The 72,089-nt window shown below is 46.7% G+C and overlaps 3 protein-coding genes and 1 long non-coding RNA gene across 4 annotated transcripts in view; 2 read left to right on the top strand and 2 right to left on the bottom strand.

The window, feature by feature from the left end:
* Positions 1-7,320: 7,320 nt before the first annotated feature.
* Positions 7,321-34,943, top strand: LOC307083244 (voltage-gated potassium channel KCNC3-like; the record flags this gene model as incomplete). The annotated part of the gene is given in 7 exon segments (XM_079747077.1): positions 7,321-7,374; positions 7,496-7,498; positions 10,138-10,269; positions 12,107-12,968; positions 15,671-15,813; positions 15,815-15,887; positions 34,786-34,943. Coding segments are annotated over 7 exon segments (1,425 nt in total).
* Positions 34,944-53,274: 18,331 nt separating this feature from the next.
* On the bottom strand, positions 53,275-55,706 carry saxo3 (stabilizer of axonemal microtubules 3; the record flags this gene model as incomplete). Its single annotated transcript, XM_079747078.1, has 3 exons — positions 55,511-55,706; positions 54,366-54,542; positions 53,275-53,400 (listed from the first exon to the last, which is right to left on the bottom strand). Exons 1-3 carry the CDS (start codon positions 55,613-55,615, stop codon positions 53,275-53,277), a joined length of 408 nt encoding a protein of 135 aa, XP_079603204.1. The 5' UTR covers positions 55,616-55,706.
* Positions 55,707-56,157: 451 nt separating this feature from the next.
* Positions 56,158-59,010, bottom strand: prl (prolactin; the record flags this gene model as incomplete). The annotated part of the gene is made up of 5 exons (XM_079746681.1): positions 56,158-56,349; positions 56,961-57,143; positions 58,219-58,326; positions 58,552-58,664; positions 58,968-59,010. The coding sequence occupies 5 exons, from the start codon at positions 59,008-59,010 to the stop codon at positions 56,158-56,160; spliced, it is 639 nt and encodes a 212-aa protein (XP_079602807.1).
* A 4,607-nt stretch (positions 59,011-63,617) lies between these two features.
* LOC307083135 overlaps positions 63,618-72,089 on the top strand; it is a 9,085-nt gene continuing 613 nt past the window's right edge. The window contains exons 1-3 of the long non-coding RNA XR_013812269.1: positions 63,618-63,750; positions 65,370-65,518; positions 71,566-71,676. This is a non-coding gene — a long non-coding RNA (uncharacterized lncRNA). The remainder of the gene's footprint in view (positions 63,751-65,369; positions 65,519-71,565; positions 71,677-72,089) is intronic.

Below are 72,089 nucleotides of genomic sequence, written 5' to 3' on the forward strand. Positions count from 1 at the left end.
GGGGTCTATTTGGCAGAGCGGTGTCCTTCCTACTTAATGTATTAGAGCGCTGAGTGAAGCACTGCAGCAGACCTGTGGTCGGGGCCGCAGAGCGGCGGTGGGAGGGAGGTGGCGCAGGCATCGGTGTTTGTGCGGTGGGAACGTGGATGCGTCGGCTGGGGCTCAGCCTCCGTCCGTCCGTCCGTCCGTCCGTCCGTCCGTCCTGATCCGTGCGTCGTCTGGATGTGTGTTTTTTTTTTGGGGGGGGGGGGGGGCGAAATATGCAACGTGCGATTCTGAATGTGATTCTCCTCGAAAACCATCCCCGACCGGCACACACACACACACACACACACACACACACACACACACACGCACGCACACACACACACACACACACACACACACTGACTCAAAAAGGAACACATTGCAGGCATGACACACAGACACACACACGTACACACACACACACACAGGGTTTGGCGGTGTGACCTGGGGGGCTGTTTAAGTACTGTGTAGCCCGTACATGGATGGATGGCTGTCCCTCGTTCGCATTTCTCGGGGCCCCGTTGCTTTGTGACCGCATTCTCCTCCTTCTCCTCCTCCCCTCCCCTCCTTTGGCTGTCTCTCTCTCTCTCTCTCTCTCTCTCTCTCTCTCCCTCTCTGTCTCTCTCCGTATCTCTCTCTCTCTCTCTCTCTCTCTCTCTCTTACCGTGTTCCACCTTGGGTATCCGCTGGTCCATGTCATTATAGTGCAGTGTTTGGAGAGAGAGAGAGCGAGAGAGAGAGACAGAGAGCGAGAGAGCGATAGAGAGACATTTAGGTAGTAGTTCTTTTTTGTGCTGCTTGCTTACCCCCTCCGTCACATCATTTGCTCCTGTGCCTCGCAGCACCTATCCGTCCTTCTTCCCATCTGTCTCTCTCCTTCCCCCTCTCCCTCCCTCCCCCTCTCGATCACTCTCTTATATGCATTATCCAAACTGTCTTGCTTGGCTGATTGAATTAGCCAGTTAAAAAGACATGACTCTCTTTCTTGAGAAGTCAGCACTGGGACCTATAGCTGCCAAACCCCGCCCCCCCAACTCTTTTTAAGGTGCTTCCGTTTCTGTGTGTGTGTGTGTGTGTGTGTGTGTGTGTGTGTGTGTGTGTGTGTGTGTGTGCGCGTGTGTGTGTGTGTGTGTGTGTGTGTGTGTGTGCGTGCATGCGTGCGTGCGTGCGTGCGTGCGTGCGTGTGTGCGTGCGTGCGTGCGTGTGTGTGTGTGACCGGACGATGTGGTAGCAGACAGCAGACCAGAGTGCTCGTGGCACACTCTCTGTCCGTCCGCGAGTCAGCTTTTATGGCTTTCGGCAGAGGCGGTGGCAGCCAGTCTGGAGGGGCGGTTTAATCAATTGATTAATACTGAAAAAGGCAGAGAGGCAGATTTGTATTTTTCTTTTTCGGCCAAACAATTCCAATCAATGTACCCCCTGCCCCTCCCCTCTTACGACGTTGCCAATCAAGTGCGAGCCAACCATGCTGTATACCGCCTCTTTTGCTAATAAGGTAACGCTGCTACGTTAACTATGGTACGCTAAAACCTCTAGGCTCTGCATCATCACTGACACACATACAGCGCACAGGCCCGCATCCACACTAGTGCAGCTCAGTGCTGCTCCCTGGGTGTGGTGGGATTGTTGCAGAGCTAACGGTGTTGATAGAAAGGCGATGTTCTGGGTTGACCGTGTATTAAGCCCTCCTCCTTTCCTGATGCGGGCAGAGACGGCGACTCCAGCTGTAACGCGTTGGTAACCGCGGGGGGTTGCATTAGAGTTCCAACTCAATGCATTAATAGGTGATGGATGCAAAGCACCTCCTGCCACTCCTCCTCCTCCTCCTCCTGCTGCTCGACCTCCTCCTCTTCCACTTCCTCCTCCTCCTGCTCCTCCAACTTTTGCACCTCCTCCTCCCTTCCTGCCGCCCCCCCGCCCCCCGCAGCTAAGTTTTACCTTGAGACCAGACCAGGCAACAACTGTCACGCCATGAGAGAAGAAAAAGGGAGGGAGGGAGGCAGAGAGAGGGGAGAGACACAGAGGGAGGGGGTGGAGGGAGGAGAGAGACACAGAGGGAGAGGGTGGAGGGAGGAGAGAGACACAGAGGGAGAGGGACAGGGTGGAGGGAGGAGAGAGACACAGAGGGAGAGGGTGGAGGCAGGAGAGAGACACAGAGGGAGAGGGACAGGGTGGAGGGAGGAGAGAGACACAGAGGGAGAGGGTGGAGGGAGGAGAGAGACACAGAGGGAGGGGGGCAGGGTGGAGGAGAGAGACACAGAGGGAGGGGGTGGAGGGAGGAGAGAGACACAGAGGGAGGGGGTGGAGGGAGGAGAGAGACACAGAGGGAGAGGGACAGGGTGGAGGGAGGGGAGAGACACAGAGGGAGAGGGGCAGGGTGGAGGAGAGAGACACAGAGGGAGGGGGGCAGGGTGGAGGAGAGAGACACAGAGGGAGGGGGGCAGGGTGGAGGAGAGAGACACAGAGGGAGGGGGGCAGGGTGGAGGAGAGAGACACAGAGGGAGGGGGGCAGGGTGGAGGAGGGAGACACAGAGGGAGGGGGGCAGAGAGAGGGGAGAGACACAGAGGGACAGGGTGGAGGGAGGAGAGAGGGAGGATGACTGAAAGTCAGAGGGATGGAGAATGACAAAGAGGAATAGAGCGACAAATGCTGGGCGACACGGGAAGAAGACGGAGAAATTGAGAGAGAGAGAGAGAGAGAGAGAGAGAGAGAGAGAGAGAGAGAGAGACCGACAACAATTGCCAACTTACCTTTTGGGATAGGGGCGGGCCTTGATGTTTTGGGGGTGGTTTCGGTGAAGGCGTGTGTGTGTGTGTGTGTGTATGTGCTTGTGTGTCGGGGGAAAGGGGGGGCGGGGGGGTGTTGCGTGGTAGAGATGAATCCAAATAGAGGGAGGGAGGGAGGGAGGGAGGGAGGGAGGGGGGGAGGGAGGGAGGGAGGGAGGAGCGGAGGCTGCTAAAGGCACAGCCACTCTAGCATGCCGAGCACTAATGCACTGCACCACTACCGACTGCCTTTAGCAGTCACAACACCACACGGGTGTCTCTCGCTCGCTCTCGCTCTCTCTCTCTCTCTCACATGCTCTTTCGCTCTCTCTCTCTCGCTCTCATGCTCTCTCTTTCTCTCTCTCCATCTCTATCTCCGTCTCTCACGCTCGCTATGGACTATATATATAATGTATGTGTGTGTGTGTGTGTGTGTGTGTGTGTGTGTGTGTGTGTGTGTGTGCGTGTGTGTGTGTATGTTTGTGTGTGTGTGTGTGTGTGTGTGCGTATGTGTGCATGTTTGTGTGTGTGTCCGTGTGTGTGTGTCCGTGTGTGTGTGTGTGTGTGTGTGTGTGTCTGTCTGTGTGTGTGTGTGTGTGTGTGTGTGTGTGTGTGTGTGTGTGTGTGCGTGTGTGTGTGTGTGTGTGACTGCAGTGTAAGGCGAGGACATCCCGCGCTGCGTCACCAGAGGGTCCGTGCATCTGTCCTCCTCAGGGCCGAGCCGTGACATCATCATGATCACCATCAACCTCTGTACTGGGGCACTGCATCACACACACACAGACACACACACTGAACGAACACACACGGTGAACACACACACACACAGACACACATACAGACTGAACACAGATCACACTGAACAAACACACACACACTGAACACACACACACACACACACGCACACATGCATACAGACTGAACCCACACACATACACACTGAACATACACACACCCGCTTAACATACACACATACACAATGAACACACACACACTGCATCTCTCACACACACACTGAACGCACACACACTCAAACAGACTGAACACAAACACACACACACACACACACGCATACAGACTGAACAGACACACACACACTGAACATACACACAATGAACACACACACACTGAACATACACACATCCACATTAAACATACACACATCCACATTGAACAAACAGACATACACTCATAAACACGCTGATGACACAACCACTGCATCACACACATACACACATAAACACGCTGAACATACAAACACACACACACACTGAACACACAGAGACACACACAAACAAACTGACACACAACCACTGCATCACACACATACACACATAAACACACTGAACATACACACACACAAACACACACACACACACACACACACACACACACACTGGACCTACACACACACTGAACACAAAAACACACACACACACATATACACACACACACAGACTCTGGTGATGGAATAAGTCTGATGGGTTCGTATTTTACGAGAATCGATTATTGATCTCCTACTTTCAGACCTCACAGTGATTTAATTCCCCTTAATTGATTGTTTGAACGAGTTATCTCATGCGGGGTAAGGAAGATGTTTTAATTTGTCATCATGGACCTGATGGAGACATTGATTGATGAGCTCACTCTTCCATCTTTGTCCTCTCATATGTTGTGTATGGATTAGGAATAGAGAGTGTTTTATATGCACACATCCATATCATCTTTTCAGATACAATATCTCTGCCAGTTGCCTGGAGTTTCACCGATAAGGCATCACTGGCAATATGTGTTAAATCCCTCACTTAATCACCCGCTTGTATGCAACTCAAGCTGAAAGTAATGTCTCTTTCTCTCTCCCTCCCTCCTCGCTCTCTCTCTCTCTCTCTCTCTGTCTCTCCCTATCGTTCTCTCCCCTCTCTCTCTCTCTCTCTCTCTCTCTCTCTCTCTTTCTCACTCTCTCTCACTCTCTCTCGCTCTCTCTCTCTGTCTTTGTCTCTCTCTCTCTCTCTCTGTCTTTGTCTCTCTCTCTCTCTCTCTCTCTCACTGTCTTTGTCTCTCTCTCTCTCTCTCTCTCTCTCTCTCTGTCTCTGTCTCTCCCTCTCGTTCTCTCCCCTCTCTCTCTCTCTCTCTCTCTCTCACTCTCTCTCACTCTCTCTCGCTCTCTCTCTGTCTTTGTCTCTCTCTCTCTCTCTCTGTCTTTGTCTCTCTCTCTCTCTCTCTCTCTCTCTCTGTCTTTGTCTCTCTCTCTCTCTCTCTCTCTCTCTCGCTCTCTCTCTCTCTCTCTCTGTCTTTGTCTCTCTCTCTCTCTCTCTCTCTGTCTTTGTCTCTCTCTCTCTCTCTCTCTCTCTCTCTCTCTCTCTCCCCCATCCCCATGGTCGTGTCCGTCCAGTCCCCTTATAGAAATGAGGTTGACAGTAGTGTATGAGTGTGGTGGTGGTGGTGGTAGGGGTTTGGTGGACCTCCAGCCCTGCCAAGCTAATCTGCTGTAATTAGCGGCTTCTGATCCATCCTCCCAAGTTACGCACTGGTTCAACACTCTATGAGATATGCTAAGCTACCCCTAGCATAACTATCTCTCTCTCTCTCTCTCTCTCTCTCTCTCTCTCTCTCTCTCTCTCTCTCTCTCTCTCTCTCTCTCTCTCTCTCTCTCTCTCTCTCTCTCTCTCTCCCTCTCTCTCCCTCTCTCTCTCTCTCTCTCTCTGTATTGTATGCATATCACATTAATGACTGTTACCTAGCAGTGATCTTCCCTTCCCTCTCTTCTTCTTCTCTGGTTCCCGGTCCTCGTCTTACGATACGCGCTGTTAGCTAATGCAGCGTCGTTAGTCATGAGTCACTTGACAAGGTGTTTTTTCTTTCATAAAATCTTTAGTGTTTTCCGATTTGCTGGTACAAGCAGAATCGCTGGCTGATGCATACTGCCGCCGCCTGCGTACCTTAAACCACTTAGCTGCTTTTAAGACGCCATGTGAGGCGCTCCATATACCGCCGGTTCGATCCCTGACGCAGACGTTAAAAAGTGAGCTACGCTAATGGCCGCCGCTTTGCCGGTCAGCTTTTTCGTCTTTAAAAAGGGAAAACGTTTGTTTTTTTTTATAAAAAGAGTAAGCAGACTTAAAGACGGTGGGAGGCAGGGAGATGAATAAAAGGGGATCGGGGGATGTATTTTGGGTTACCTTCTTTGAGCGCGCCGACGATGCGACGGGGAGAAAGAGCTGAGGCAGGAGGCTGACGGGAGGAGGAGGCTGACGGGAGGAGGAGGCGACGGGGCTAAAGGAAGCAAAGAGATTGGTCAGGGGATAAGCAGCGAGCAGGGTGGCAACGCCACATCTAGGTCACTCTGTGGGACTGAGGAGGAAGGAGAACACACAGGCAGGAGGCTAGGTGTGTGTGTGCGTGTTTGTGTGTGTGTGTGTGTGCGCGTGCATCGCATGCATGCGAGCGTCTGCATATTTATCTAGAGCAGCTCGCTATGAAGGCAATATGAAGGCAATAGTACAACCAGGCACCAGCTCTCAAATTACCTCAAATGTACACTTCTCTGATTGGTTCTAATGCAGGTATTGGTAGCCAATGCCTGGAGTGGAGTACTACCAGCCTGTCACGCGCTGGTCATATGAATACCAAAGAATGCAATGCAGAGATATATATGTATGTATATATATATAAACACGTATATACATATGTAGACACAGAATCTGGGTCTAAATTATCTTATGATGGGATAATTTAGGGCGGTCTGTGTTGTTTTGAGCCAGACATTTGGTCTAAGTAATTAGGTCACATACTATAAAAGAGACTCACTCTCAGGGCTGGTTAAAACGATCACATGCTATGAGCTCCAGCCCAGCAGGATGTATGCTATTTTGTGACATGTATGCTAATAATAAAAATATGAATAATTAATATAATCATAAGTATGCTGAAGGGATCTGAGGCCCTATTGGGCCTGATGGCATCAGATCCTCAAATGCTATCACCATGTGCACCTTGAAATGGTTTCGTATTGGAAAGCCTAAATGCTATGTCCTTTTAGTTTTTTTATTAGGTCCTAAAAAAATGAAAGTTTGGAGGGTTTTTATTTTGAAAGCATCCAATTACATTGCTCTCCAGGCTGTCGAAGGCACTCCCAACCTTTATTTGTCCCAGCTCGAGGAGAAACAAGCTTGCTTTTGGGTCAGTCCTAGCACCCAGCATTGATCTTTTGTTCCATATTTAGATCTTCACACGGTGCAGATAACCCTTATATTAGACCAGTCTCGAACTGCTCCCTAAGAAACTCTTCTCTCTTCAGGACCCTCGTATCTCCGCGTTGCCCTCTAGTTGACAGTAGAGATACGTTTAGGTCAATATTAGGTGAGGACATAGATGGTCGCTGGAGATAGCGGTTGTTGCGCATTGTTTTGGTGCAGCCCTAGTCTTTGTTGCATATGGTCATGTGACGTCATATCACCGAGGTGGGCGGTGCCGAACAGGAACCCGACATCACTTCCTCTCCACCAATCACGCTTCCTCACAAGCCGAATGGCATTTTTGAGGGAACAATCGTTTGAGCCATACGTCAACTGGTTGTGTTCTGTAAGCGCTAAAATGGTGCTCAGATAAGGGGGGGTTGGGTTTAGCACCGTGTTGGCACTTCAGCAAGGCAGTCTCTGTTGCCTCTGTTGACTAAGTCTATTTTTGTGGTGTGTCTTTTCAGCAAGTATGTGTGTGTGTGAGTCTGCGTGTGTGTGTGTATTTGTCTACGTATGTGTGTATGTGTGTGTGCGTGCGTGTGTGTGCGTGTATGCATGTGTATTTGCGTGTGTGTGTGTGTGTGTGTGTGTGCGCATGTGTGTGTGTGCGTGTGTGTGTGCATTTGTGTCTGTGTGTGCATGTACATGTGTGTATGTGTTTGCCTGGGCGCGCCGTGTATGTGTGATTGTGTGTGTGTGTATGCGTGTGTGTGTGTGTGTGCTTGAGTGTGCGTGTGTGCGTGCGTGTGCGTGTGTGTGTGTGTGTGTGTGTGCGTGCGTGTGTGTGTGTGTGTGTATCCAGGGCAGATCTAGATAGCAGTGTTAAATTAGACTGTTATAATAGGCTGTGGGAGTTGATCTTATCTCTGAAGATTTGATGAAACCTTTATATGTCTGTCTTTGTCAGTGACCTCACACCCAAGTGCGCACAAATGTGCACACACAAACACAGTCACACACACAAAGCGTGTAACATCCCAAAACCGTCACACACACCTCTTCAAAACATTGGTCGATATACATGAAACACCAAACACACTCCTGTATCTGTTTATATTACAACCTACCCACTAGTGAGTGACACTACACAGACATGTAAAAACACACACACAAATGTTTGTGAAGGATTAGGCACTGGTTGTGTATACTCACACACCTCTTCAAAACAATGGTCAATGTACGTAAAACACCAAACATACTCCTGTATCTGTTTATATCGCAACCTTACCTCTAGTGAATGACACTACATGAAAACATCAAAGACACACCGAACACACACACACGTCTATAGACCATCACACACGCACACACACACATAGAATGACACAAACACAGACACACGTACAGACACACACACACACACACACACACATACCCTCTAGTGAGTGAATCACACTTTTGTGTCGGATTAGGCACCGGTTGTGGGGCGCGGCGGCGGTGTGTGAATGTGGTGGCAGGTGGGAGACGGACAGCGCACACGCCGCTGGTTACGTGTGGTTAACCGACGGCTGCCCAACCCGTTAGCGTGATGGCTCTGCCACGGAGAAGATGCACGGGCTGATTTGTTGGAATACGGTTGGGGGGGGGGCTGGATTGGTTGGAGAAGCCAACCAATCACACGCAGGCAGCTGACTGCATAGAGGAGGGGGGAGGATGGGGGGAGGGGGAGACAGTGGTGGGGTACATGAGGAAGGCGGGGGGAGGGGGGGGGGGGACTTGGCGAAGAAGAGGAGGGATCTTGAGGCACTGCAGAGAAAAAGGGAAATTGCAACACACACACATAAACTAACACTGGGCTCTCCCGCACGCTCTATAGGAAATGACTCTAATAATACGCTACATAAAATGTATTCATGGCATGTCAACTGCTGGCGGACCGAGAGGGCATGGTTTGGTGTGCGAGTGTGCGTGTGCGTTCGAGTGTGAGCGTGCGTTTGTGTGTGTGTATGTGTGTGCGTGAGTGGAGGTGTGTGTTGGGGAGAGAAATAGGTGGAACATGGTGGTAAAAGATAAATAGTTAATTATTGATCCCAGGCCAAGAGGACAGTACAGCTGACAGATCCATATCGCCGTGAACACATACATGCGTGTGCACACACACACACACACACACACACACATACGCGTGCACACACATGCATACACACACACACACATAAACAAACACACACACTCACACACGTACCGACATAGTGAGCAAATCAATAGACATTTATCCCAGCATTCACACATGACACCTGTGTTTTCTTGTTGGTGGCTGTTGCTATGCCTACATCTCCATAAGCTCTTTTTTATCCTTTCTCTAATTAGCTTTCTTCCCATTCTCTTCTCTCTGATGTCTCCTTCCTTTCTTCGCTCTATTCCCCTCGGACTATTGCTTTTAATATCGCTCATCTCGCTCGCTGTAGTCGTTCTATTTAATCGTCTGTTGATCATTTTCCACATAATGAGAATTGATTTCTCTCGCAAAGATTCTAAAACTCATTCTGCACTTTACCTATTATCTCCCTCTCTATTCCTCTCTCTCTCGCACGCATTCTCGCCGTACCTCGTTTGTTATATCTCCCTCTTTTTACTGCAATGTTGTCAACGACATTCTTTTGCAGCAGCCGTGATATTTGGGAGTTGAATTAACTGCATTCCATCATACGCCACGACGCAGCGACTCATGGCGTTTGGCGCCCCCTGTCGCCCGCTCTGGACATGGCCGCTTATGTTTCTAAATACTGCAGTAGCCCAAAACACCACCATCAGCAGCGGCCACGGTATCGACAGTGACATTCTGTACTGCTGATAGCAGAATATGTCATGTTACAGCTGAGTTGGTAAAAGGTTGTGTGGTGTGTTGTGCAATTCTGCCTATGTAACGATTGTACCGTTTTTTCAGGAAAAAGGGAATTTGCGTCAAAATACATTGAAGCATGATGTATGAAAGGATCCAACGACTTGTAAATTAACGTTGTCTTTCATGTCCTTCTCTCTCCCCCCCCCCGCCTCCCTCCACCTTTTCTTGGAATCTATATAAATCCCCCTTTGTCCCGCTATCGCTCGTCCTCCTCTCTCCTCTCTCCCCCCCCCCCCCCCCCCCCCCTGTTTTCCTCTGCAGTACGTGGCCTTCCTTTCGCTCCTCTTCATCCTCATCTCCATCTCCACCTTCTGCTTGGAGACCCACGAAGTCTTCAACACCATCTACAACAAGACAGAGAACGTGACCGTGGGCAACGTGACCCGCGAGGAGGTAGGCCCGCCCCTTTATTCAGTCCACTCCATACTCTGTTCAATGATTTAATTAGCTTCAGTTCAAAGATAAACTCGTAGGAGTTTTGCAGGTGATTTTTATTTCAGTCAGGGTTTTGGTTGTGATGTGACTCATGTTTATCAGTTTGTTCAAGTTACATGTAATTCATTAAAACAATAAATTAACCTTTAAATAAGCAGGTTCTAAAATGAATTCCTGCCAATAGCCAATATTGGATAGATTTTAGCATTGGAAGCTAACAGTAAAGAAATCTGGGTTATAATGTAAAAAAAAGAAAACGCTTGTCTGGGGATTTTTCATTCAGTTGGACACAATTTTCTCATAGTAAATCATGCAAGACAGGTGCATTCAGCACCTTTAAAACAAGGCCATTCATAGTGCTTTACTTCAGCATGGATCACATTTAAAACCCAGGAAATGGACAAATATTAAAAAACACACACACAGCATTGTTGAATTCTTCTTCCTGATTGGTCAATACCGTGCCAGTGATTTGCATTATTGGCAGAATCAGAATCAATGTATTGTAATCGGAATCATTGCATGACAAATCTATCATTAAAAATAACAGTTGATCCAACTAGGGACCGGCTGTATCCTTGACAACACAAATGCAAGATACAAGTCCTGCGAAAAAAGCTGATTAAGTCGATTAAAAAACCATAGCGTTATAGATTAACTATTAACTAATATCTTATCATTGTTGGTAACTGTGGTATAAGTGCAATCAACCTCTGCTCTGGGGTGTCCTGTTATTATAATATATAAACTCAATACTACTACAGGTTACTAAGAGTTATTATATTATATAAACTAAATGTTACTACAGGTTACTAAGAGAGTAACCAAAGTGCCCTGTTATTTTATTATATAAACTACATGTTACTACAGGTTACTAAGAGATTAACCAAGGTGCCCTGTTATTATATTATATAAACTACATGTTACTACAGGTTACTAAGAGATTAACCACTCTGCAGTGCCCTGTTATTATATTATATAAACTACATAGTAGTTTACAGGTTACTAAGAGTTATTATATTATATAAACTACATGTTACTACAGGTTACTAAGGTATTAACCACTCTGCAGTGCCCTGTTATTATATTATATAAACTACATAGTACTACAGGTTACTAAGAGTTATTATATTATATAAACTACATGTTACTACAGGTTACTAAGAGATTAACCACTCTGCAGTGCCCTGTTATTATATTATATAAACTACATAGTACTACAGGTTACTAAGAGATTAACCACTCTGCAGTGCCCTGTTATTATATTATATAAACTACATGTTACTACAGGTTAATAAGAGATTAACCACTCCAGGGTGCCTTGTTATTGGTGAATTATGTACTTCCACTGTGGTAAGCATTACTATCCCTGTCTGGCATTATTTCGCGGGAAAGTGCTTTATTCCTTGCATAAAAAAAGCAAAGCAGATCCAAATATATTACATTACAACGTAATCACATCCCAAAACAAAACTGTGCACAATTGAAAATAAACTGTGAAATTATTATTTTTTTGCCAGGCTTTGGGGTAGTATATTCTCTTTTTTTGCCCTTCATCATGTGTATCTCTGAATTATCCTGTATCCTTCATTGCTACGAACCGCCTCTATGACTTTGTGAATGTGTCTGTCAAAGGGGCTCGCAAAAATGAAACCCCGCCCACTTGCTACCTCACTCCCTCGGCTCCTCCCACTTTATACCTTACTCCCTCGGCTCCTCCCACTTGCTACCTTACCACCTCTGCTCCTCCCCCTCGCTCCCCCCCCCCCCCCCCCCCCCCCCCTCCTCCCCTCAGATCGTGTACGAGGTGGTCACCGACGGCTGGCTGACCTACGTGGAAGGAATGTGCGTCATCTGGTTCACCATCGAGGTGATCCTGCGCGTCATCTTCTGCCCGGACAAGGCCGAGTTCTTCCGCTGCACGCTGAACATCATTGACTTCGTGGCCATCGTGCCCTTCTACCTGGAGGTGGGCCTCAGCGGCCTGTCCTCCAAGACGGCCAAGGACGTGCTGAGCTTCCTGCGCGTGGTGCGCTTCGTGCGCATCCTGCGTATCTTCAAGCTCACCCGCCACTTCGTGGGCCTGCGGGTCCTGGGCCACACGCTGAGGGCCAGCACCAACGAGTTCCTGCTGCTCATCATCTTCCTGGCGCTGGGCGTCCTCATCTTCGCCACCATGATCTACTACGCCGAGCGCATCGGCGCCGACCCCGATGACCCCACTGCCGCCAAGCACACCAACTTCAAGAACATCCCCATCGGCTTCTGGTGGGCCGTGGTCACCATGACCACGCTGGGCTACGGGGACATGTACCCCGAGACCTGGTCGGGCATGCTGGTGGGGGCTCTGTGCGCCCTGGCCGGGGTGCTCACCATCGCCATGCCCGTGCCCGTCATCGTCAACAACTTTGGCATGTACTACTCCCTGGCCATGGCCAAGCAGAAGCTGCCCAAGAAGAGGAACAAGCACATCCCGCGGGCACCGCAGCCGGGGTCGCCCAACTACTGCAAGCCGGACGCCCTGGCCATGGCCACCGCCTCGCCGCACAGGCTGATGGGTAATGTGATCGGGCCAGGCATGGTGGGATCAGGCAGCATGGTGGGCACAGGGGACTGTCCCCTGGCCCAGGAAGAGATCATTGAGATCAACAGAGCAGGTATGGGGCAGGGGGGCAGGGCGTGTGTGCGTGCGTGTGTGTGTGTGTGTGTGTGTGTGGAATGGTGTGTGTGTGTGTGTGTGCGTGTGTGTTTGTGTGTGTGTCTGTGCGCTCATGTGTGTATCATGACATCTCTCTTGATACAGCTGTACGGAGAGACTCACCCACTTCCACTCCGTTTCCCCTGGTGTTTGTGTACTTTCAATTCCTTATAATTCCACCCTCAGCAACCTAGGGAGATCAGCGAGCACCCAGGCCTCAAGCGCCTGCCGCCGCCCGTCAGGGCAGACGCCTTAAGGCGACACGTCTTAGCGCTGCAAAAGTTGCAAGCCCTTCATTAAATTGCCTTGCATCTGTCCGGGCCTTTTCCCGCATGGTTATAAGTAGTGTGGCGTATTTATATCTGAGCCTGGGTGGACAAAAGCTAAGGATTTTGTCTTCCAGGCGAGTATAAGAAAAAAAACTCACTAGCCAAGCGCCCGCGAAGCCCTCAGTGCCAAGCTGAGGGTAATCTGGTTCTATCTGGGGAGAATATGGGATGGCTGTAATTGACATGCTTGGTTAATGCTAAATCAGGGCTATATATGGAAGGAGGGATAGGCTTTCTCAACATTGATCCATCTCATGTCTCCCCCCCTGCCTCCTCACTCGACATGTCAGCGGATTACAGCTTCAAGACAACCATGATTGGGTGTGTGTCTGTTCGTGTGTGTGTTTGTATGTATGTGTGTGTGAGTGTGTGTGTGTGTGTGTGTGTGTGTGTGCGTTTCTGTGTGTCAGTGTGTGTGTGTGCGTCAGAGAATGTTGTGGAATCATATAGATAGAGGTCGTAGAAAGAAAGTTGTGTCCGTGTGTGTGTCTGTGTGTGTCTGTATGAGTGTTTGTCTGTGTGTTTATGTGTGTATGTGTGTGTGAGTTGCAGATATAGAATTACACTGTAAAGACATTTCATCCACAAACCCATAGACTCCCCGAAGAGCACTTATGCTGCCTGTCTTTCTGTCAGTTTGTCTCTCTCTCCTTCTCTCTCTCTCTCTCTCTCTCTCTCTCTACCTCTCTCTCTCTCTACCTCTCTCTCCCCCTCTCTCCTTCTCCCTCTCTCTCTCTCCTTCTCAATCTCCCTCTCTCTATCCTGCTCTCCCCATCTCCTCTTTCTATCTGTGTCTCTCTACCACACCATCTATGATTGTAATCCGAGGTTTAATGTGCAAATGTTGGGAATAGATTTTGACAGGCTGTCAACATCTAATTAAGTGGGAAGGGAAATAGATTGTGTGTGTATATGTCTGTTTGTCCGTGTGGTTGGAAAGAGTTTATGAAGTACTTTAACACTCCATAAACACTAACATTTATTATTTTGTTCTTTCATGTTATGGCCTCTCTCTCCCACCAATCATTTTCATTCGTCTCTTTGGTATCACTTTCCATGATTTGTTTGTTTTTTTGCGTGAGGAAGGCAAGTCTGCATGTGTGTGTGTGTGCGTGTGCGAGTGTGTGTGCGTGTGCGAGGGTGTGTGAGCCCTCCCGCCCCCTGGGATCTTTCTATAACGTATTCAGCAGCGGGTCATGTTATATTAGATTTGACAGCCTTGTTGGAAACTAGCAACACAAGCCTGCCCCACCCCCCTATAGCCGAGTGTGTGGTGTATGTGTGTGTGTGTGTGTGTGTGTGTGTGTGTGTGTGTGTGTGTGTGTGTGTGTGTGTGTGTTTGTGTGTGTGGGTGTGTGCGTGTGTGTGTATGTGGGTTTGTGCGTGTGTGTGTTTGTGTGTGTGTGTGAGCATAGACCCTTCCACACAAGTGGAAGCGTTCTCAAGAGCAAGAGAGTAAGGAAACTTTTTGCGTGTGTTGTGTATGTGTGTGTGTGTGTGTGTGTGTGTGCGTGCGTTTGTGTGTGTGTGTGTGTGTGTGTGTGCATCAGTTGGAAATTAATTGAGATTGACATGGCCATGCTTAGCATGTCATCCAGTGTACACACACATATTATGAACTATATATGAGTACTTACGCAATGCATGCTTCTCTATAGCATGTGAGCCTTTATGGATAATTCCACACATGACTTGTTCCCTAATTAAATCTCAAACTCTCTTCCTCTCTTCTTTCCATCCTGTGAAATCCTTGGATTCTCCTCTTATCCTTCCCCCTCCCTCACCTCCTCCCCTTCCCTGTGCGAACCCTTCTCCTCTCTTCCCTCTCTGCTGTCACATCCGGATACAAATCTAAAGTGCAAAGTGTGCATGATGGACACATGGCACACTTTACATCTTAGATTTCTATATTGTGTATATTTCATGTGTATTTCAGGGTTTTCCTAATTGTATTTTCATGTATGTTGCTCTTTCTGATTCTGATCTCTCTCTCTCCCGCTCTCTCTCTCTCTCTCTCTCTCTCTCTCTCTCTCCCACTTTCACTATCTTTGTCCCTCTTTCTCTGTACCCATCTCTCTCTCTCTCTCTCTCTCTCTCTCCCTATCCCGCTCTCTCTCTCCCTCTCTCTCTCTCGCTCTCTCTCTCTCCCTATCCCCCCTCTCTCGCTCTCTCTCTCTCTCTCTCCCTACCCCCCTCTCTCTCTCTCTCTCTCTCCCTATCCCCCCCTCTCTCTCTCTCTCTCTCCCTATCCCCCTCTCTCTCTCTCCCCCTCCCTCCCTCTCTCTATCTCCCTATGTCTCTCTCCCTCCCCTCTGCTCTCTCCCCCTTACAGACTCCAAGCAGAACGGCGACGCGGCGGCCAACGCGGCGCTGGCTAACGAGGACTGCCCCAACATCGACCAGGTGCTGGGCGACGAGCGCAGCCCGGCCACCGGCGGCCTGCTCGGCTCGGGCGGCGCCGCCCGCGAGCGCTACCCCCCACGACCGCGCCTGCTTCCTGCTCAGCACCGGCGAGTTCCAGCGGCCCGCCGACGGCAACGTGCGCAAAGGTAGGCCCAGAAGAGCCGGGGGGGGAGGGAGATTCATTGTGGGGGATGGGGGGGAGGGATAAGGTATGGGGGGGGGGGGGGGGGGGGGGGGCGGCTGGTTGGTTGTTAGATGGCGAGTAGTGTTGACCCCGAGAGACACACACATGCAAACGCACTAAAACACACACACACACACAAATATACAAACACACGCCCACGCACAGGATGTGTGATGCGTGCGCTCGCCCTCGCACAGCAGTGTCCTGGCATGCCCTGTGCTTGCGAGCACAAGCGCACAAACGTTTGTGCGCGCGTCCGCGCGCAAATAGGCGACGCGCAGACGGACGCGTGCGCTGGGGAAATGAGACTCAAGCCCTCGTCGGCCAATCGATACTCCCGACACTAACACAAGAAACGCCAGGGCTCTGTTGGAGAAGAAGCCATACATAGGCTGACATAGGCAACCACATTGAACAGCGCGCACACACACGCACACACACACACACACACACACACACACACACACACACACACATAGCAGTCTCTTTACTTGACCTCATTTATCCCCCCCCCCCACACCCTCCCCCCACCTCTCTCATATTTCATATCTACTCCGATCAATCATTTCGAACGACAACTGAGAAATCGGCAGAACGCTTGCACCCCCCCATTGCCCCCTCCAGCACCAGCTCGACCCGTGTGACATGCTTCAAATAGCAATGCAGCGCGTATCGCATCGCTATTTAATTGAACGATTATGCTCAGTTTACACACACACACACACACACGCGCGGACATGCGCGCACACGCATACACCCGTGCTGGTGTTGGACCTGCAGACCACAGATCATGTAGATGACACCGTCGGAGCGGTCACATGATATCCCATAGGTTCGCCGTCCTGTGTGCTTAACACACATCCCACACACTGCAGGGATTCATGGTTTATTCATGATTTATGGATTATGGTAAGCACGTTAAACTCTTTGACGGATGGAGAATGGAGACTGCTACTTAATTTGAGTGCTTCCAGGTCGACGGCAGTAGCAGCCATACCTTTCACTACGTTGACATGGAAGCCTTTAGCCCAAGAAAGGCTTTATTTCAGAGACACATACAGTATAGGGAATAGATACAGCAACGTTTTTCACCAAACTTTGTACTATTCAAAGGTTGCTATAGTTTGTAGGGTTGTACACTGACATACACATTGTAGGGTTATTTCTTAAAACATAACAAATGACCCCTGACACTGACAGAAGCGTGGACGCTGAACTCCTAAACATTCCCTTATGTGTTATAACGCTGCTCAATGAACCCGATTGGACAGTGATGACTCATCAGATGATGTCATGTCAGACGTCAGCAGATCGCTCTTTCATCCTTATCAGGCCTGTCAGGCACTCCATTGTCACACCATGTCTGTCTGTCTGTCCGTCTGTCTGTCTGTCCGTCTCTCTGTCCGTTTGTCTGTCCGTCTGTCTGTCTGTCTGTCTATCTGTATGTGTGTGTGTGTGTGTGTGTGTGTGTGTGTGTGTGTGTGTGTGTGTGTGTGTGTGTTTCTGTCTGTCTGTCTGCATGCCTGTTTATTTTTCTGTCTGTCTATCTATCTCTCTGTCTATCTGTCTGTTTGTTTATGTCTATTTATTTGTATCTATCTTTCTGTTTGACTGTCTGTTTGTCTGTGGAAGCCTATTTGTCTGTGCGCCTGGCTGTGTGTGTGTGTGTGTGTGTGTGTGTGTGTGCGCGTGTGCGTGTGTGTGTGTCTTTGTGCCTGTCTGTGTATGTGTGTGTGTGTGTGTGTGCGTGTGTGTATGTGTGCGTGTGCCTACGTGCATGCTTGCGTCCGTGCGTGCGTGTGCGTTGGCCTGCCTCAGTGTGAGTGTATGCGTGCATAAGTCTGTGTGTGCGTGTCTCAGTGTGGTTCTCCTCATCAATGGTTGTGTTGATATTAACAGTTCATCCTCTCTCTCTCTCCTCTCTCACGCTTCCTTTGGTCTCTCCATCTGCTGCGGCCATCTTTGCATCGCTGTCTCTCCATCCTCCCTCCCTTCACCCTCCCTCTTATTTCATTTCCTGCCTGCCGTTCCCTCTCCCCGTCAAATGCATTCTAATGTTCCGTGTTGTCTCCCCGCCACCCCACTTCCCCCATTCAATACACACACACACACACACACACACACACACACACACACACACACTCCTCCTCCCTGGATCGTCACTTGGGAATTGCCTTATCCCTTCCTGATTTGAAACGTGAACTCTCGTCTTTGTCGCTTCAATTTTTAACCCCTGACCCCTACGACCCCTACGACCCCTACCGACCCCTACGACCCCTACGACCCCTACTCCCCCCCCCACCCCCCCAAATGCTCAACACACCTGCACCCCTAAACCGCACCTTGTCCCCCACCGTTGCCGATACAACCCAACCAACACACAATCACCAAAACGCACACACACACACACACACACACACAAACACACACACAATATAACACACACGTCAGAGGCCGCGTCGCCGGGCAGACTGATCTCGCTGCCGGGAGGTGATTGGTTGAAGCAGGAGGGCCCGCTGCTACAGCAGGACCTCAACGCTAACTCCTCCTCCTCTTGGATCAAACCCTAGCCGTCCGCGCAGAGGTAACGCCAGCTTCCCATCGCTAATGGCAACGCCCAAAACAATACTAACCCAAAAAAAAGTGACGTGAAGGAACGGAACTATTATTTATACTTTTGGTAAAAAAGGTCAACTTCACCCGGGTCCGCCCAAACTGTAGGTACTTTTACATCGTAAACACGTCGTAAACACAGTTAATAGAGCACAGTGTATATATATCTACAGATATATGTTGATATATATACAGTAGCTCATGCACAATTATTATACTGGAGTGGTCCGGTATTGACCAAGAACCTTGAAGCCTTAAGCCAGGAATAGAGGCTTTGATCGAATCCTTTGGGACCCTTAGCAACCTGTCATTGTACGTTCTCTAAAAGCGTATGTTTTGGACACTGATAGGCTCCGATTATATTCTAACATTATACAAAGAATCCCTATAACTAATAATTCCACCTGCTAATATTCAAAATGCACATCCATAAAGCACACACGCTCACACACACACACACACACACGCACACACACACAAATGGGTTGAACGTTAACATGTGCATGCTGAGTGATTGCTGGTGTGAAGTGTGTCATTTCTGGTTTCTGGGGAAGGGGGGGGGGGGGTTGTTGGGGACTATAGGTGTGTGTAGGGTGGGGGGGCATATGCATGTGTACAAAGTGTGACTATGACTGTGTGCTTGTGTGTCCGTGTTTCTGCGGATCAGCGTGTACAGGTATATTCACATCCGTACAACGTATGTGAGTGTGTGTGTTTTCGATAAGAGCACCTGACTGAATTCCCATGAGCCCTCTTGATTCGTCACATAAAACTCCCCCCCCCTCAACCTCCTCCTCCTCCTCCATGGGTTGGTTAACAAGAATTGACCTCTGAGGGATTCACATCTTGTGCCAAATGTCCAACCTTCTGATGATCCCCATTTTGGCGCTCTTAAGGTGCATGGGAACACGTCCTAAAGCGTGTGAGTGGAATGCATGACGCAGTGTGTTCTCTCCCTCCCAAACCGTTTCACCTTTAAAGGAGTCATAAACGCTTTTGGTCAAGGAGCACTATCCAAATAATTGGTTGGATTGATTTCTCTTGACCCGGTGAAGCCATTACTCCTCAATGTTTTGGCCCATTCCGATAAACAATCACACCTACACACACACACATACAAATGCCTAGCATAAACGCACATTCACACGTATACACGTATGCATGCACATGCACACACACACACACGCATGCTCTTACACACAGAAATGGTAAAATGACCTTTGACAGCCGGAGATGACCTCAGATCACAGAATATTCCTGAGGGCATAAGGATTGACCTCAACCCAGCACAAACTTAATGTTACTCTGCATTAACACAGAGAAGTCTCTTCACACACGCCATTACTCACACTCACACACACAACCACACACACACACACACACACACACACACACACACACACACACACACAGGTAAAACCTACTGTATAAAATTTGCTCTGCCCCTTTTAATATTGATATTGCAAAACAGAACACACTGTGTCTGAGTATGTATGTGTGTACCACGTGTGTGTCTGTGTGTGTGTCTTTGCCTACTGCAATTGTTTCAGACTGATGGCATTTACATCGCACAAAGTGTTTACCGTGAGTGTGTCTGTACGCATGCATTCATTTCTTCAATTTTTAAAAGTGTTTCTTTTGTGTGTAGTGTGTGAATGTCACATATATGCATATATATATATATATATATATATATATATATGTGGGTGTGTTTGTGTGTGTGTTTTTATGTGTGTGTGTTGGTGTGGGTCACTTGTCATATGCCAGCCCCTCTCTACACACCCGCCATATGCGTGGGTGAGAGGGGGGGGGGGGAGACAGGGACACAAGGTGCACTCAGCGGTTTAAAGTTCCTAGTTTGGCTCGTGTGTGTTGCTGGCGCTGCTGTTGTTGTTCCTCTTGTTGCTGTTGTTGTTGATACTGTCTCCTTCCCCAGGTGGTTCTGTGTACCTTTTGTTTGTTTACTGTTGTTGTTGTTGTTGTTGTTGTTGATGTTGCTCTTGTTGTTATTTTACTGTTTCTGGCTCTTGTTGCTCTGTGTTACACTTGTGTCCATCTGTCTGTCTGTTTGTCTGTCTTGTTTTGTCTCCTATTATCCCCCCCCCCCCCTCCTCTCCCCCAAAACTCCCACCGACTCAACCTCTCTCTCTCTCTCTCTCTCTCTCTCTCTCTCTCTCTCTATCTCGCTCTCTCTTTCTCTTTCCCTCTTGCTCACTTCCTGTCTCTCTCTCTCTCTCTCTCTCTCTCTCTCTCTCTCTCTCTCTCTCTCTCTCTCTCTCTCTATCACTTTCTATGCCGCAGCTGTCTTCCCTTCGTCCTGCTCTTCCTCCTCCTCCTCCTTCTCCTCCTCTCACCCGCACACTTCTCACTCTGGTACTTACAGATAGGGTCTGTCTGGGGGCGGGGTCACACTAGGCCACACCTCCTTGGGCTCTTTCCCCTTTTCCCAAAAGCACTAGCGCTGTAAGATGGTGGCAGCTACATTTATATATATTTATATATATATATATATATATATATATATATATATATATAAATATGTGTAGCTGCCACCATCTTGTAAGCGCTATATTTTTTATATATATAGATTATATAGATATATTTATTTATATATTTATATATATATAGATTAGATTACATTATATCTAAATAAATGTATGGATTGGAGAGCAGACAGAGCTCAACATTGATTAAGGGAGCCATAGGGGGTTGTAAGGTGCTGTAGGGTGAAGCCGAGAACGACTTGAATTGATTTTTTCAAAGGAAAACGACAATAACGTTAAATGTCACAACATCAATTCAGCATTGGGAATCCCAAATATTGCAAACGGCGGTGCTTTTTGTACGTGTGAGGTAGGATTTTATTTCCACCAAATAAAGAACTGGGGATGAGGTCAAATAGTGTTTGTGTTAACTGGTGCCAGAGTGACAGCTGCTGTGTGAACTGGGGGCCCCCATGTCCCCGCCGTCCAGTGACAGTTGGTTGGTCGGTCGGTCGGTCAGTTTCTTCTGCTTTCACACTGAGCTCAGGTCAGCTGTTAAAGCCTAGCCCAGGGAGAGCAATAAACAACAAGCAACCCAAATCAATCAGGATATCTTCTCATCTAAAATTCCAACAATTACAAAATTTTCATGTGAGGAAAGAATTTTTAAAAATCCCATCAACATTGCTGACTCTTTGTCTCTGTGGCGTTCACTCTCTCTCCCTCTCTCTGGCTAGCCTGAGACACTGGCTGCTTTGACGCTTATAGAGGTCTGCTTTAGCATTTTGGGGCAGCTAGCGTGTCCTGCTGATTTTCTGTAGACAGCTAGCCTACCCTTGCTCCCAGTGTGATGAGCGGGGCATCAAGCTGCTGCTATCACCAGACCACCAAGACACATACTTTAGCCCAGCACAGGCCACAGACACCATGTCACCTGTCGGGTCCACACCCGCACACACACACATACACCAGTACGACACACACACACACACTGACATACACACACATACACATACACACACGCACGCACGCACACACACACATACACTAGTACGACCCACACACACACACTGACATACACACACATACACATACACACACGCACGCACGCACACACACACATACACTAGTACGACCCACACACACACACTGACATACACACACATACACATACACACACGCACGCACGCACACACACACATACACTAGTACGACCCACACACACACACTGACATACACACACATACACATACACACACGCACGCACGCACACACACACATACACTAGTACGACCCACACACACACACTGACATACACACACATACACATACACACACGCACGCACGCACACACACACATACACTAGTACGACCCACACACACACACTGACACACACACACATACACATACACACACGCACGCACGCACACACACACATACACTAGTACGACCCACACACACACACTGACATACACACACATACACATACACACACGCACGCACGCACGCACACACACACACACACACACACGCACACACAGGTAAGTACTTATGCAGCAGGCTCCAAGGGGCTGTGTGGGGCCCGGGGTATCACTTTGTGCTGAGCTGCAGTGATCACTCAGCTTCCTCCCTTCCTCTCGATGCTCTCCATTATGCTGCCCCGCGACACATGTGCAAAGCGTTCATTGAATTACGCCTCTGAGTGAAACAGAAGGAGGGCTTGGATTTATCGGGCATTTTTTAACGCATTGACATATTTCTTTCGAGCTAACGAAATCGATCAAAACGCATCTTAAAGACATGCCCGCCGCTTCACCCACACCGCTAGGGACGAGCCGGCCACCGCCGCCGCGTGCCGTTGCAATCGGCGGCAAGAGTCGCTTGTTTGGATTGGCTGGAAGGCGGCGCGGTATGTGAACCACCCGCCCCGCGGTGTGACACCGCCCCCCCCCGCGGCGGGGGTTTAGCGTCCGGGCCCCTCTGCTCAGCCACCGCAGGCATGCTGTGAGGCCGAGTGAAGGGCCACTTTGTGCTTCGAGAGACTGTGCTATTCCCCCCCCCCCCCCCACCCCAGCCTTCCCTCCCCTCCCCTGCTCCTTCCTCCCTCCTGGGGACATTAGCTAACACTAGCATTCGCTAACTATTAGCATTAGCATTAGCCGCCGCTGTTTCGGTGGATGGGAGGGTGCTTCACCTTGTATCGCCGCCCCCCCCCCCCCGTGTTGAGGTCCTCGACGGATCGGTAATATCCACAGCTAGGAGGAACGACTTTGTGCGCAGTGTTGCACCCTCTCTCTCTCTCTCTCTCTCTCTCTCTCTCCCTCCCTCTCTCTCTGTCGGTCCTCATCCGCTCTCTCGCTCTTGACACCGTGCCGCTATAAAGGACCCTGCCGCATGCTAAGAATGCAAAGGATTGATATGCTTATACAAGATTAGACTTTTTCGGGGGGGAGGAGGGGGCAAAATCTATCAGCAAATGAGCACAACCCCCCACCCCCCCTTCCTATGGATCTTCTCCCACCTCAAACCCAAGCCAAAAGGACTTTGGTGAAGAATTATTTCCTTCTTTCTTTCTATCCATCAATCAAGTTATCTATCTTTATCTCTCTCTTCTCTCTCTCTCTCTCTCTCTCTCTCTCTCTCTCTCTCTCTCTCTCTCTATATATATATATATATATATATATATATTTGTTTTATTTGTATTATTAATAGATAACGTACAATGCACTGATGCATTATAATTATATATAAGTTGATTTATTGCCTTTTCAGTCAAATCGTCATATATTTTTATCCTCATTTTGTTTAATCATTCCCCATCATATATTGTTCTATTCATGGCATTTTACCCATGCTCTGCCTTTTCTCTCTCTCCCTCCCTCTCTCTCTCTCTCTCTCTCTCTCTCTCTCTCTCTCTCTCTCTCTCTCTCCTGTCTCGTCTTCATACGATCTCTCTCTCTCTCTCTCTCTCTCTCTCTCTCTCTCTCTCTCTCTCTCTCGCCGTCTGTGTCCCTCTCTCGTTCTTCGTGTCCCTCTCTTTTTCTCTCTGGGTGTCGCCTTGCCTCAGAGGTTAATGCTTAAGTATCACGTTATATAATTAGTTCGGCTATCTGCCGTCCAAAACAGAGGGAGGTAGATGCTGTAACTACACAATTTTCGAGCACACAGATGGCCCGCAGAATGGATCTAAGTCCCTCCCTACCCTTGGCTTTTTATCCATATTTTAAATGACGTCATTCCTCAAGGGTTCACTTTTAAAAAGTGAACGAGTCGACGAGGACGCTGCTGTGTTCGATCCTCAAATGTCCGCAGCCTAACCTGTAAGCGCCCTTGTGCAAGCTCTTTATTAACGTGCAAATCTGATTTAACCAGGAGTCGTTTTAGACAGAAAGGTGAGCTAAATTACGAAATACCAAACACAAATAATCTATGAAATATGGCCTAGCGCAAGCTTTTAAATCACATAAAATCACGCATTTCTACAACCAAATAATCACAACGGCTTGTCTAATCTGACTTGAACAACAGTCAGTATATAGTGTTAATTGATATCACTATTAAAGAAATGTGACATCTACGAAGACTTGGTGAACGATAAATTCCAAGGCAGTATTACAAATCCTAATCTCCCTTCCAGTCTCGTCTTCATAGGATCCAAAGCAAGAAATCCGAGTTAGTTGTAGAGGGGAAAATTGGTGCAGTGTAACCAGCGCCCCCAAGAGGCGGACGAGCTGCATTGCAGCTGCATCATTCTCCGCAGTATGATAGCGCTTGACATTTCTTGTTATCTAGAGTGATAAGCAACGGGACAGAGAAAAGGGGGAAAGGAAAAAAAAACACAACAATCCGTCTTAGTCTTTGCTCTCAGCTGTCTCCTTCTTTCCTTCCCTTTGTCTCTCTCTCTCTGTTTATCTCCCTCCTTCCTATTGTCCATTCTCCTCTCTTAGTGGAGGGGACATTGATTCTCTGCATTGACTGCATCGACTCCTGTGACTTACTCGGTGGCCCATTGATTTTAGACCCTACCATCGCCACACAGGATCCATCAAATCTTTGAGTTTGTCACTCTCTCCATCACCCTCTCTCCGCCATCAAACCCTCCCATCTTTTACACACGCACACACGCACGCACACACACACACGCACGCACGCACACACACACGCACGCACACACACACCCACACACACACACACACAAACACACAGTGTCCTACCTCCTCAAACACACGGCCCCACCTGTTCAAACCCCAACACCGCTCTCGTTTCTGTTTGTGTGGCCGGCTTTTCCTCTCTAGTCTTTCCTCCCCCTACACCTTGCTCCTATAGTTCCACCCCCGCCCCCCCCCCCTGGATAATTACTACCACTGAGGTAAAGGGGGGACTCATGCAGCAGCGGCCCCCCTCCTCCACTCTGAGTACAGCTGTAATGACAATTGAGCGATGTATAACAGAGCCCTACCAGAGTCAGGTCGCGTGAAGTCACGGCAGATAAATCCATGAATCCATTCCCGTTTCGATGTGCTTTCTAGCGCCAGAATTCGCCGTGCCCTCAACCGATAGGTTCTCCCCCGATTTGTGCCTAACAGACCCGGGTGGGTCACATGGGGGATTGTGTTGGGGACAGTGAGTGAGGGACAAGGGTGAGCAAGCTGTGTTAGGGATAAAGAATAGGGAGTGTTGAAGTTTGTAGGGACCAGGTTGCAAGGGGTAGGGAAAGTAGGGAAAGAGGAAAAAGGGGGTATGGTGTAGGGAACAGGGGGTAGGGAGTTGGGAACAGGGGTAGGGAGTAGGGAACTTTGTAGGGACCAGGATGTAAAGAAGACTAAGAAGGGAGGAGGGGAAAGGGGTTAGGGTGTAGGGAACAGGAGGAAGGGACCAGGATGTATCGAACAGTAGGCAGGAAGTAGGAAACGATGGGTTTGAACTAGGGAACAGGGGGAAGCGAGCGAGGACTAGGGAGCGAGGACTTAGGGAGTTTGAAAGCAGTCAACTCTCAGTTCACCCATTCTTGGCCACTCTTTCTTTCTCATCATCATCTTTTCTCTCCTTCCCTCATCGGCTCGTAAATGTGTTGCGTTTAGCCCGAAGCCGGGTGGAAATGACATGAGATCTCAAGGAGTTGTTGCACTGAGTCAGGAGAAGGTAGGGCGCCCCTCTGCGATCGCCCGTGACCCGTGGGCATGTGTGTCGCTCCCTACGTCTGTGTGTCCGTCAGAGTCCGTCAGACGCACCACCCTTGTTGTAACATGTCTTCCCATTCAAGTGACTTCACCTGTGTCTGTATGGGCATCTCTACATAGCGAATTGCCGGGTCATGAGGGATTCAACCCTCAAATCCCACCTCTGTGCATTGTTTCTTTTTCCTTTTGTTTCTTTTCCCGTTCTTGGTTGACCTCTTTGCAACTCTTTCTCCCTACATGTTGGTGTTACTCCTCCTCCTCCACCACCGCCTCCATCCTTCCTTGTATATTTATTTAACATTATTTTCGCGAGGGCTAATTCCCTTGACTCTGAGTCTTGTCTTATCATCCCTCATTATTTTCTCCTTTCAAGTCCTTCATATCCCTCTCTCTCCTCCGCTCTCATCTCTCTCTTCCTCTTCTCATCTTTGCTCCTCTCTCTTTCCTTCCCCTCATCTCTCTCTCCCTCCTTCCCTCTTTGCTCATCTCAATTTCCTTTCTCCACCCTTTGCTCCTCGCTCTCTCTCCTCTCTTCTTTGCCCCCCTCTCTCTCTCCTCCCCAACTTTGCTCATCTCAATTTTCCCCCTATCCTCTTTGGTCCCCCCTTTCTCCCTTCTCTCCTATTTGCTCCTCTCTCTCTCCCTCCTCCCGTCTTTGCTCCTCTCTCTCTCTCTGACTCTCTCTCTCTTTGCTTTTTTCTCTCTCTTTCGCCCTCCTTCCCTATTTGCTCCTCTCTCTCTCTCTCTGACACTATTTGCCTCTCTCTCCCTCTCCCTCTTCTTTCAAATGCTTGCTTGTGTTATTCTGTCTTTAGTCATGGAAACATTCACTCATGTACCGAACATTGTGTGTACCATACACAGTGTGTACCGGACAGTTTGTGTACCGGACAATGTGTGTAGGGGACACACGTGTGTACCGGACAATGTGTGTAGCAGACCATGTGTTTAGGGGACACACTGTGGGTACAGGACACTGGTTGTACCTTACACTGTGTGCGTACGGGACCATGTGTGTACACACAGCGGACCTTGAAACATTTCCAAGCCACCCCCCCCCCCCCCCACACACACACCACCACCACCACCACCACCACCACCACCACCACCACCACCACCCCCCCCCCCCCCCCCCACACACACACCACCACCACCACCACCACCACCACCACCACCACCACCACCACCACCACCACCCCCCCCCCCCCCCACACACACACCACCACCACCACCACCACCACCACCACCACCACCACCACCACCACCACCACCACCTCTCCCGTTCTGTTTCGCCGTATCACATGTCATGTCTAACTCTCTCCTCCCGTCTCTGATCATTGCCGTTTAAAACCGGAATAAGCTATGTCGCATACATACACGCCCTGAACAGGAGTGTGTATGTATGTCTGTACAATGTCTGTATAGTGTGTTTGTGTGTATATACTTTGATGTGTCCAATGTCTTTTGGTGTTGTCGTGTAACCTTCATCAGGGGGGACATCTGATGGAAATGTGCTCATTAATGACCCACTTACTGTCGTAGTTTACTGGACAATTGCAATATATCGAACGTGTATTAACATGTTTACATGCAATATAGGAATATATTGCAATACAGTATCATGTGTGTTCTTTTAAGCTTTTTTTTTCCCAGTGATTTCCGTGTATGTCGTGTATTTGTTTGTGGTGTAACATTTTCCATTGTCGTTCCCATATCGATGTGTGTGATTCCTGGTTTAACCCGAACCACAACCCTGCTGACCGTCTGTCTGTCTTCCCTCTCCAGCTGTGCCCCCTTACCCCCTGACCCTTTTTCCCCCCTCCCCCCATCACACCTCTGGCTACAAGACCAACTGACCAAAGTCGGCCATTTTCCGTCTCCTCATTCCTGGGTCCGTTGAGACAAAGGCACTCTATGATATAGTTAGTGGGCTCGTAAAAAAGGCCAAAGGCCAACTGCCAATCTATTGGACCAGCTCTACAGAAGTGGTTGTCTAGTCTCACTCTTTGTAGCGTCTGCTACAAAGTGCGCCAGTTTTACTGCTAGTTTTAGCACTAGTGCTACAGCAGCACTTTTGGTTAGTGCAACAGGAACATAGTAAGCCTTATATGTACCTGCTTGTACGGTTCATTTTTTTTTATTAATAAATAAAAGAAGTAGGTCATAAATTGTCTGTAACACATAAAGCCATTTTGGTTAAGATTCCTTTTAGCTTTTTTTGGATCATTTCAATCCAAAAAAAGATCTGATATTGACACTGGTCGCTGTAGTGTGCCTGAATGGGTTGGTCCTGTTGCAAACCAATCAAACCCATCGCATCGGGACCTCATCCCGGCACAAAATGGCGCCCATGCCAATACAGGATTGGCCTTTTTTATGTAACTAAAATATTCTTTATATTTATATCTTCTCATACAATTCCAGTTGAGGGTCTGGTCGTTGTTATACTCTCACCCTGCTGCTAATCCCAGCTGCTACCTTCTCACCCCTGATATCGCTCCCCTCCCTCTGCCCCTAACCTCCCCTCCTACCTGCTGACATCTGCCCCCTGTGTTGTGACCCATCCCATTCCTCTAACACGGGGTCTGTTCCATCCCATCTTCAGGCTACCCTCCCCAGTCTCTCCCCCTGCGTAGCGTTACTAAAGTCTGATCCATTCGGAGGTATGTACTTTGAGTCAGCATTACGGCACAGCAGCAGCAGCAAACCCGCTATCGCTACGATCGGCAACGAAAGGCCCCGCAAAATCGACTTATTCTGATTGCTTTTGCATTACTTATTTTACGTTTGACGTTACTTTAGCTTTGTTTACTTTGCATTCGTGGAGAGGACGAGCGTAGACAGGTTCCAACCGTTACTCTTCACGTAAAGTAACCTCTTTTGTTTTTGCCCTTCTTTTCGAAGTACTTAATTCGAGCAGAATTAAGTCGGATGCGATCATACTCTTTTTTTTTTTTATCCAGTTCAATCAAAGAAGGTTGATGACCTCATAGGTTAACCTGTTTAGCGTTCTTTGATCTTAGTTTCCAGATGTTTCGAATGTGGAAATGGTCCAAGCGCTTTGACCCGAATTGACTCGGTGCATGGCTTAACAAGAGCTGACCCTCGATTCAGAAACTGGTGTCAGAGCTGCACTGCACACCATGAACAAACTCTTCATCGACAAGAGTCTGGCTGCAGTCTAGACACTGTGAACCTACTTGCGAGTTACAAAGACAAGGACTAATGCACCTCGAGTGAGCTTGTTTGACACTTCTGACTGCTAATGCTGCTTGCTACGGAGTTAGCTCAGCTTCTGGAGTAACGGCTGGCGATGAAAAGAATGTCGTTATGGAAACATTGTGGATTTATGGCGAGGGAATACATTCATAAGCCCAATTCCCTTGGTGATTTTGACAAAGAAAATAAGCAGGGTGAACCAAACAGATTCAAATTGCATGTGACTAATAATTTAGTACAGACATTTCAACTGGTTTTAACCCTTCATCATCATCATCATTACTTCCTTCTTTTTCTTCTTCTTCTTCTTGTTCTGCTTTTTCTTCTAATTCTTCTTCTTTGTCGTGATTGTAGAGCATGTATCTGATGACAAAACTATTGGCTTATGTCCTACACTTAGATTGGTCTTTTCAGCCGTCAGTTCCCATTTGTTCGTTTTTTCTGGCTTTCCCACTATTTAATTTTCTTGCCTTCAGTGTGTTCCTTCTTGAATCGGAAGGTAGTGTTAAATGGCTGACGTGTGACTGTACCGCTGACTTCGTTTTGGCATTACTGTCAGGTCGAATTCTTCTTTCTTTTAAAGGTCCCAAGGTCCCTCAGGTTTATGTCTACCAAAGCTCAGGGGAAATACAAAGTGTGACATGGTAATACTTGGTGCCATTAATCTCACCATGGGAAAAGGGGCACAGCTGCTCTCTGTTTAACTACATTTCCCACAATTCCCATGCACATTGGCCTTAACGGCATCAGCACAGTTTTGTGTCTGAAACAATGTTTCAACTGATCAATCAAACGGCCAAACTAATAACTCTTGGTTCTAAACCAAATGTCCCTCCTTACCGGCTTTCAGCTAAATCCTTTTCCCTGAACAACAAAGCAATAATATTATATTCTAACTGTGCGCTAACCACAAATCCATAGCTCAAATTCCTCAGCTTTGAGGCTGCGATGCACTTACAAATGCTCAAGTTCCAAAGTTGAACTGTGGAAATCGATGGCCCGTGCGACTTAACTCATCGTTCATTGGGTAGAGCTGCTCCGACAGAAGCATCCATCTTGGTTTAGCATCAGTATTTGTTAATATGCATTGAGTTATTTTCCACTTCTAGTTCCTTATTCTTAAAGGAGTAATCAATAACAATTAAAGCAAACACATATCTTTATATTTATATACAGTATATACATAAATTTGTATATATTTTTTGTATAAATATACATACAAATATATAGATACTTTAAGTGCACATAATACATGACAAAACATGGAAAAACGACAGAAAATAGCAAAATTAGTGCAATCGCGGTAAATAAAACAGAAAAGCAGCCGCTTGTTGGAAGGACTGGGGACATGACCCTTGTTGACGACATGCTCCAACGCTGTATGACAAGGACTACGGCTTTGTAGGCTATTGATCCTAATCAACTTAATCCCTTCCTCTACTGCTACAGGCCGCTCTGCATAAACCTTGTTGTTCTCGCGCGCGAAGGCGTGTGTGAGTTGACATGGAAGTCATGGTGGCAGTACCGTGGACACGTCCCAATCTACTAAGAGCCATAACAGGGCTGATTGATTGAAACGCTTACCGGGATTGACATCCCATAAAGTTTTATTTGGACAGACAAGAGAGCCCGAGGCGTTCCGCAGTATCCCTAACACAAGCTCATAGACACGTCTCAGGGTGAGACGCGGAGAGGGCCCATGGAGAGTTTAATAATGATAAAGATACATATTACCGTCCCCACATTCACAACATACAAGTTTTTGATAATGAAATTAGGACTGTGTTAGCTTAGATGGTGTTGTAGCTTTTGGTATTTTTGAGGAGTGTATTTAGCAGACACTTTTCTAATACACTCACAAAGTTGTGTGTACACATGGTAATGTGTACTAATGTGTAGTAATCAATTAACCTAGTAATCAAGAAAAATATTAAATGTAACACTTAGATTTTCTTGGCGGGCCTGGAAAGAGTTCTGGCCAAGTGTTTATAATGAATTAATAATGAAGCTAATTGTACCTCTCTCGCTGTATTTCAATTATCTGTACAGCCTTATTTTGCTAATTGAATGTAATACAAAGTCCTGTTTAATATTACTGCACAGCATGTATTAACTTAAAGAAGCATTCAAGACATTGTGTACAATAGAGATTAGAAGTGCAGAATCCCAAAATACAGAATCTTTTATGATGAGGTTTCAAGAGTCCTCAGCTTTTTTTCTCAAACTGGTGACAGGAGAGTGCAGGAAGTAGATAACGACCTGGGAGTGTCTGACTCATGCAGAACCTCAGAAAGCATATTGACCAACACTGATGTTGAGCGAAGGCAAAGTAGAAACTGACCACTGGCCGCTAACTCAAGGGTGCATTTCCTCTGAGATGTTGATCTCTGAGAGATACTGCCACTTTTGGTGTGTTTTGGTTGTAAGTATTGCATGGTTGTTGTGATGATAATTATTATAACTAGTATTACTAGATAACGATGATGTTAGATAAATTATAAATTATATACATTGTGTTGGACTATTTTTTGACATAGCTTCACATTGTAGCTATAACTAACTACGTCATAACAACAGTGCCAGAGATTGCCTTGTCTCTCAACATGAGGAAGGAAGTGTACATGTTCTCCCTTTTGGCACAGCCAACTGAAGGGCAGCTTCACCCGATAGCGATGTCATAGTAATTGCGTGTGTGTCTTTGCACGTGACAGCGGGAGGAGACCAATACGCACCACACAGAAAGGTTCTGTTCACCCTCAAAACGTTACGTTCATGTAGTCCGGCTCAACCCTGAATCCAGCGGGGTCCACCTGCATGTGGTTGCAAATAAATTGGAGGAGGTTGATCCCAAAAGCAGGCACAGGGGCCCAGAAGGATTCCATTGAGCCGGACTTAAACAGTACATTGGTGGAACATGGCACAGCCTCTAGCCTGGCAGTGTCTCAAAGTAGGACTGTGGAATAGCTTGGCTTTGATTAACTTATTAGTCCTTGAACAACAACAACTTCACCGCCACAACGACCCGTCAAGTTCCCTATTCTCCATCCTATTCTTGAGACACCCCTACGTTTGTGTCAGGTCTGTTTTTGGTAACCTGAAAGCTCCTTTAGCACTGAGATCATGCAAGCAACCGTAATTCGAAATATCGGACGACGATGATGATGATGATGATGATGATTTATGAACTTTAAAATTTAACGGCGGGGAAAACCACAACTAAAGGTTACCTTGGAGAGGAACTTCATTGTCTTCAATGTCATTCAATGGCGCATTGAATCATTGCTAAACTGCTTGAAGAAGTATCAGCTCTCGGTGTGTCTGTGCGGCTGACTGCCTTCCATACTGCATTCACTCTTTATTAAGGGGCTCACCTTGGCTCACGCCATCCACCATCCCATGGTCTTGATTAGCCTCGCTATAAGCTTACTTTATATTCACACAACAAAGAGCAGTAGCTCAGTTTACATCCCTTGGCCCTCGGCTGTGTTTAAAACGCAGGTAGGTCAGTGTGAAACCGCGCCATATTGAGAAGGAAAGAGCCCCATTCCTTGCCAAGCCATTACATAGAGTGCTGTTCCTACGTCTGCCTCACTACCAGCGTAGCGAGTGCTAGAGGATTTTTTCGCTCTATTTATACACGTATTGTACTATGTAGGACACAGAGTGCTTTCCAAACTCTTGGTCAAGTATGGGCTATTAATAATGAATGTCACCGTTAATACGGAAAGCTCATACACAGTTTTTCCTCCTCCTCGTCCGACACAACATAACTGTGGAGGAGGGGTGCAGCCCAAAACGCTGTGACCCCACCCAGCGCGGGCCCGTCTGTCCTTAGTGCGAGCTGGGGGAAGGCTGCCGTCAAGGAGTGGATACCGTAGGAGGGCAGTCGGCCTACTTTTGGGCCTCGTGAAGTCAGTTTGGCAGATTACTTGCACCATGTCGACAAGTCACACGTGCCACCGAACCAAAGTGTTCATTTTTATTGGTTAAGAAAAAGTTGATTCTAAAAATACCAAAGTATGACCATGACCACTTCAACAGGTCCCAATCATTTTGTATTCTCAGAAAGTCTCGTCTGTCTGCCTGTCTGTCAGTCTTTCAGTCAATCTGTCTGTCTGTTCGTCTGTCTGTCGTTCTGTCTGTCTGTCTGTCTGTCTGTCTGTCTGTCTGTCTGTCTGTCTGTCTGTCTGCCTTGCCTGCTTGTCTGTCTGTCAGTCTCTCTTGTCTAACCGACTAATTAGCTTTATAGCTAATCTATTTGATAGGATTTTTCTTCTAATGTTCTGGCTGGATAAAACAACTGGATTCTTAGTTGTTAACAGCTTGAAAGAGAGAGAGAGGGAGAGGGGAAAAAATGAAAAGTTGATAGTGAAATTCCAGATTATTACCCTTTTTTGTGTTTGTGTTTGTGCACTAGTGTCCATGGTAACGGTATCCATGCTACTGCTCACCAGGCACTCGTGCCCAGATGATTTACCAACCATAGTCTCTGTGCTTCTCAACATGTTGTGGCTAACAGTGTTCTGGCTAGCAGTGCTCTAGCTAACGTCCCTTTGGGAACCACAGAGTGTGGCTAGTCTAGTGGATGTGGACAAACTAACATTTGGCCGTATTTATCTTTGTATCCTTTATTTATATTTCGATTTTTGGCACTATTTGCTGATATTTGGTCTATCACATGACTTGTGATAGCAAGCAAATGACATACAACATGCGGGACTTCTGGCCTATGTTTTTGTTTGTGTACATCCATTGGACCTGGGCCTCTCTTCCCTCTCTACACGGTGTTTTGTCGGTGTTGCAAATCACCTCGTACAGGTGTATCTTATGGCTACTGTCTAAACGGCAATTGATTTTCATAACCATTATTCCTGTTTTGTCCTGTCTCCTGTCTGTCTGTCTGTCTGTCTCTCTGTCTGTCTGTCTGTCTGTCTGTCTGTCTGTCTGTCTGTCTGTCTGTCTGTCTCCTCTGTGTCTGTCTGTCCATTTGTTTGCCTGTCTGTCTGTCCTTTTCCTCCTTGGTCTCAATGGCTCTTCTTCTGGTCTTTCTATATATTGTCTATTTATATTGTGCTTTTGTTTTTCCTTTCTCTACCGTACAAATGTTTGTTACTGTAAACAAATGGGGTGATTGCAATTTCTGAATTTACAATGCTGTTGTTGCATCCCATAACCATACCGTCATATCCGTCCTAACTTGGTCCAATCACATCATGATATTTTTGCTTGTACCCATTAACCCGCGCTCCCATCGCCACCAAATCCAAACCAAAATGTCCGCCACACCTTCTTGCCCAAAATGACCCATCATCCATCCTCATGTCCTCTGCCCTTTAACCCCTGGCCCCTGGGGACCCCCCACAGCCCCAGCCACAGGCTACGAGAAGTCACGCAGTCTCAATAATATATCAGGCATGACGGCCCCCCCCCTGCGCCTGACCCCCATCATCAACTCCAACTTCGAACCCTTCCAGCCCCCCGGCCTGAGACGCTGCCGCTCGCCCATCCCCTCCATCTTGTAGATAACAACAGCAGCAGCCCCCCTCCCCCAACACCCACCCACCCACCCACCCACCCACCGCTCTCCCCCACCACCACCCGCTGCCTCGACCTCACCCACACACTCACCGTAACTACGCTAATCAGGAAGTGACTGTAACCGTGTCAACGAGTGAATATCAACAACAGCAGCAGCATTTCAGCAACAGCAGCAGCAGCAACAACACAATACTAATCAATCATATGTTTTAGACGAGAGACGGATTCCTAGCGGTAGTACAAGCTATGACAGCAGCATGGCCACAGTGACGCACATACGACTATCTGCTTCGTTACAATAGCCATTGTTCACTAAGCCACTGAATGGCATGTTCTCCAAGGAAGCGATGAAGAGGATGGAGTTGGTGATGGTGGTGGGGAGGACGGAGGAGTAGAGGGTGCTGTGCTAACAGAATTAAGCTCTGTGCTGATCCAATGTCAGCTTTTCAGACGTAACGTCTAGCTTCAGCAAGAGTCTGATGCCCTTTGTCTCGTTCAAAAGAAAAAATGCTATTTAAAAATCGTGCACACAAGCCTGGACTTACCTTCCTTCGTTCTACACAAGGACCAATTCAGACCGGCCCAGACGCCCACAGTCTCACGCGTCCGCCTTACCACGAGCGAATGACGTGAACACATAATTATAATTAGTGGAGAACAATCATGACATTTAGATATGTAAGACTAGATGTTCAGTTTATTGACGACCACGTTTCCCACGGCCATTTCTCGCCCTTGCGTCTGCACCTGCTCTCGGCGTCCAAGACTCATATTTAAGATAAGAGGTCAAATGAAAAAGCTTCAAAAATACAAAAAGAATGAAGAAGTAGAAAGACCTGCATGTCTACACACATGCACACACGTACATGCCGAACCTGTAGCACGCATGAATAACACATGGAAACATCACCAAAAAAAAAACGAGACAGGCATTTTATAAAGCTTAGGAATCTGATATATGAATATTTATTTCAAAGGAAATTACCAAAACCTATAGCACCTGTGCACCTTCAAAAAGTAAAAAAGCCATGTAGATTTAGACGGTATAAGACATCTTCTCTTTTTTCAACATGGTGCCCGTTAGAGTTGTCTCAGAGTAGAGCATTCCGTACCATCGTACATCCTTACCCACCGTTAAGAACCATTCTGAACTAACACGTGTTCATGGACACACACACACACACACACACACACACACACACACACAGACATGAACTACACTAATCTCCACCGCGTGAATTCTTACCTATAAGTGTTAGATATGCATATATGTAAACATATATATGGGAAAAGAAGAGAGGGTTTAACCTCCATTACTATGGTCACAATGAACGTAGGAAAGCCCCGGACCCCGTCTCTGCTTCACCCCTCCACCTCTTCCTCTTCCTCCTTCTTCCTCCTCAGGCTTTTAGTGCGATATAAGACCAAAAGTCACAGCTTCGAAACAACCTCTTAGGGGAATAATTAGCGAAATGTAGCAAAACCTTGAACTATGAAGCTAGCTAGCTAGTACTAACACTTTTTACCAGTACAAGTAGGACACATAGGATTAAGATAAGATAGGACCTTGTTAGTGATCGACTGAACAGTTGAGTCCTAGTGGTCCTCCATTGCCAACGCGTGGTTATGCATCACGTATTTACATGAAGAAGATGATGACTGTGATGTTTCTAGAGGGGAGGAAAGGGAGTCAGGTGCAATCGATCACATGCACCAATCGTGTGGTCCAGCAGTGGTCAGCTGTAGCAAGTTTTGCCGAAGGCAACATAGTCAAAAAGGAAAGCTGGTGGTTGAATAGCCAATGTGTAGATAGAAGAGGATCCAAGCCGAGCCCAAACTATGAACTTATGACCTCGCCTCCTGTGTCCAGTGGCATTGTCACTTGGACGGGACTGTGTGTCTTCATTCTCGAGCATTGTGGAGAATATTCCCCCGCAACTGAAAAAGCTACCAGTACACACACACACCCCAACCCCCAACCCCAATGACCGAGTTCAAAAGAGACGCGGCTGGGCTGCAGCACTGAAGCGTTTGGACCACTTTAAGAACCTTTTTGTTCACTTTGTATTCGGGGGGAATTTGGAAGAAGTGCATTAAGGTAAAGAATGGGGGTACGTTAGATGGTGCAGCTCGGCCAGAACCAAAAAGCCTGTTTTATTTCTTTGTTGGTTTATTTTTGGTTTGTTGTTTTTTCGTACTGGTCATGTGTTCCATCTCCGCCACCATTATGATAGACTTTTACCAGACGGGCACCAAACTTGTACCAGACTTGTACCAAACTTGTAGCAGACTTGCACCAAACTTGTACCAGACTTGTATCAGACTTGTACCATAATTGTACCAGACTTGTACCAGGCTTGTACCAAACTTTTACAATGCTTGTACCAGACTTGTACCAGACTTGTGCCAGACATGTACCAGATTTGTACCAAATCTGTCCCATACTTGTACCAGACTTGTACCAGACTTGTACTAGACTTGTACTAGACTTGTATCAGACATGTAACAAACTTGTAACAAACTTGTTACAAACTTGTACTAGACTTGTACCAAACTTGTACCAGACATGTACCAGACTTGCACCAGACTTGTAACAGACTTGTACCAGACTGCACTATACATACCTTTCTTGCAGCCAATGGCAACCCTTTTTTTTGTTTGTTTTGTTTTCTATTCTTTTCTCCCTTTTTTCCCCTTTCTTGGACCCCAACCCTTTACCTTCTTTGATGGTGGGTACAGTAGGAGGGACAGTCAACGGCTACTGGAGTGACAGCCCGTGGTAGAGTGTCGGACCAATCCCTGCGAAGACGCCCCAGCGCCACCACAGCAGCCACACTTTCATGCCAGAACAGGAAACACAACAAGGACAACAGCAAATACAACAACTATTGCAACACCAGAGAATATAAATATGCAATATGATTGATGGATTGTTGCATTGTGTTGCATTTGAGATTTCGGGGGACGCATGTGGATGTGTGTGCGTTTTTTGTCTCCATACTCAAACAAAAGACTGTCGGTGGTGAAGACAGGGGCAACAGTCTTTTGATTTGGAGCTTGTAGCCAACATCCATTTAATTTATATTTTAGGGCTCTGTGCAGCAGAGTGAAAATGTAAAAATGCTGTTCATGTTGTCATTCTACACAAACTTTTGTTTTCAAATTGTATTTTTTTAAGGAGTGTTCTCTATTTCTTTTTATCTATGTAGTACCGCTTTTTGGGGGGTTTGTTTCTTTACATTTAACTAACTGAAAAATGTGTGTGATTTTTTTCTTTTGACCCTTGAAGTGTATTCCTGTGACCTTTTCATTTCACGTGCTTCCAGGGTTAAGATGAGTCGTGGTTTCCCATCCTTTCCCCTATTTCTCTTTCCTGTTCTCTTCTTACACACCCCTCAATCTTAACGCCGGTAAAGTTGTACCTTTACCGTAGATGGTCACCCCCTTACCCCAAAGTATATTCCTTAGTGTATTTAATGTCTAAATAACCAACTTGTTAATTTCTCAAAGCAGAACATTTTAAAATGGGAGATGGTGAATGAGCAGAATAGATGAGGGATCGGTGGAGAGGAAAACAAGGTGAATCAGTTTGAACGTAGTGGGTGTGGTTGCTCAACCTTGCGCTCAGGTCTTAAATTAGCTCACCCGTTTGCGTAATGAAAAACCCAGGTGTGCGAGCATGTTTCCTAGTCACGCTCCAGAGAATTAAAAACACACGCACGCATGCACGCATACCTACGCACACTGTGTGTATGTGTGTCTATCTACCAAAACCACCTCCATTATAGTCGTCATGAATTCTCTTTCCACCAACTACCCAGCTCCCTTCTCCCGGTCACTCCCGTCTCCCCCCGTCCCCGTCCCCCCTGCTGTCTGTCCTCTCGTCACATGACGTGTGTCCACCTCACCGCGCTCGTGTTGTCCGTTGTATATATGTAAAGTGTTGCGTGTTGTAAATGAATTTGCATGGGGTTCCCATTGCGAGCAATAAGGTAACTGATAAAAAAAAAGAACAATGTGTCTCTTGCGGTTCCCCATCCAACGGTTTGCGTCTCCAGCTTTACGAATGTGTACATATAGCGTCTCCACGACGACTCAGATTTGCGGAGGGACGCCGGGTGTGTTTCTACGCATATATATGCACTAACAGCATGCCGAAAAGAAAGGGTTAAAAAAATGTGTATCCAGTAACAACAAAAAACACGTCTTCGCACCACTTGGTGCGAAGACGTGGGGGGGGATGCAGGTGGGCGCGTTATTATGCATGCAAAAAAGAAAAATGCTATGATGTTATTGGCCAGGAGCCCCCTGGCCGTTTAGGTACTGTAACGGGGGGTGGGGGAGGGGGGAGAGATCTATTTTTGCAGGACGGGGAGGGGTTACATTTGTAGAAGCCAGTCTTGTAGAGCGGCTTTGTAAAGTGACTTATGTCAGAGACTTATGACAAGAGCAGACGTATCGGCCCGCTCTCATCTTATGGTTTTATCACCCCCCCCCCCCATTCTCTTTTCACAGAGAAGTGTTCAGAGAGTCCCGCACTTGTCCGATATATATGCAAAAAGAAGCAGTAACTGTGAACTAACGCAAACGAAAAAGAAATGACTCAAAAAAGGCAACAAACAAATCCAGCTTCTTCCACCATACTAATGATTTCATTTTCTTTTATATTGATCCTCCCCCTCCCACAAAGATGGCTTCGATGCTTTGTCCACTTCTGTCCCTCGTTCCACTCTTTCTCTCTCTCTCCGCCCTCTCTCCCTCCCTCCCGCTCTCTCCCTCCCTCTCTCTTCCTCCCTCTTGCTCCCTCTCTCTCTCCCTACCTCCCTCTCTCTCTCTCCCTCCCTCCTCTCATTCCCTCCTCTCCCTCCCTCTTGCTCTCTCTCTCCCTCTCTCTCTCCCTCCCTCTCTCTCTCTCTCTCTTCCCCCCTCTTGCTCTCTCTCTCTCTCTCTCTTTTTCTCCCTATCCCCTCTCTCTCTCTCTGTTTTTTTCTCTTTGTCATCTGTTTTGCTCTTATAGTAGCATAGATTTGCGGTTTGCATCCATGACACCACATTCACACGACCTATTCCAACCCTTGCAATAACAAAAAATAGCGGCCAGAATCTCAACATAGAAATCCTCTCACTGCAGTCCAGAGCCAACTTGAAACAAAACAGTGGTCGTAGTAGAATTGAAATAACTATATGAAACAATCAAACATCTTTGTACGTTAAACTTACCCTCTTTCTTTCACTGCTTTCCATTTACACAACTCAGGTATATCTTTCTATTTCCCACCTCTCATACCTCTCTCTCGCTCTCTTTCTTTACCTCCATGTCCCTCTCTCTCTCTACTTTCTCACCCTCATAGCAAAGTGTGTTCATCTGAGCTGTTGAAACAATGTACTGTATGTATAGAAATAGAAGAGACTGAACCGTGTTCTGTTTTGCTTTGCATTGCATTGCCCCTATGTACGTCTGTACGACACGTGTTTGTTCGACTTCAGATATGTTGCCCTTGTGTGCAACTGCACTTCCTGACTTCCTCTCTGATGTCACTTCCCCTTTTACCCTTTTCAGCTCCAAAGCCACCACTCAATTCTAACCCTTTCCCAAAATTCATATTTCAATAGATTTTAAATAGGTAAACGTTGATTGTCCTGACCCACACACACAATCACACACACACACACACACACACCTAACTCTAAACGCAGAATCTACAATGGAATATACATACAATGGGTGGATGGGTGTCACCATCCCCCATCCCTTCCTGTTCGTCCAAAACACCTCCATAGAGCTGATCCAGTCAGACCACCCGGGAGGAAGACAGGAATCACTGTAATGTTTTTGTTCTTAACGAGAGCCCAATGATCAGCTGACGTGTGGTGTTGTACTGGGATTGGGTGCTGGTTCTTGGCGGGAATGACGGGTTGGGGGGTCTATGAAATGACGTGTTCTGATTGGTCAATTGAGGAACATCAACAGGGGCATGAAATGAAGGAGGAAAAATTGTGGCGAGAAAGAAAGTAAAAGTTTGGTGAGGAGGAGGAAGGAGGAAGGAGGAGGAGGAGGAGGAGGAGGCAAGAGGCAAAGTGCTTCTCACTTCATGTAAGGACGTGCGCCTTGCTGTGCCTTCCCCGTGTAGCTTCCTGTGTTGTGTCATGTCCTCACCGCTCGTGGCTCTGTGTTCACCCGCGCTATGTGTGTGTGTCTGTCTGTGTGTTCTCTGAGCTATGCTGTGTGCCGCGCTGTGTGTCTCACCGCCATGTATTTACTCATTATTTTCTTCCACCCGAGAATCCGGAGGGAGGGTTGGGGGTCAAATAGCAGTTGCAACTATAGTTTGACACCCTTGTTCTATACTGTTTTGGCCCCCAGAACACCAGACCCTCCACAACACCCAGGGGGGTCATTGTGTTGTGCGTCTTGTGTTGGGGGGCCCGATCTGAACCCAGTCTAGTCATCTGGTCACCACCCAATCGGCCCCGCAGCCAATCCTGATCACAGCCATCCGCCCCTGGCCCCGACGGCGTCAAACAAATTTCAATTATTTGCAATTGCTGGTTGACGTAGTAAAGGTCAGGCCTGTGTGTCTCTCTGTGCAGGGCTCACTGTGACATGGCTCAGCTCCGGGGGTCTGCCTTCCTATAGCTTACATCCTGGTGGGCTGCAGTCCTCCTAAACCAGCAGTACAGACTAAACTTCCAGGCTCAGAAATTGAACAAAATCGTAGCTGTGTTTTTTTTATATGTTTTTCTTTGCTTCCACCCTCGTCGTCCGAGTTCAGCTAAATCATGATGGCATTGATATCACCAATTGCTTATTGTACCGCAAATCATATCACGTGTTCATCGTACAATTAATTTGTTGTTGATGCAACAATCCATACTGCTATGTCTTAATATCCACTTTCTGGTCCTGGAATAGTCTGCCTCTGCCAACGACCTTGTTCTGATGTTTCGACCTTTAAATCCCCAGAGGTTGGAATTTGTATTGTTTTGGTCCCCCCTAGCCATCCAATAACACCGGGACATCAGAGAGGTTTTAAGTGTGTTTGAATTCAGAGGACTAAGCAGCCACCCAAGGACATGAATCTTCTGCAGATTGAAACTCTGTCTCTGTGTGTGCGTGTGTGTCTGTGAGCGTGTGTGACAGAGAGAGATTGTGTGTATGTGTGTGTGTATGCGCAACACTTTTAAGCTTTTTTTTTTCTCACAATATTGAACATACTTGCATGCAATCTGAGTTAGCTTTAAGACTTTGCTTCTGTGGTGTGGTTCTTGGCCTACAGCAACAGCTTTGTTTTGGTGGTGGTATCGACTCTATCTAATGTTACAATCCAACCCTATCTCACACGGTACTGTTGGTATTGCAGCAGTGAGAACGCATGTACAGTTAACAGCCATTACAGATCCCCTGATGAGAGAGGGCAGGGTTTGCATGCATGGGGGGGGGGGGGGGGAAGTGGCATCTTTAATGGCTTTAACTGCACATGTTGAGGTCAGAGGTCAGTATTCATCGACTCTATCCATACAAAAGAAATTGGAGCTCAGTGATGCATTTGTCAAATATATTGGGCAATTGGTATGGCTCATTACCCTATCATTTCCATTATAATGTATATTATATTATTATAATGTATAATTCAAACAAAGCCAATCCCATTGAGTTAACTAATTACTGTGTCAAAATTGTTTTACTGCTCACAATTATATTCTGAAAATAATGGAACGCCGTTTCATGCTTTTTTTTATTAAAGCATGAAACGTGGTTTTGACGTTTATCCTTGAATCATGAACCAATACCAGTCAATTACCAAAAACACATTTGTGATTTGCGTCGTTTCTTAATCGGTGCAGAACCGGGAATCATTTCCTTTCTTGGGGGGGACATGTATCAGCCATGCGAGTAGTATCTAACGCTTGTGTCTTCTTTTCTCTCTCTTTCAGTGTTGAGTTTCTAACTTCCCGCTGTACCTGAGCAAAGAGGAACGACAAAACAAACGTGCAATAGTCCTCGACGCAAAGACATGGGGTAGCAGACTCACGAGAGAGAGGAAAAGAGAGAGGCCATGAGAACATAAGGAGAAAGAGAGAGAGAGAGAGAGAGATAGAAAGAGAGATAGCTGAGGGTGGAAAAAACAAGAAAATATCCTGCTTTTTTTTGCTTGGTTAACGTGATTATAATCTCCTTCAATCCTGTCTTTGTTGAAAGCTCCTGCTTTCCAAACTCTGCTCAGGAGGACATTGAATGGACCAATGACAAGAGAGCATATGTCCATGCAACCTTTAAATTCATAATGAAGAGAGGTAATGCATTGGATGACGTAGGAAACCAATGTAGCACCAAATCCTTTGAAAAAAAACAGCTTTTTTTTTAACACATAATTTATTCAGCGTCCTCTTTTTTTTCAGTTTTTCAGTCATTCTTGTTTTCTGATCATCCTTACCTCGCAACGGACTATGCAACGTGAGAAAACGCCAGACCCTGATGTCCTAAGGTGGATCAAGACTGGCCCAGATGATGTCGTGAGGCACAGGACTATTTTATTAAAACAAGCCTCTCACAGAGCAGGACAGGATGCTACACACACACACACACACACACACACACACACACATACACACAGGATACATCCGTCAGATCCCATGCTATTTTGTCGTTGTCATCATGACCCTGTGTCATGGTCGTAGCAGTTGCCAACTTCGGGACTCCGAGGAACAAACGGGGGCCGCTTTCATTTGAAAGCTCCCCAGATAGTTCAGCCACTCCCCTCGATTGTTGCTGGAGCCCGCCCAAACAAAAACACAGACAGATGGCAACCCTGCTGTTACCGAGGCCTGAAGAGTGAGGGAGCAGAGGAAGGAACGAAAAGAAAGACTGTGTGCTTTGCGGGACGGACAACAAACCGAAAAAGGACAGAATAACCTCCAATCGTCTCTTGAAAGGCAGTGACCGCGACGAGGGAGTCGACGGAAAAAAGACATTGTTCTATTTTGAGTGCCCGGCACACTTTATCGTCATTTTAGCATATATCCCCTACCTCCCCCCCTCCCCTCTCACTCTCTCTCTCTCTCTCTCTCTCTCTCTCTTGCTCTCTCGCTCGTTCTCTCCCTTTCTCCATCCCTCTCTCCCTCGTTCTCTCGGACAACGTCTTCCACTCCCTCCCTGCATCTCAGCATTGCTGCTGCTCTTTTGTAGCAAAAAAACTGCATGGCATGACCAAAAAAAAAAAACGGAACCCGAAGAAAGACAGTATAAAAATCAACTACCCTCACAGCAGCAGATCAGAGTTCAAGAAAGAGCAGTGGGACTATAGAAGAGGAGGAGGAAGAGAGACCACACATTTATATTCACTCGACTTCATCAACGCAAACTCATATTTGTCTTTGTTGTTTGCCTTCCCCCCCAGCCCAAAAAAAATTGCCGCCAACGCAGGCAAAAAAAAAACACAAAATGATCCCAACAGTAAAGGATGAGGGGATTCTGTCTCTCTCTCTCTCTCTCTCTCTCTCTTTCCCCACTTCTTTCTCTCTCTCTCTCTCTCTCTCTCTCTCTCTCTCTCTCTCCTCTCTCTCTCTCCTTAGTCCCCCAGAGCCAAGAGGGATCTCTTGCAGACTGTTTCCTCAGCACTTCTTGGGAATATGATGGAATAACAACACTGGCGACTTAGGAAGTGTGTGTTCACCACGCAAACCCCTCTTGTAAAGAAGAAAAGATATATACATATATGTATATAAATATATATATATATATATATATATATATATATATATATATATATATATATATATATATATAGATATATATATCTATATATATATACAGAAAGAGATATGTATTCCAGGGACAAAAAAAAAATTAAGGCAATGTTTTAGAATTTGAAAGTGCATTTTTATGACATTGTTTACCAGCATGAAATCTCTGCATGACTCTTTGCTCTGCAAGTCCGTCAGGTCTCAAGTCCCCACATGACAGAAGAGGGCTAGAAATCTAGAGTTCAATAAACAATGGGAAATGAAAAAAAAATACAATGAAACCTTTATGTTACATGCTATGACGTCAAATCGATGTTTAGGGTTAGCTTTAAGAGAAAAAAAAAAGAGGTACTATATTTTTTTCAATAACACAAAAAAAAGAACCAAAAAAAAAAGAAACCTTAGGATTGCAAGCTGCAGAGGCGTGTTTTTGTTCTGAAAGTTTTGAGGTACATTCTGAACGATTTGAGGTACCCCCCCCCCCCCCAAGTGGGCCCCCGGGGGCCCACTTCTCCCAGCCCCCACAGTTTCCACTTCCAGGATAAAAATAGCTCTTAGGAACCCCAATTTGCCCCGTTTATTATTTTTCTTTTCTTTTTGTTTTCCGTTGTAATTACCGACACTCCCATAACGCCTCTTTTACCGCCATTTTGATTAACATGGTCACCTGGCTACCACTCCACTTTCTCTTCCTCCTCCTTTCCATGAGTCTTCCTCTCATGCTTTGTCTTCCGTGTCTTCCGTGTCTAAGGCTCACCCCCCCCCCCCCCCCCGACCCCGCTCCAAGCCGAGGTGGGGATCAGTTCAAACCCCAGCATGCCCTTTCTATCGGCACCAACTTCCAAAAGTGTTGACCTTTCCAGGCTAAGCCAAGCTAACAGCTCCCATCCAATTTGACAACTAAAATATAGATCATTTTTGCTTTGTTTCATTTATTTATAATGATCTCTTGTCTTTGATGTCTTTCCGAAAATGTCCAAGTAAAAACTTCTCTGAGAACCTTAAAAGACAGCACTTAACCTATGAAATTAGCGGTTAGCTAGTGTGACGTTTCTAGAGCAGAACCTCCTCAGGGAACTGGTGTGGTCTTCCTGCTAGCTGAACGCTAATCAGCCGGCTAGATGTTAGCTCTAGCTAGGCCTAGTATCACTTATTCAACTATTCCACAAGAAGGCACCATTCCAATACTAATATATTTAAAAATGAATTGTAGGTGAAGATTTCTTTATAGATTAGTGAATTTAACTTTAGACAAACACACCAATTAACTCCAGAACGGTCTGAATTTCAGGCATTGTAGCGCAAGGTGTGACTTGCAATATATTATGGTGGCTATACCGGGCAGTTTTGTTGTGTTGAATAAGTTTTATTGGCGATGAATTGGTTTCGTATGGCAGGCTGCTCATGTTTGTCCTGCTAAAGCGGATGTGCCAATATCCTAATATTGCAGTGTCCGATTTGACTAAGTGAGAGAGTAATATTGATATGAACCAAAGATGGTTGTCCTTTAAAATGTATATGGAACTTGTTCTAAATTTGTAATATCAATATTTGTTATTTGTAATTTTCTTTTTTTTATCGAGCATTCATCTCAGGGGTAACATATAGCACGCAGAAAATACCCACAGTAAACACAGGGCAGTTTGTCACAGTGGAAAAATAGAGAATATTTTCTTCTTCTAAATCAACCAAGCTAATGTGAATCCCTTTCATTGTGTTCCTACATACATTATGTTAAGATCACCCTCCCCCCCATATAATGTTTTGTGCTCACTATTACACATGAATATTATTCTGATTACTATCATGATATGATATGGATGTAATCTTTATTTGGGAGGAATCTTTTTGAAAACAGATTATTATTTGTATTTAGTAGTTTTTCTCTTTTCACAACTATGCAGTGCAGCTTTCAAATAGTCAACAATAAAGCTAGCTTACCATTGACTGTAGCTATACAGGGAGTAAAACAAAACTGTATTCATCTATTTTGTTTTTCATATCTCCAGCTCCCTTTGGTGTGGTTGATTTTACATATTGCTATGATGATACGGATTTATTGAATATTTAGTAAAGATGCTGATGGAAATGATGATTGTCATTTGAATGATGACTTAACAATAATAATGCATCCATCCATGCTTTTGTATTCAAGTCTGCAGTTTTTAAACACAAACAGACTATGCAACTATCAGATACCTGCAGTAACATTGCTCTTGCTTTTGAACTCATCGTGGGATGAGAGAGGATGGCAAAAAAAAAATGTTCTTTCTCCATATGCAAAATGTTCCTCACCCTCTCTGTCCCCCTCTCTCCCTCTCTCCCCAATATGATGCTATCTCATTTCCCCTCACCCGACCCCGAGACCACGACTCAGCTGAGTTCTAGTTTGTTTTTAAAGAACTACAGACGAGCCAAGTTGCTTGATCAACCAATAACGAGACAACAGACACATCAGAGGGGAGTTTGGTGGAGAAATGAGCAAGGAAAGTGCACTGTAAGACAAGGAGAAGGGTAAAGACAGGTGTTTGTCTGCGTGTGTGTGCGAGTGTGTGTGTCTGCGTGTGCGTGCGTGTGCGTGCGTGTGCGTGTGTGTGTGTGTGTGTGTGCGCGTGTTCGACCTACCGTCATTCTGCAGGGACTGAGAGGGTTTTGAGCTAACCTGTGTCACTACACGTCAGTGAGGGCGAGGCCACCCTTAGTGGAACTTTACTTGAAATCCCAACGAAAATATAACATATCAACGAACCACAGCGAAAACGCAAGGGGCCGCCAACTGTCCATTGTCCCCTTCCCCCCTGAGACTCACCCCTGACCCCCCCCCCCCCCCCCCCCCCCCCCCCCACACACACACACACACACACACACCCACCTCTCTCACTGAAGCCACATCTTTCTCTGTCTGCCCCTCTGCCCCGTCAGCTCACTCCTCCTCCTCCTCCTCCTCTTCCTCTTTTGTGTTTCTATGAGGAAGATGTCTCTTCTTGCATCCCTTGCTCTTGGTTTTTTTTTTCTATCCCATTGTTTGGAAATGAATTCTAATGCATGGAAACTTTAAAAAGACGACTTTAACTTCTTTGTGAATGAAGGATGGAGGCGGGGGCGCTTCTCTTCGGGCCGCAGTACGGACCCCGTATGTCCACTCCTTTCCTGTTATCTCTGCCGGGAGCTGGCGTGACCTTGCAAATAAATGGCTCTGAAAGGACGGTTTTACGATGATCTTACCCCTCAACCCCCTTATTGTTGGCATTGTGTTTTGGAGATTATTAACACTAATCTCATTGCGCTTATCTGTATTGCTTCGTTTAGATGTGGCTCATCTCATTTGGCCATCTGTCGGCCTGTGGGGTTCACTTTCTGCTAGACTTAAATGTATCATTAGATAGAGGGATGGTGCAAAACTCCGAAGTGGAGCTGCGTTTTGGTTCCATATATGTCACTGTAGTTCAATTGACACATTGCACTGTAAGCGCAATCGCAGCTAAATAGTCAATCGAATTGTGAATGGTAAAAATGTGTAATGCATTAGTAATGCCAGTAGATGGGGCTGAAGGCCCTTGTCTCGCCGAACAGAGGTAAAAGGAAACCAGAAAGAGAAGCGTCCTGCCATAACACTGAATGGGGATTTATGCTATTGGTGACATATGTTGGAAAACAATTTTAATGTCATAACACTGGAGAGAAAAAAAATAATTATAAAAGAATCAAGAACTGTATAAAATATATTTCAAAGGAATGTTTATTATTTACCTTTTATATTTTTGAAACATGTAAAGAACAAAAGAGGTTAACACAATGTACCAATTCAACAGCATCCAAGAAAAAAGACTTATAAACAGTTGTATTATTTAAAAAGTATGAAGGTTTGACTGTGAATGCTGATTTACCTGAGCAACTCCTCTCATTTACTGATAGGATGAATAAAAAAATATCACTGAAGAATAATGAATAAAAACATAAAACTACCGGGGAAAAAGCAAATCTAATTTAAAAAGAAAATATTAAAAACTTAATAAAAACATTAAAAGCTTATGCCAAAATTTTCTATCCGTGTCTATCTTGTCTCGCTTCTTTGCATTTCTCTTGACCGCAGAATGTATGAGTTTACAGTTACACCGACCTTGAACTGAATTCTCTGACCCCATAAAGACTGAGGCTGAGGGTAATTCATCAATTCATTCATTAGCATTTATTGTAATATATCGTTCTACCACTAGGTGTCACTGTTTGCATGGTTTTAACAACAACATACTTAAGACCTGTAAGTACTTCCCAAAGATGCTTGAATAGAGAATAAGGAAACTTTCATTCAAGAAAAAATAGGGTATTCTTAGGTTGGTTATGTTGCCTTTACTGGACCATTTACTCATGATGAAATACGACCAGATGAACCTACTCCTACTCATGTTCGACTGAAACACAGCCCGTTTATCAGCTACATGAACCTCATGCTACCCTTGGCCTCCCACTGCCATAGCTGTCACTCTCTGTGGCATACATCTGCGGCACCGCGAAGACAGCCAACCGGACGTCTGACGGATGCGGCGGTCCCGCCCCCTGAGTTCCAGAGCCCTCCTGATTGGAGAACGCCCGGGAGGCCGGGGTCAATACGGTTGTGGCGATGCAGGGATGTGCCTGGGAGAAGCTGCTCCGGTATTCGCTGCTGCTGTCGGCCAATAGGAGATCGGCCAGCGGGCGCATGGATGGCGAGGGCTCTAAGTGAGGGGCGCCACGGCGGGGGCGTGGGGGGGCCACGCGGACACGGGCGGGGTGCGGCGAACAGGCAGGTGGGACGTCCAATCGGGAGGGAGCGCTGAGTTCAGAGCTGGAGAGGGGAGGGGTTAATGGAGGGATGAATTAATACAGAAGTAAGACCGAAACAGGTTTATAGGTAAAGCTTTGAGGTGGTAGATAGAGCAAGCTTTGGTGTGTGTGTGTGTGTGTGTGTGTGTGTGTGTGTGTGTGTGTGTGTGTGTGTGCGTGTGTGTGTGTGTGTGTGTATTTGCATGTTTGTTTGTGTGTGTGCGTGTGTGTGTGTGCATGTTTGTTTGTGTGTGTGCGTGCGTGTGTGTGTGTGTGTGCCTGCTTGTGTAGGTGTGACAGAGAGCATGACCCAAGGTGGCACCAGCTGAATTTCAAATCCCAGTACCACCACAGCCTCCCCTGCTGCATAGCAGACCCCAACATAGGGAGTCCAACATGGGGGTAGAGACAGCTGGGAACACGTACCGCTGGAAGCGCCGGAAGCTTGCATGAGCCGTGCTAACAGGAGGCTCCGCCAACCACCGCGCCGAGTCAAGCTGCTTATACAGGCTCTGGGAGAGCAGACACACACACACACACACACACACACACACACACACACACACACAACAAATGTCTCAAGGTTAAACAGCCACTGCTAATACAATAGTCTAGTTCACCCTCAGAGAGTTAAAGTGTTGTGGGACGGGGTCTAGCTCACCCTTAGAGAGTTAAAGTGTTGTGGGACGGGGTCTAGCTCACCCTCAGAGAGTTAAAGTGTTGTGGGACGGGGTCTAGCTCACCCTCAGAGAGTTAAAGTGTTGTGGGACAGGGTCTAGCTCACCCTTAGAGAGTTAAAGTGTTGTGGGACGGGGTCTAGCTCAACCTTAGAGAGTTAAAGTGTTGTGGGACGGGGTCTAGCTCAACCTTAGAGAGTTAAAGTGTTGTGGGACGGGGTCTAGCTCAACCTTAGAGAGTTAAAGTGTTGTGGGACGGGGTCTAGCTCACCCTCAGAGAGTTAAAGTGTTGTGGGACGGGGTCTAGCTCAACCTTAGAGAGTTAAAGTGTTGTGGGACGGGGTCTAGCTCAACCTTAGAGAGTTAAAGTGTTGTGGGACGGGGTCTAGCTCAACCTTAGAGAGTTAAAGTGTTGTGGGACGGGGTCTAGCTCACCCTCAGAGAGTTAAAGTGTTGTGGGACGGGGTCTAGCTCAACCTTAGAGAGTTAAAGTGTTGTGGGACGGGGTCTAGCTCACCCTCAGAGAGTTAAAGTGTTGTGGGACAGGGTCTAGCTCAACCTTAGAGAGTTAAAGTGTTGTGGGACGGGGTCTAGCTCAACCTTAGAGAGTTAAAGTGTTGTGGGACGGGGTCTAGCTCAACCTTAGAGAGTTAAAGTGTTGTGGGACGGGGTCTAGCTCACCCTCAGAGAGTTAAAGTGTTGTGGGACGGGGTCTAGCTCAACCTTAGAGAGTTAAAGTGTTGTGGGACAGGGTCTAGCTCACCCTCAGAGAGTTAAAGTGTTGTGGGACGGGGTCTAGCTCAACCTTAGAGAGTTAAAGTGTTGTGGGACAGGGTCTAGCTCAACCTTAGAGAGTTAAAGTGTTGTGGGACAGGGTCTAGCTCAACCTTAGAGAGTTAAAGTGTTGTGGGACAGGGTCTAGCTCAACCTTAGAGAGTTAAAGTGTTGTGGGACGGGGTCTAGCTCACCCTCAGAGAGTTAAAGTGTTGTGGGACGGGGTCTAGCTCACCCTCAGAGAGTTAAAGTGTTGTGGGACGGGGTCTAGCTCACCCTCAGAGAGTTAAAGTGTTGTGGGACGGGGTCTAGCTCACCCTCAGAGAGTTAAAGTGTTGTGGGACGGGGTCTAGCTCACCCTCAGAGAGTTAAAGTGTTGTGGGACAGGGTCTAGCTCACCCTCAGAGAGTTAAAGTGTTGTGGGACGGGGTCTAGCTCACCCTCAGAGAGTTAAAGTGTTGTGGGACGGGGTCTAGCTCACCCTCAGAGAGTTAAAGTGTTGTGGGACGGGGTCTAGCTCACCCTCAGAGAGTTAAAGTGTTGTGGGACAGGGTCTAGCTCAACCTTAGAGAGTTAAAGTGTTGTGGGACGGGGTCTAGCTCAACCTTAGAGAGTTAAAGTGTTGTGGGACAGGGTCTAGCTCAACCTTAGAGAGTTAAAGTGTTGTGGGACGGGGTCTAGCTCACCCTCAGAGAGTTTAAGTGTTGTGGGACGGGGTCTAGCTCAACCTTAGAGAGTTAAAGTGTTGTGGGACAGGGTCTAGCTCACCCTCAGAGAGTTAAAGTGTTGTGGGACGGGGTCTAGCTCAACCTTAGAGAGTTAAAGTGTTGTGGGACAGGGTCTAGCTCAACCTTAGAGAGTTAAAGTGTTGTGGGACGGGGTCTAGCTCAACCTTAGAGAGTTAAAGTGTTGTGGGACAGGGTCTAGCTCAACCTTAGAGAGTTAAAGTGTTGTGGGACGGGGTCTAGCTCACCCTCAGAGAGTTAAAGTGTTGTGGGACGGGGTCTAGCTCAACCTTAGAGAGCTAAAGTGTTGTGGGACAGGGTCTAGCTCACCCTCAGAGAGTTAAAGTGTTGTGGGACGGGGTCTAGCTCAACCTTAGAGAGTTAAAGTGTTGTGGGACGGGGTCTAGCTCAACCTCAGAGAGTTAAAGTGTTGTGGGACAGGGTCTAGCTCAACCTTAGAGAGTTAAAGTGTTGTGGGACGGGGTCTAGCTCACCCTGAGAGAGTTAAAGTGTTGTGGGACGGGGTCTAGCTCACCCTGAGAGAGTTAAAGTGTTGTGGGACGGGGTCTAGCTCACCCTCAGAGAGTTAAAGTGTTGTGGGACGGGGTCTAGCTCACCCTCAGAGAGTTAAAGTGTTGTGGGACGGGGTCTAGCTCACCCTCAGAGAGTTAAAGTGTTGTGGGACAGGGTCTAGCTCACCCTCAGAGAGTTAAAGTGTTGTGGGACGGGGTCTAGCTCACCCTCAGAGAGTTAAAGTGTTGTGGGACGGGGTCTAGCTCACCCTCAGAGAGTTAAAGTGTTGTGGGACGGGGTCTAGCTCACCCTCAGAGAGTTAAAGTGTTGTGGGACGGGGTCTAGCTCACCCTCAGAGAGTTAAAGTGTTGTGGGACGGGGTCTAGCTCACCCTCAGAGAGTTAAAGTGTTGTGGGACGGGGTCTAGCTCACCCTCAGAGAGTTAAAGTGTTGTGGGACGGGGTCTAGCTCACCCTCAGAGAGTTAAAGTGTTGTGGGACGGGGTCTAGCTCACCCTCAGAGAGTTAAAGTGTTGTGGGACGGGGTCTAGCTCACCCTCAGAGAGTTAAAGTGTTGTGGGACGGGGTCTAGCTCACCCTTAGAGAGTTAAAGTGTTGTGGGACGGGGTCTAGCTCACCCTCAGAGAGTTAAAGTGTTGTGGGACGGGGTCTCGCTCACCCTCAGAGAGTTAAAGTGTTGTGGGACGGGGTCTAGCTCACCCTTAGAGAGTTAAAGTGTTGTGGGACGGGGTCTAGCTCACCCTCAGAGAGTTAAAGTGTTGTGGGACGGGGTCTCGCTCACCCTCAGAGAGTTAAAGTGTTGTGGGACGGGGTCTAGCTCACCCTTAGAGAGTTAAAGTGTTGTGGGACGGGGTCTAGCTCACCCTCAGAGAGTTAAAGTGTTGTGGGACGGGGTCTAGCTCACCCTTAGAGAGTTAAAGTGTTGTGGGACGGGGTCTAGCTCACCCTCAGAGAGTTAAAGTGTTGTGGGACGGGGTCTCGCTCACCCTCAGAGAGTTAAAGTGTTGTGGGACGGGGTCTAGCTCACCCTTAGAGAGTTAAAGTGTTGTGGGACGGGGTCTAGCTCACCCTCAGAGAGTTAAAGTGTTGTGGGACGGGGGGCTGGGGTGCCTGCAGCCCCCGGTAGCGATCCCGGGCCTCACTGACCGGAGCGGACAGAACGCGGAGGGAGGGGCTCTCCTTCAGCTGGGTGGAGGGAGAAGAAACAGCATGATAAAAAAATGAATACATGTATTTAATATCACCTGTAAATGTCCCACAATGGTCTGATGTATGACCAGGGTCAAGTCCAATCCAAATGAAAGTCATATGCTGTACCAACGGACCATCTGAGAGACCTTACGTTACTTTCCGTTCACGTACTCCGCTGATGCCCACAGAAACACACATAAGCCTTGAGATGATATATGTGTGCAAGCAGCCAATCACAGGCAGCATTGGGATCACAGTGCTGAAATAGTTCTGGATCATTTGTGTGTTTGAAGACCAACTACAATCCTGTTGTGCTAACCGGCGTTGGTTTTGAATAAGCCACTATTCTGACCCATTGGACATCTTTGGAAGTGATCCAAAATAAACATATTCCCCTTCCATGAACCAGAGCAAAGCTAATGTCATTGTAGCTCTGCATTTCAATGGAAGGCTAACGGATACTATTGGAAGAGACTTTAACCAGCCTGTTACATTAATATCAAAGTCTTTGTATGGCTAGGTGATGACCAAAGACGTCGAGGAGACGTGGAGTTTATCTGTCAGCATTTATTTCTGTACAACATCTAAGATAGGGAACATCACACGGGGGTTCGGCATCCCCTTTTTCCAGACTTCCAGCAAGAGAAAGCCTGGCTGTGTGCAACCTCAATTAATGCCCCATCAGAAACAAAAACAAACGATTAGTGGAACTAAAGAAATAATATATATACAGGCTGGAAATTGGGGAAGTTCACTATCCGTTAATGCTAACCCAGTGAGCTCCATTTCTGGATGCACAACAAAGAATTTTTAATAAACAACTTATCAGAATCTAAGACCATTTTATATATTTTTGTATATATACAATTTGCATATGTATTCCTTTGATGTAATTCCTCGCGGATTCTTGCGAGTGAAAATGCAGAATCCATGAGGGTGTCCCGCGTCGCCCCCCTCACCCGCTGGGCCAAGGGGGCGACGCGGTGGGAGCTCCAGTGTGGGGGAGCCTTGGGGTAGCGGGTCTGGACCTGCCAGCCGGCCTGGGGCCGCCCGGCGTGCTCTGTCCCTGACGTGGTGCCCGGGGCCGGGGGAGCTGAAAGGGCGACCCGCTGAAGAATGGGGGGAAGGGGTCCGTCCTGTCGGCGAGGAGATGAACAGAGGACAGATGTGTCTACATCTACTGGGTTGTCATGCTCACTAAAGCACCGCCCGTTCGCTTTGGGTTAAGCAACAGGCTACACAATCGTCATCAAAGTGGTTTGTGTTAAGCTACATGCTTTGGGTTAAGCAACAGGCTACACAATTGTCATCGAAGTGGTTTGTGTTAAGCTACATGCTTTGTGTTAAGCTACAGGCTACACAATCGTCAAAGTGGTCACATTGTCCGAGGGACAACAACGGCTTTGATTTGCGGTGCTTCGACCATTAATACATTGACCTCTGATCTTTCAGCGCTACATTTCATCAGCAGGTTTTAAATGGAGGTCCATTTAAAATAGTATGACCTGTGGTTTGGGTCAATAGCACTCGTGGTAGGACTACGGGGCGCACCTCCTCATTGGTACTGGGAGACATGCTTTTGATTCTATTGTTCTCTCCATATCTACTGTCCACCTCTGTCACCGCGACAGGGGACCGGGTCCGAGCCGGCTGTCCTGCATGTGTCACTAGTGTCGGTCACTTTCGGATCGATGCATTCAAAGCCGCCCAGATTCTGCACCTACTGTCTCCATCTCACTCAAAGTTCAACTGTAGTCTATTTAAACGTAAGGACCCTCTGACTTTTCGTGAGTTCATCCGAGCACCCGTCAGAGACTTAAACAATCAATCAAGGACATGTCTGTGGCACTGTGTCCAAATGGCCTCTAATAAGGAGGGGAGCTCTAATAGGGTATTCAAAAGATAACATCTGTAGCACTCTTAAAAACATTTATATTAAAAGATTTATAGACTCAAGACTTGCATTGATCATGTGTTGTGACCAGCTTATTGCCCAACTTATAGTGCAACACGCGCCATCACTTATGGAGTTATGGCGCTTTGAAGTGTCTGCAAGGGACGGAGCGTAATGTCAATGATGAAGAAATCATTCAGGAACACCCACCTTGCCGACCACCTCCACCTTGAAGGGCGGAGGTCGCGAGTACCTGAGGCCGATTTCATAGCTGGTCTGCGGAATCTCTCCGCCCCGTGGCTCCGCGAGACCCATATACCCGCACTTATGAACTATCTGAACCCGCAGGAAGCAACGATCCAGTCTTTAGTGGGACATAACTCTAGTGCAACAGTACAGCAGATTATTGGTGGATCATCAACATGCAGAAAGGAAGAGAAGAGCCTTCTGTTTAGTTTTTGTCGCCATGGCAATGTGCTTGTTTATCTTCTCCTGTGACTTTTACGCTCTGTTCGGTATTCACGACGTGATGTACGTAACGCAGGTTACGTACTTTTTTCTACTACTTTTTATACAGGCCCTTTACAAAACCTATACTATATTATTGTTGTTGTTGTTGTTAAATAATAATAATCACTAACAATAGATAATAATACTTGATATTATAACATTGGACTCAAAACCTTGGACGTGACAAAAGAAATGCAAGAAAAAAAAGTATTTATTCAAATTCAAGCAGTAACAGGCACAACGTGTTTCGTTCCCGTCACATGAAGGGAGTGAGCATAAGAGTAAGAATAAAGTGCAGCCAGTTTCAGCCGGTTCATCTGTTCGTCGTTCTAGCGCCAGTCATTCGTCTAGCAGGACTCGGGTCTGGACTTGGCCGCCCTGCAGCGTAGAACCTTCAGGAAGCTGTCGATCTTGTGCGAGTCGCGGCGGAAGCAGGACAGCAGGAAGTGGAAGTTGACCAGCTTGGAGGAGTTGTCCTGGCCCAGGTCGGGGCCCCCGCGGTAGGGCAGGTAGGACAGGTACTGGGAGGCGGGGCCCATCTGCTCCGCAGGGCGGTGAGGGTTAGGTTAGACCAGGTTAGGTTTGTTTATTTATTAATTTATTTAACTGTATATTGTTGTGTTGCTTTCTGTTGTGTTGTATTGCATTGTATATAACTGCATTGCGTTGCTTTCTGTTGTGTTGTATTGTATTGTATTGTATTTCATTGTACTGAATTGTTTTGTATTGGATTGGATTGAGTTGTGTTGCGCACACACAAATTCACACATGCACACACACAAAAACCAACATGCACAAACATAAACACACACACCTCCACCCACAGGCCCACCTCCACCCCCGGGCCGACCTCCGCCCCCGGGACCACCTCCACCCTCAGGCCCACCTCCACCCCCGGGCCCACCTCCGCCCCCAGGCCCACCTCCACCCTCAGGCCCACCTCCACCCCCGGGCCGACCTCCGCCCCCGGGACCACCTCCGCCCCCGGGCCTACCTCCGCCCCCGGGCCCACCTCCACCCCCAGGCCCTCCACCCCCGGGCCCACCTCCGCCCCCAGGCCCACCTCCACCCCCAGGCCCTCCACCCCCGGGCCCACCTCCGCCTCCAGGCCCACCTCCGCCCCCAGGCCCACCTCCACCCCCGGGCCCACCTTGCTGGAGAGGACGTCCAGGCCGTCCTGCAGGCTGGAGGCGTGGTCCAGCAGCTCCAGCAGCCGGGTGGACACGGGGCCCTGGGCCGGGGCAGGCAGCGAGCCCGACTCCTGGGACAGGATCAGCAGGGGGTGGACCCAGGCCTGGAGCAGCGAGCGGGCCAGGGACATCAGCTCCGCCTCCTGGCGGGGGGAGGGGAGGGCGTTCACATTCAAACGGCCCGTGTCTCTCATAGGCTGGACGGTTTCAGAGCAGGAAGTGTGGAAGCATTTGCATGTCGAACCAAAGTCGTCCGACTGGAAAGACTTTGTATAATTTAATTTAAAAAATGGCACTCTGAGCGGGAACTTGTGAAAGGGACGGACGTCTGTTTGTGATTGGTTCAGGCAAAACTGTCACTGCTCCCGCCCTACGAAAAGATTAACTTTCTCTCTTGTATTTGTGAATGTTTTTACAGTTTTTTATTTAATAAATCCCTTTGAGGAATCAGGCAGGATAGTTCAATGCAGTTGTTTTCAACCAGTGGGCCGGGCCCCAGTTTTGGCTGCCCTGAAATGCATTCAGGGTTATGGGAGATTTGATTTGATGTTGACTGGGTTAAAGCACAAAATTAAACCATGGTGAGGCCGTTTGACAGGATCCACTAGATATCTCATTTATGCATTTATTTTTTTTCCCCTACATGAGGGAAACGGGGAAGTGGAATAATTTATTTCCTAAATCTAGATCTTATGTTCTTCTCTTCACTCTCCTCTTTCTTTATCCTTTGCTTCCGCCTGTTCTTCTATTATCTCTTTATTCTTTGATGGCTTTGTTGTCATGTTTTGCCATCGAGTCCATTACATTGGTGGCAAAACATTCACACTTACATATAGGGAATTTAGCAGATGCTTTTATCCAAAGCGACTTACAATAAGTACTTGTAAGTACTTGTATTTGTCAGAAGAAAGAGAAACAAAAATATATCGCTGTCAGTACAGTAAAGATATTCAAAGAAACAAGTTCCAAGCATTTACAATTGCTCGGTTAACCCATTCCCCCTCAAAGATAGCTCGGGTAAGATGCTACACCCATCACACCCTCTGTCTGCTCCCTAACGACAGTGATGGGATTTCACTGTGAGGTGCTTTTGATGAAAAAGCTTCTACTGGTTGCCAAGCCATTGGAACAGGCCTGGCCCGTCCGTTGAGCTTGTGATGGAGAGGGCAATGGACTGTAGGATGGCTCGGAGACGGGAGACGAGAGATGGACACTTACGCTCACACTCAGGGTCTGCTCCTTGTCGTTGGGCGTCTGTAGGGACGAGGTGTGGCACATGTTGGGGCGGGGCATCAGCAGACGTCCTATGGAGGGCAAGTGAGTGTCCTGTGGCGTCACCAGAAAGACAATGTTCTTCATACAAAGAGAACATCGGAAAAATCACTTTTCTCATCAAACTATCAATCGCTGCACGCCTCACATGAAGAACCCCTGAGGGTCTTACTAAAAACATGATGTATTGATCTCTTCCTTTATTTCATTCACTAAGCTACTCATTCATTGATGAACACACACTCTCACTGGAGATGGGAGAGAGGGGCGGGGGCTGACCATGTGGTGGTTGAGCGAGGTGCTGATGGAGTGCAGGGTGTCAGAGCGCTGGGACGCTCTGTCCAGGAGGTCGCTGACAGGGACGGCATGGCAGGCGGCCATGATGCCCAGCACTGAGCGGGGGGGAGAAGGGGAGCAGGGAGGAGGTCAGTCATCCAGGGGTGGGTTATTACCGTCAAAATCGATGTCACAGATAGAAGAGATGGACAATAATGACAATAAATAGAGAATGTAAGTTCAATAAATACAAAAATGTTAAACACACAAAAGAGGGAAAATACAACAGGTATTGCAGAGAATAAACTATTGTGATGTTTTATGACAAAAATCGATGCCTAAACTGAAATGTTACTGTAATCCGACCACGCACACATGTGAATACACACATACACAAAAACGCACAACTTGCATCTGACCTGTAAGGCAGAGACTGGTTCCTTGGGATCTTCTGTCCGCCATCTCTTCTTTTTCTTCTTCTTCGTCTTCTTCCTTTTCTTGGTCTCCGCAGGTTCCTCTGGGTCCTCTGTGAGTCTGTCCATCCCCATCTTCTCCCCTGCGTTATATACGGGCTACACTCATGTGTTTATGCAGCGCTGTGGGGAAGGACGCACTAATTGTTTCTCAGTCTAAGTAGTTTGTTCCAGTACCATAATGAGAAACATGGACCGAGATGTGCCTTTGTGGATCAGGTTGAACCAGAATCAGAGTTCCAAGGTGTAATCCAAAGTGTGTGTATGTGTGTGTTTGTGTATGTGTGTGTGTGTGCGTGTGTGTGTGTGTGTGTGTGTGTGTGTGTGTGTGCGATTGTGTGCGTGTGTGTGCCTGTGTGTGTGTGCTTTCGTGCGTGTGTGCATCTGTGTCTGTGTGCGCACGTGTGTTGGTGTGTGGCTGTCTGTGTGTGTGTGTGTGTGTGTGTTTGTGTGTTTGCGTGTGTGTATTTTGGTGTGTCAATGTCCAAGTGGAAGTGTGGAATAATGTACTGACTTGCCTAATTAAGTAGATGAATGAAAACATTAATGATGATTTACGCATGTAAGGACCTTGAACGCACCTTGCTTTTCCATCACGGTAGAGCAGCTCTTTTCAAAATGTCCTTCTGGTTTCTCCCTCCATTTTCTGAACTAAATATAATAAATGAAGTGATCTCATACAAAGAAAATATAAAATCTGAAGACATCGTGAACATTTTCAACCGGAGAAATTTGTTAAAATGTTAAAGTAAAGTGAAATGTTGACATCGATATGTTGGCACTGTTGAAATTCTGAGCATGATGACATTATTTTACGTATAATTGAAAGTATAAACTATATATACTATTCTTGGATCAAACATCAATAGTTAATTCTTTATTTATTTTTATTTAGAATAAAACAAATAATTAATAATGTATTTATGTAGTATTATTTTCCTTATTTTAAATATTATATTTATGAATAAAATATTAATATAATTAATAAGCCTTCAAGAGATACTGCAATGTAAGTTCAACCAATGATAAACATACATAATGTGTACCGATGAAGAATAACTTATTTTTAGGACACTTCTTGAGAGCCGCATTTGATTGAATGTAAGAGTCTTTCCTGTTCATGGAAAGATACAGGCAGACAACTACTAAGCATTCATTTAATGGCTGTACATGATCTCTATAGGGAAACGTACACATCGTGGGCGGTAACAACAAAGGAAACAAATGTGAGAGGGAGGGACCATCTTGGAGAGTTCAGGATTGGCCATGGCTGAAGTCGGAGATACCAAGTTAAATTGCAATACACTATGGGGGAAGTGGACATGTCTGCAAGGCTGCAACCAAGGCAGCAAGACAGCTAAAGGAATCGACACAATAAAAAAGGCCTCAATGGGTGGAAATGCAAATGAAAATTCTTTTAGTTGGAGATGAAGGGAGGTATATCTAGGTCAAAGGAGAATGTATACAAATTCCTTTTCAGCTAGTCATTTCACTAGTAATTACTTAAACAAGGTTTATGTAATTTTTTTATCATTTTATATTATAGTTCTGATTATTATTTCCAGGACATGTCTGTAACATGGCTTTTGATCTTTGCCCTTGACTACAATGTCTGCTGAATGGACAAAGTGTCATGACTCGGACATGCCTGACTCCCCTGGACTATGTTCTGCTACCCTATAGTTTACCCATGAGCCTTTGCGTATTGGATCTATTTTAGTGACTTTTTAACTATGTCCCGCATGCATACCTCGTAAACCTTATTCGTCTGCACACCAGCCTGCCCACCAACCTAAACGACAGAATAGGCTGTTTTTGTAGGTCGCCTGAAACAACCCATATCAACGTTTTATTCCCTTATCGACAGCAATATGTCACTTGTGTCAAGGTTCTGTCTTGCCAGATCAAAATGGATGACATTTGTTTAATTCTCTGCAGTTTCAGCATTAAAGTGCGTTTTGATAACTTTTCTAGTGATAGATGTGCATTTTCATTTGTCATCTTCAGTCAGTGAATGTATATGATGTTTCGTTTGTTAGTTAATGCAATGTTTTCCATCGTTGCCATTGTGATTCATATGGACGCAGCTTGCATGTTGTTTGAATCGATGTCTTTGCGTTGCATAGTTATCTGAGTTGTTGTGTGCTGTTTGATGTAACTGGTGATTTTCTTTCAATTGAAACATTTCAAGTGACCCAGGGAAGGCAGGACGGATTAGGAGGAGATGTTTTGTTAGACATAACGGAACTTCATGTTCGCTTTGCTTCGGACCGAAAATCCACCCCATAGCCCAATTTTATGTATGCATTTTTCTATCAAAGATAATCATAACAAATAATTCCTCTGTTTTCAAAGCATAAACACAATCATAAAGTAAAAGGTGGACAAATACATTCTAAAAGGCAACTGCAATTATCAGCATGGGGGTCATAGAAATACATAATTGACACTTATTGTATGTGGGGGCACAGAACGACTTGGGAGTAAGATCAAGGGGTCTGGTCCCTTTTATATGAATCAGGGCATTAAGGTTTACTAAAGTCTAGCCCTACAGGTAGTTATGTCGTTAGTAGGTGACCTCGGAGCCAAGGACACTTGGGTGGGAGCTGGAGACCTGGGGGGGATCTTATGTAACGGTGTAACCCGATCCCCCCCCTCCCCCGGGGTCAAAGGGCCATTGTTCGGTGTGGGGTCCCAGTCACGCCCTGGAACAAGTTTTTCAGGTATCAGAGGTATAAGGACCTTCCTAACTTCAGTATGTCTGTTTGCACCACCTTCCACTGTTTCGCGGGCCTCACTTAAGAGAGACTCTGCTCAAAAAACAGCCCCTTTGGGCAAACTATTCTCTGCAAGCGCTCGAAATGCAAATTTCAGATATGTCATTCCTGGGACCCAGGGGAACGTGTGTAGGATTTACGTATCTACGCATCTTGAAAGGGAACAGAAAGAGGCGTGGCCTCCAACCTTGCAGTAAATGGGCATAAAACGGCGTCAGTTTTAATGTTCCCATTTCCGCTGGGATGGAGGTAGGACCTTATTCATTGAGCCTTGTGAAGGCCGACGGCCTGTCGACAAGTTTTAAACACATAGGGTCAAAAGGTCAAAGGTCAGGGTCCTTATGGGGTGTAAAAAAGTTCCTGGGAATTTCGTTCATAACCTTTTGTGATATAAGACCACGAGATGGAGTATTTTCTGTGGCTTTTTTTGTTACCTCCTGTAGGGCTAGAACCCCCAAACGTATATCTGTACTAGTCATTGAGGCCCTCTTTCAAATAAAGGACACCCCAGGTCTCTAGCTCTCTCCCAAGTGTCCTTGACCCCTAGGTCACCTCTGTAGGGTTAGACTTAATGTATATAATCTACCATTTAAGTAAACCATGAAATGTTATCAAAGCACATTGTAATGCAGAAACTATCTTGAAATTTTGCTCTTCAAATAATATGAATGCCATCCTTTTTGTTTTGGCAAGGCAGAACCTTGACACACGTAACATATTGGCGTTTATTCGAACAGTCGATAGGGGGCTAAAAGATTCATGTGGGTCGTTTTAGATGACCAATGCAAACAGCCTATTCTCACGTTTAGTTTGGAGAGGTGGGGTTTTTCCCACCCATATAGTGTACAGTGGTGCATGTACAGGTATACAGTGACCTTCAGCAAGGCTCTAACCTTGACCCAGACAAATGCATGCACACACATACACACTCTTTTGACCTCCAATATTTTCCCTGCAATTAAGCATAGAGTTGGTTTGGGCACAACCACCAATAAAGGGCACAAACGTGTGTGTGTGTGTGTGCGTGTGTGTGTGTGTGAGTGTCTGTGTCCGTTCATGTTTGTGTGTGCGTGCGTGCGTGTGCGTGTTTGTGTGTGCATAAATGTGTGTGTGAGTCCATTAGCCTGTGTGTGTGTGTGTGTGTGTCTGTGCGTGTTCATTGGTGTGCCTGTTTGCGTGTGTATGCATGTATAAACAACAAACAGATATGCATACTGCCTCAGGGAATGAGTGATCCTCTCTAGTCTCAACTCAGCACGGTATGGAAAAAGTAACTCAGCAGAGGTGAATATCTGTGCCCTGATCACACACCCAAACACCACGACAGTGGAGTGTATGAGAAGAGAGTGAGACAGGTCCTGATTCTCTCTCTCTCTCTTTATTGGCATGAGAAACAAACAATAAAGAATCCTCTCTCTCCCTCTCTCTCAGAGAGAGCACATTTTCCACTCTGTCTCTGTTCCTTCTCCTATTTCTCCCTCTTCTCTATTTTTAAGTCCTACTTCCCTGTTCCTATATGAATCAACACATGGTCCTTCATAAGGTACCCACTTGGCAGGTAGAGACCTGTCTTTAATAGTCTTCCTTTTGTCCCTTATATAAATGTGTGTGTGTGTGTGTGTGTGTGTGTGTGTGTGTGTGTGTGTGTGTGTGTGTGTGTGTGTGTGTGTGTGTGTGTGTGTGTGTTGGATTGTGTGTGTGAATAGGAAGAACATGCTGCCCCTCCCCCTCTGCTGGCTCACAGCATTGTGATATGTTCACACACACCGAAGCACACACGCACATACAGCGCACACACGTTGGTCCGCCGTAAAGCATGGTTTCACGCCCCCTTTGAAAAAAAGACCAGTGTGCAGTTGCAGAACATCGGCTCGATTTCAAAACTTTCCAACAATCCCCACTCTTCCGTTCCCTTACTCTGAAGCAGGCCAGGACATCCCATCTGTGGATAGGTAGGATTCAATGCATTGTTTTGGGGCTTTAATCCACGGTGTTACATGGGGATTCTTACACGTGTATGTCGCGTGTCGGCTTGGGAACATTGTGTTCCTATAAATTGCCGCACATGGTTAGGTCATGCGGACATGCAATGCAGAACTCTTTCGTCAACCGAAATCACCAAAACGGCAAATTAATCTGTGTTTGTTTGTAAGTTTTGTTTTGTGTGCGCCAAATAATAGTCGAAATATATGCAAATGCTTATTTTGTTTGCGTGCAACAGTTAGATGGTTTTGCGCCACCTGTGTAAAACATTGTGTTGAATATAAACATTTTCTATGACGACTTCATACGTCTTTCCACGTATTTCTCATTCACAAATGCACGACAGTAAGTAGTCCTGCTGCAGCCGAGGACGCTGTCGTCCTTGGACGATGGGGCATAATTGGTTGTCATTGGAGCGCATGTAATTCGAGGCTGCGCCCCGAGTAGGAACGCTCCATATGGAAGTGGGGGGCCCGCAGAAATGGTAGGACTTCATGGACTGATCACATCCTCAATTTGTTTTCCCCAAAACCTGTTGAAACTGTTGCAACGGTTTTCTGTAGGCCAGCAGACAGAAGCCTCGGTGATTTAAAAAAAAAAAAAAAAAAACAGGCCGCAAAAACCAATTAGAAAAAGTTTGTGACACCAAATCCATATTTTCGGGGGGGGAGGGATACGAAATTAGGCCTAAAAGTTTGGGGATGAAAGTGTTGCATTCATTTGCTGTAATTGTTTGCTGCACGCTCGAAATTAACTAGGTTAATACTAGATGTAAGCTAGTGGATATATGTAACCACTATCGGTCGTGAGTGAATTACGTAACTTTATGCGCTGTTATCTAACCTTGGGATACGTTCCATGAATTTTCTTCGGTTCATGCCATGGCATGCGCTTCAGGGAGTTGCCTGGCCTTACCGCAATTATCTGTTGATCATTTCTAATTTGATACTGAACTTTGATGCTTGATTTCCTTACAGCTTTTGCATCCCTATTAAATTATACAATTTCACTCTTTAGACTGTAATTTCTAGACCATCCCATCAGGGGGCGCAATCTAGTCAATGATTATTTTCTCTGGACATTGCAATTATTTTTCTCCTCTCCTGCGACCACTTGGCACGGGTTGGGAAACTTGCTGACCTGATGACGTGGTTGCGTCTATTTAGTCGTTTAACTGTTAATATGTTAATAGTTTAACCAACCTCTGCACTGCACACAACATCCAAATTCCTAAACATAGGTTCGGCTCCTGCGGACTGAATCTATTTGACATTTCAAGTAGGCCAATGGCATCACAACAGGCCTATTTGAAGTGTCTATAAAGTGTCTAAATAGTTGTATCACCTCTCATAGAAGCCTCACCCTCCAACCCCCCCCCCCCCCCCTTCCCCTCATGCCGACCCCGCCCCCCACTAGGACCCCGCCCCCTCATTATGCACACATGTGTCCGCCGTGTCATGGTCTGCTCCTCTGCCCCCCCCCCCCTTCATGTGCCCTCTCTCTCTCACACACCCTCTCTCTCTCTCTCTCTCTCTCTCTCTCTCACTCTCGCTGTCTCTCTCTCGCTGTCTCTCTCTCCGTGGAACAGGCAGGAGAAGTGTGACCACCACAGACAGCACCGCCACCGCCACCGCCACCACCACCACCCACAGACATGTCGGACTCTGAGACCGCCGCTCCCGCTGAGGCCCCCGTCGCGGCCGCCTGCGCCGAGATCAAAGCCAACCTGGATAAGTGGTAGGTGAAAGAGTGTGTGGATGTGTGTGTGTTTGTGTATGTGTGTGTGTTTGGTGATAACAAGTCTACAGGATAGGTCACTGCATATCATGCACTGGGGCATCGTGCTCGATATTTACGCGGAATTCGACTGATTAGGGTTAGGTTAGGTTAATTACAGTTCGTGTTTCTGCACTTCTGCCCTTGCATATCCAATATGCTGCCGTGAGGCCCACACCTCTAAGCAGGATTGCAGTTGTTCTGCCATCGCCACAGCTGCTCAGCTGTCTAAGATCTGTTTGGCATTACTGTCCGAATTCCTCTGTATTCATACATATGCAGTCCGTCCTTGCAGCCCTCAGAGCCATTGCATATTTCGCTATTCCGAAAGGGCGAAATGGTTGCTTGACACCTTGTGTCTTTGAGCAGAGGAGCGTGATGTAATGACACTGATCCTCCAGCCAGACCACATGGCCGATAGCCTCCACCAAAGTCCGTTTTGAAGCTCTTTCCAGATCGAGATTCACCCGAATGTTCGGATCTAAAGAGCGTTTCGGAAGCTAGTTTTATCGCGATGGATGACCGCGTTTGGGGAACGTTGGGCGCTGTAGCATCCTCCGTTTTGGGGAGCTAAAATGGAGTCCTGGCGGAGGACATGGCGGCGTCCGCCGGCGTGTCGCACAGCTTGAATATCGTGTGGACCAGCAGTTTCCTCAGATTGAGCATGACATGTTCCCCGGGTCTGGGGGTGAAAGGTCACGGTGCCCTCTGTTTTAGGAGGGGTTAATGAGGTGCCTATGAGTTGGAAGTGAATGGGATGCCCCCCACACTCTAGGCTGTCTAAAGAGAAATTAGCGAGAGGGTCCGCCCCGAAGGAACACGTTGTTTCGGTCATTAAGAGAGTGATTGTGTCTAATATGTGAACGCTGTGGAGCTGAGAGTTCCCCCCCCCTGGTTTGTAAAACCAACCCCTTCAGCAAGTGAAAGCTCCAGTGTCATTTCCTGATGAACCAGCAGAGCCAGAACAACATGGACGACACAGTGTTCCTGCGCACGTTGGTCAATGACATTGTCAATGTCAAAGCAGTTCGACGCAACGATTTTATTTATTTTCTAGCACGTTGATATAGCATGGGAGTATATTATACAAGCTTAAGCTTTAGATTTTTTTTATTTTGAGTTATTAAGTTGGCTTTAATAAAACGAGGATGAAAAAGATAATTGCGAGGAACGCTTTTATTTGAATCCTCGATTGAATCAACGTGTACAAACAGGAATTTAATATTGGATATCTTTACATTCTTTGGGACTTGTTAAATACTTTATTGACACTTCTGGGTAACTTTCGTCTATCTAAGCACTGCAGATGCTCTGGGCCGATAAACCTCACTGACCAAACCCTGTGTGTGTGTGTGTGTGTGTGTGTGTGTGTGTGTGTGTGTGTGTGTGTGTGTGTGTGTGTGTGTGTGTGTGTGTGTGTGTGTGTGTGGAAGATAAGGCGGCCTGTTGAAACAGGGCCAAGTCTTGGTACATACGATTAGGTAACAACTTGTTAAAATTTAACAAGCGCCAAAATAATATAACAAGGAAATTTGGCCTCAGGTCGTTCAGCCATAATGTGTTTGTTTAAGATTATAGATTGTATGGACAGATGGTAAATGTATAGCTTAATGTTTATACATTGAAGAAAGGTTACCCGAACAAATTACTATCTGAAATGAGTCCTGCATGGGAATGTTGCTGTTCTTTGAGAGTTTGATTCTGTGAAGCTTTTATTCCAGCATACGTTGTTGCTTCTGCCTCTTCTAATTGTTCTACATGTAGCAATCGGTAGGCAGAAGCCAGACTCAAGTCAGGCTTCAGCTTAAACATGTGCTACAAAATGATTGTAATGTACACTCAAAAAACGATGTATTTTTAGAAGTCTTCAAATAACTGTGTGTGTGTGTGTGTGTGTGTGTGTGTTTTACAGTGTGTGGCTGTATGTACAAGATAACATGAGACTTTCCCAACCCTAGATCAGATCTCAGCTTCGTTGGACACCTGTTCATAAAAAAAGTAGGCCAGCAAAGCAAACGGTCACCTTGTCGTCTCACTTCACCCCATCCTGTAGTCGGCCATGTTGGAAATTACAAGGTTTATGGAGGGAGATGTAAAGGGTTGTACTTTGGAGTAAAGTTGAAGATCAATCTAACTACGGTCTCATAGAGTTTGTATGTATTCAAAATGGTAATTGGGGCAAAAAGTCCATATTTTCTAGAATAACAAGAATAGTTAATTGATGGTGGTTGCAAGAGTGGGACTGCATAGTGCGTTTCAAAGGGAAAAGCAGTGAGATGTTGGATGCTGTGTGTCTCTCAGCTTGTTTCTGAGCATACAGAAGTAGCATAAGAACGGCATTTCTGAATGGAGCTGAGGACATCTGAGGTCAGGTGTTCATTATTAATGATCTTGCTTAGGATCTTGGTTATGACGGTATGATGTCGTTTCCGTTGGCCAGACTTGAAGTTTTAGGAGCCATTTGAACATTTCAAATGCTAAGGTGAGAGAGGGAATGCTTTGAGTATTTCATGCTGAACACATGTGTATAGTATTATATACTCAAAACATTCCTTATCTCATCTTGTGTTTGGTGTAAGCAAACTTGGGGTATTATCTAATCAGATTGACATGGTTAAAGTATTTTATAGGTAGATAGAGCTCCGATTTTTATGTAGTGACATGAATAAGCCAGTAAAAGTTGTTGTATGCATTTAACGACATGCATTCACTACATCAGTTGTTTCTCGTCCGCTTTCAAAGACTTTGTACCTGTGGAGACACAGATCCTGTAGTAGTTACTCTGACTACTTGATCTTACACCAGTAGCTCCATAGGGCGTGTGAGCTGACCTTTAAATATAGGTTAGTGAACAGCCAGACCCTGACCCAAGACCGCATACCAGAGTTATTCATGTGCACACATGCGCTGCTTTGTAGACAGATTCCCCTTTCCCTCTGGAATGTGGTGACTCTGCAGGAGTCGCTGAAGTCCCCCCTCCAACCACATACGTGTTTCAAACAGAGCCACTGTTCATTCATAATTGTATGAGTATACGCTAAGTACTGAGGTGGGGGAGTTTAACAGTGTGGAATCAACTTCCTACCTGTCCTACCTGTTTTGAAGAGAGTCCTAGCTAGATTTGTTGTGTACGGGGAATGGGTAAACCTAACAATTGTTGCTGCTTGGCACTTGGTTCTATGAACATCTTTACTGTACCGACAGCGATACCTTGTTTTATTTCTTCTGACAATGTACTCATTTACCTATTCAGCATAGCCATAAGATGATTTACAATGTCGCTAAGGCAGTTGTGATATACTGGTGGACTAAATTGCACATTGGTAGTAACCAAATCCCTTCATAGGTTAAAAACCATAGCAGCCCACTACTCTATCCCCCCATTAGGTGCTCTATCCAACCCGCCCTACTCCTCAGCCTATTGGCTAGATGGTCTATATAACTCACCCTCCTCCTCACCCTATTAGCTAGATGCCCTATATAACCCTGCCTTCTCCTCACCCTATTGGCTAGATGGTCTATACAACCCTGCCTCCTCCTCACCCTATTGGCTAGATGGTCTATACCACCCACCCTCCTCCTCACCCTATTGGCTAGATGCTCTATATAACCCTCCCTCCTCTTCCGCCTATTGGCTAGATGCTCTATGCAACCCACCCTACTCCTCAGCTCATTGGCTGGTTGCCCTAAGCATCCAGCGCCCCTCTCCCTCTCCCACACCAACATGTAATCAACCATTAGGCCCTGGCAGGCCTGCTGTACATCCTCCCTCACCCTTAAGTGGTTCAGCCGATCGGCAGCCATTTGTTCTCCGGCCACTGCCGCAGCATGAGCCATCCATTATTCATGTCTGTCTCAAGAGGACCCCTCACGCTAAATTATTCAGCCTCCATTTCCTGATTGTGTCCAAGCAGGCCCCGCCCACACCCCTCCCAGCCAGAACTCAATCACTAACATGCTAACAATGCTACTCTGTGGCAAGCTAATGGTATATCATAGGACAGAAAAGTTGCAAATTGGCATTGCTGCTTTACATAGGGGACTGAAATGGCCTCCCCTTGTCAATAGGTCTTGGCCCAGGGAAATTATGTTTGGCTCAGTCCTTGAACAATTGATACCTTTTGCCCAAATTTCCTTTGCTAGGCAATTATTTTAGCCTAGATTATAATGTAACCATCCTACCTCCATTTTGGTAGTGAGGACTGCCGTGGTTTAATGTGATTGGTCAGAAGGTGGCTATCCCGCCGCTCTCAGCCAGCGGTGGGCCAGCTTGTTTCTGAGGATGGTGGGTCGGTCGGACGGATTATCTGACAGTGGAGGTTCTGCTCTACGTTTGGAGACTCAGGGCTTTGAGACTCGCAAGTGCATGGAATAACACACTGTCACACACACACACACACACACACACACACACACACACACACACACACACACACACACACACACACACACACACACACACACTGTCCATCCGTCCTTGCTCCACTTCGACTGCGGGGGAAAGCATGGTTAAGGTTAATCCGGTCTCTTCCAGCTGTGAGTTGCGTAATCTCCAGCCCGCAACGACTGTGATGTAAGGGGGAGGAGCCTGGTCGCTCCACGGGCTACACATGGTGATGATGATGCGGGGGGGGGGGGGGCAGTCAGAGCACTCACACATGGAATCATTGAGTGATAATCGACTGTGTGTCGATGCAGCGGTGGTAATAATAGAGAGTGACGTGTGATGGGGAAGATACAGTCCACTGGGAATGAGACTCCAGCTCTCTGCGCTGTAGGAACGGCTGTGTAAATGCCGTGGTGCCAATGCAGGAAATGAAGAGGGAAGAGAAAGGAGGGATGAATAGAGGTAGGCAGGAGGAGAGAGGGGAGGTGCCCTTTCATCACGTGTTGACCTCCAAACCCTCTCCATTATGTTAATCCATGGCGTGTATCATGGCAGGTTTACGCAATCACTCCCTTCCCGGCCTACTGGCGAACAGGACGCTGTGGTTTATCCCTCCATCGCCCTCCCTCTCCCTATTCATTCTCTTGTTTGTTCTCTTTCTCTCTCTCTCTCTCTCTCTTTTCGATTCATCACCCTAACTTGCCATGACAATGTCTGTGGCTGTGTTGGACGGAAATAATCTCTCTCTCTCTTTCTCTCTCTTTTTTTGTATCTCTCCTCCCTCTCTCTCTCATCCCTCTCTCTCTCTGTCTCTCTCTCTCATCTAGTCCGTCTTTCTCTCTGTCTGCTGTAGACAGGAGAGGTCAACTTGGCCTCTATGTGGGCCTGGTTGACGTTACTAAGCTGATGCAGCGTACTGCCCTGTGCTGCCATTGAGTGAACACACAATTTAACAATTTGGGTCCATGTTGATAGTGGACGTCTTGCGTGGTCCAAATATCTTCAACCCTCTGTGGCCTCTGCCTCCCTCGCTTCAGAGGGACTGGGCAGTGGTATTTGGAGGACATTGCTGTCTACACTTTACAGCAATCAATTCCACATGAGTCCCAGCCAATTCATTTCAATGAATGGTTAAGGCTGATGGTTAAGGCAACGTAGGGTTATTTTGAATATTTACAAATAATCTGGAAGATTTATATTACAAAATAATCTAAATTTTATCAGACATAATTTGAAGTAAGTATGTATGATATGTTTGTCTCACAAGTGGTGTTTCTTTCCAATCCAATGCAGACGATACACATCTTGTGTATTGTTGCTTGTTGTCTCCAATATTGACATCAGATATCGGACTCTAAATACTCATGTCTCTACCCACTTGGGAGGTTCTCTTCTTCAACTTCTCCTATATTCGACCGGGGGCCATTGTGCATTATATTATATTTATTTATGCTATAGTAGCAGTCCCTGGGCAGGCAGCTAGCTAACAACCGATACAAACATGCCATTCAATGCAATTCAAGATAAATTTCATACATAGGAAACAAGACTGACAGAACCCGCAATGTATACCGTCTCAAATCCTTCATCGTCGTCTTCTTCTCTTCCTCTTCCTCCTCAGTGTGGCAGCAAACGGAGCCGAAGGCTGCAAGGACCTGTTGGAGGCCTTCGCCGCCTGTGTGAAGAGCGCGGCCGCGGAGACGTCGTGAAGACCGGCGCTCCTACCGCAAACGTAAGCCCCTCCAAACGTTACATAGTTCCGCTGACGCTTTTATTTTGAAGCTTGTGACCTTCCCCTTGTTGGGGGGCGGGGGAGATTACTGTACAATTAGATTTAGACTCTAGTCCTGAACGGAGCCTTTTTTTGACACTACAATCGAATTCACCCTCATCGACAACAACCCAAACCGACACTTTAAAACGGGTTGACACATTAAAACGTTCAAAATATTTTCCTCTATTTTATGAAAATTATATCCTTGATTTTTTTTCTAGGCACCATTTTATTTGATTCACAGGTAAATAATGAAATGCTTACTCGTTACTACTAAAAAGGTAATAAGTATTGACTGCTTCGATCATCTACCCTAAATCCCCTACGCCTGCAAAACATACAGAACATGGCTCGTGCAGCCAATCAGGGCC

Source organism: Pollachius pollachius (genome assembly GCF_949987615.1).
Source record: "Pollachius pollachius genome assembly, chromosome: 11".
NCBI lineage: Eukaryota > Metazoa > Chordata > Actinopteri > Gadiformes > Gadidae > Pollachius > Pollachius pollachius.